The following is a 72089-nucleotide window of genomic DNA, read 5'->3' as shown; positions in this document are numbered from 1 at the left end:
TCAGTATAGCAATGTACAGACGTGGGTTTATAGGCATGAGCTCTTCCACCTCAATAGCTAGCTTTTGGGATGTGATTCTCCTTGGATTGTATCACAGGAGCTGGAACTTTAAATAGAGATAGATTGAGGATTGTCCCAGCTTGCAAATGGTGGACAATTTGGAAAGAAAGGGATTCCAAATGTTTTGAAGACAAATGCACTACAATACAAAAGATCAAGCTTCTTTGGTGTAAACAGAACTACATAGAAAACATTGCTTCAATCATAGATTTCCTAGATTTTTGTTAGGTTTCTGGAGCATATTCTTTCATTTTTGCCCTTGTAAATATGGTCTCAACACAACTTTGATGTTGTTTTTGATTAAATATACACAAATGTTACTTTCTCAAAGAAAGAAAAGATTTAATTTCAAGGATATCAACATTCGTGAGCACTACATCAAAACATTGCGGTAACAGGTACTTTATGCTCATAAGTCATTGCTGTAATTTTTTGTAGACCATAAATTACTCTTGGTACATTTCATACTAGTTTCCTAGAGTTCTTACCTTTCCTCGTGGGAAAGCCTCTTAGAAAGTGCCCCATCAAAATGTTCTTATTGAAATTGTAAGGTCAAGTGAAACCTTTATCAAGTAGGATCAGTTTATTTATATTATTTTGTAACTTTTGACGGCTTGTTATTGTTGTTAAGCATTGCATGATGGATTTTCCTAGACTTACTTAATTCTAAGATTCTACTGATAATGAAGTTCTGAGCAGCTCAAGCTTTCAATTTTCTTCATATTTAAATTTCATCACCCAAATTCCACTCCCCCATTCCAACAAGGTGCAGTGAACAGGAACATTTTCCTGCATCCATTTATTTTTAGGTACAAAGGAAGCCTACTGATTTAAGCAGTACAAGGGAACTCATGTTCTCATTTAGGTCTAGAAACAGTATGAGAGACATTATTAGAGCTCCCTGCATCTACACTGCATAAATGTTCCTTCGAATTAGTTATTGCATTTGTGTTAAGCCATAAGCTTATCTGTTGCTGGAGAGTCTATATCACTTGCTTTGAGTTTTTCCATCTTAGGTAAGCAATGGATTGTATTACAGATGTTTGGTGGATCAGGAAAGTTTATAACCAAGTATCTTCAATGCATTTACAACCATATTTATAAATTGTGAAACTTATGTCAAGGCCTGTCACACTCAAGAGCATACTTGAAAACAAATGAAAAGAAGAAAGGGGGATCAGGACGATTTATCACCTTAAACAGACTGCCTTTCTTGGTGAGAAAGGGAGCTCTTCTCCCAATTTCTCAAAAAAAAAATATAGTGAAAAGTTAAGGAGTAAATGCATGTAAATGATACTCATTAAGTCATCCTTCTAGGATCATGGCACCCATATGATCCCAAATAATAAGCTCTAAGCACTGTGTGTTAAACTGTGCAAAGAAAAGAATCATATATGTTTATATAACAATGTAAATATCACCTCATTCTTACTTATCCAAAAATATATATCTTGGTACCTAGAATAACAGTTGTTGCAGATAATTCTTTTGTGAACTTCATTAGCCTAGCGAAATCAGTAGCTCTTGAGCCAATTGATGGCTTTTGTACTTTGTTGGATGTGTGTTCTGAATTTGACGTTGAGATTTTGTCTGGCTAGCAGATGAGCTAGCATTCAGATTGCTTCTACTTTGCAGTTCATCCTAATAGTCAAGGAAAAGAGCTTAATTTATGCTGATGAATTCAAGCAATAGATATATCACATAACCACATACACTGAATATCAGCACTGCTCGTACCTCAAAAGATCCATCTGCCTGTTGGCTTGGTCCCGTCTCACTATCTCTTAGACTTCCATGATTATCTGGAGATCTCATAGTTGAGTTTTCCAGTGGGTATGACCTCCGTGTAATCAGTACTTTGACAGGGAAACTGCGCCCCTTTAGCAACCTGCACCACATCATAGTTTTTATGACTTGCTTATCAAAAGTTATAGCAAATAAGAACGTGTTCTGAATGGAAAAGAATAAGACCAAGTAATCAACATCCTTGACTGTTAAATATTTTTGATAACCAACATCCCAGACTGTTAAATACAAAACATTGTTATTTCAAATGGTTTTTTCTTTAATCAATAAGGATAATATTTCAGATGGTGCCTCCAGTTATGAGACAAAGTCGGCACGTGTTAACCAAAGAAGTCATTAAAATGGTAATATCCAATAAAAAAACAACAATCATCAAATATGTGCATTGTGGTTCATATCCAAGGGCTAAGTTTGGCTTTTGTCAGTAACATTTCTTTTATGCTCAAGAATAAAACAGCCCAACACTTCTACTGTCTAAACCAAACTATTAAAAACTAAAGAGAAACCAGAAATGGAGAGATTGGACTCTTGCTGTTAAATGTATCACTGTACATTGAAACTATTAACTTCAAAAAACCCAAAAGTTCATATTTCACACATCACTGCCACAACAAAATAAGTAAAAGTGACTAGAGCTTCTGCAGAGCTAAGAAGTTTGACAACCTAAATCGAAACTTTAACCTTTACAATCCACAAAAAATGAAAAAAATACTAAATGCATTTACCAATGTAAAGACCAACAAACAAATCAGAAAAACACAGACTACCAGTGATCAAAGGTTCAAGTTTACCAGTATGTAAGGACGCGTCAGCCCCAAAAAAACGACTCCTCACCCAACTCCATTTTGATCAAATAAAACCTAAGTTTTGCTTGAAGTGTCTAAAATTTAAAACACTCAAAAAGATGACGAAATAGGATTGGCTTGAAAATCTAACTTTTATGTTTTTCTAGCATATCACCTTACAAACAACTGTATTGAGCTCTTCACTTTCTGTTGATACATATTAGTCCTAGTAGTAACACAAAAATTCATCAAACTGAGCAAGAACAAACATAGTACTCATATAGGAAATATAACAAGTTTTTCAACCTAAAATTTCTCCACTCTAACCTCCATAAACTACCAAAACATCATTAAAAGAGGGATAAAATGGCAAACACTAAACACAGTCCCAATCACAAATTCATCAATCAGATCACAAAATAAACATACTGGGTCACTCATACATTCCCCAAGTCCAATTGAGTTGAATTACCTCAAAATGGTACATTCTAAAAGGCGGAAAATGGGAAATCTAAGTGATGGGTTTTTAGAGAATTATATAGATCTGAATAAGAACAAAGATTACCCTTGAACATTTCTGAGAGTTTGATTGAATCTTGAATAACAGTAGCATTTCGATCTTCCATTCTGTCGCTCCTCATGGTCACACCATTGCTGCTCTCAAAACTCTTTCTTTGTGCTTTCAATGGAAGTGAAGTTTGTTTTAGGAGTACAATTGATGATGCCACACAACCTGCAACTCACCAACGACTTCTTTATGCGTCTTTTGGTCTCTCCAGTTTCCACAATTCGGTCACCAAAATGGACGATACTTGCTTTTATATTTGTATAAATTATAGAAACCACATATTATAAGTACTTAAATGATGTTTGCGGGATATATAGCGTTGTACACGAAATACATTAGGTTTGATATGCATTCTACATAGCGGGATACATAGCGTTGTGCACGGGATACATAGGTAAATAAGGGATTTTTTAAATAAGTAAGGATAAATGGATATTAAGGTAAGTAAAGGAGTGTAGTTAAATAATTTGTCCTTTATAGTATTAATATTTCTCTTCGGTCCGACTTGGTCAATGAAATAAATCACTTGTTTTGATAAGATAATAAGATAATATATTTTTAAAATACAAATATATCTAAGACAATTTAGTGAAATATGGTTCTATTTTGTTTTGTTTTTTTGTTAAAATTTAAATCCAGTTAAAACTCATTTCTAATCGCATCCAAAAGTTTCGATGTTGTCTTTTCGAATTACACCATAAATTTTTGAAAAGTTCTAGATGTGACAAGTGTTTCCTTATGTGTAACTAGTTCCAAAGGTATATATTGTATCATATACAACTTCATCGTCAACGTTGTCTTTCCGATGTTATCCACAATATCTTCTAAGCTCTTTACCTCTGAACATGTATCATTTTCACCCGGATAACCTAACAGGTTATTGACATATTTTGTTGTGATAAGCGAGATCATTAATAATGACTTTTAGTTCATGAATGACATTTTCACAAGTGGATTTATTCAAATTCTTTGTGATTTCATACCTAGAACAAATTTACAGTGTCGAAAATAATTTGTTATTGTCTCTTACTAAACATTTGTTCCAAGCCGAAATTGCAAAATTGATAGCATTCAAAACATTGATTTTTCCAATGAATCAGTTGAATATATATTATAATGAATCATACACATACATTGTACTTTATGTATAATTAAAAAAAATTATGTGAATTCAATAAATATGATATATAATTTAGTAAGATATAATGATTTTGATGTATTTATTATATTTTATATACAATAAAAAAAAATTTATGTGAATTCAATAAATATGATACATAAATTAGTATTATACCTTCATTGAATCTCAAAACACTCTTTAAATTAATAAAAATTAATTTATCAATTAAATATTATCTTTACAAAATAACAATATTTTATTATTTCACCTATATTAATTTAGTGAGGTTTTACTCTATTTGTACTAATAGACTAATTTACAGAAGTGTTTAAAAAATAACCTCACGACAAACCTGCATTTTAAGGGTCATTAAGTTCCGTGTATCCTTTCCATATTTGCTAGTAATTCATTGTATGTAACAACATTGGTGTGAGTGATTGCTATTATTTTCTTGAATTAATCTTTCACTAAATGTACTTGTAGACAATAAAATATTCGCGTCGAGAAAACAATAATTAAGAACAGAAAAATATTGTAACAATTGTATTTATTATTTTAAAGTGTGAGTGTTACAATCTCTATGATTTCTTTGCCTTTTCAAATATAAATTCAAGGGCTTTAAAGCTTATTCTTGAATCTTCGCTTCAAGCTTGTTCTTGAATCCGATGGTCATGATCTTGATCGTTCTTGAACTTGAATGCTTGAATTCTTAAACTTGTAGCATATAGAGAATTTTATGGCGTTTGTACCACAGTTTTCTCTAGCTTCTTGTTTAGAATTTTTTCGGTCCCCTTTTATGAATTATGAGGAGCCCTATTTATAGTTTTAAAATAGAGGAGGTGTGATTGAAACAAGATTCTCTTCGGCTAATCAGATTTAAGTGACATGACATATGGGCTTCATGGAGCGGGCTTGTCATTTTTGACACATGTCATAGTCCTATTGGTTTCTTGTTTGACTTGGCATGCCACGTCATTTTCCACGTGGCACCAAAAATGGGCCTCTAGGATGAGAAGAATTTGGGCTTAGCAAATTGGGCTCATCTATTATAGTCCAAATCAATTAATTTGGACTTTAATTAAATCCATATTCATTGAATTTAAATAATTAATCCAATTATATTAATTCATAATATTTTTATTTGGACTAATGTATTCATGAATTTAATATAATCCAAATCATTTTATAAATTTATATTTAATAAATTTTAAATGATTACGGTACTATTGTATGAAGTAATATAACACAAAGTTATATATTATTTGTTGTATGAAAGTGATGAAGCCAAAGATTTCTAAGCAATATTTTTTATTGGTATTGTATTTCATTAATCTTGTACTCTCATTACATTTATTTTTTCTAAATTATAAAGTTGTATATGATTTTTGAACTGTACTAAATCGAGAACGTCATTAGCATAAGTCGATCCAATAAATTAAACACACATATTTATTTCTTCTTACCAATAAGCATGTTCAAAAATTTGGTCAAACAATTTATTATGTATACATAATTATTTTCCAAAATATAAAATAGCCAAAAAAAATTAAAAGTTCAACTATTATGCATGTATTTTCTGGAATTAAGACGAAAAAGACAGTTTATTGAATTTTACAATAAAACTATAACGTAAAGTTGAATAAAAAAAAATTGATAGATATAATTCAGATAGAATAATTTAAAAAGACATTAAAGGATACAATAGTATTGTTGTACGGATGAAATAGGTTGGAAACTCTTTAAATTTAACAATAAATTTTATTCAAATACTCAAATTATGATTTGTTTCAATCGAGCACTTGAACACTTTATTATGTGTTCAGATTGACACTTTTGGCCAATTCTACGTGATTTGACTTAAATATTTAATTAACGCGTAAAAATAAGTAGAAAAATATTTTTTCTAAAATTGAAATTATCTAATAGGAATACTTTATCTTAGGTAAATTCTTTCCATCGCATATTATTTTATCTTATAATATGATAAAAGGATTAATTTGTTGTCCTCCTCTAACACTTTCTAACGACTTCTTTTACGGAAAATGGTCATAATTGTCCTTATACTCTTAGAAAAAGATCATATTTGTCTCTCATCATACTTTATATATATTTGCCCTTGTCATCCTACTTTAAGGTCATATTTACCCTCCATCCGTTAAATCTCTATATTTCCACATGATATTGTCTATGATGGAGCCTAGGTGAATTTTATTTTTACCTAATTAAATATAAAAATTATTCAAATTATTTGACTCACCTATAGAATTAAATATGACCCATTAACATCAAAATGAACCCAAAACCAAGCCCTTAATTATCGTGAATTTGGGTTTATGTTTGTCTGGGATGGGTTAATGGAGTTGTACAGAGGAATGGGTTAAAACTGAAACACTACCCCTAAACCATCGAAGCAGATCCACCAATTTATATATAGGAGGAACATAGAGAAGATGATGTGATACCTCTCTATGACCACCATTCATATTTTTCTCTCTCCTTTTCTTGACATTTTTTCTTATTACTTTCAATTATTTTTTTCTTGCAAAATCATCTTCTTAACTTATACCTCTTCAATTATATAAATTCTATTCTTAAATTAATATTAATAATATTCATAACTCCCAAATCTTTTAGATTTATAACCTCTCAAGCCTTTCATATTCATAACCTCTAATTATTTAATGTAGAAGGTTATATTAACACTATAAAATCATACTAAAAATGTGTGTTATTTTGTAGTCATCTTTGGTTAGAGAATTAGTGGCAGACATGTTACAATATTTGTAAGCTTTGAGGTGCATTATCTTTTCCAAATATGATTTCATATATTACTTTTAATTAGCAAGTAAGGCTAATATGTCAAAGCATATTTTTGTTTCTTCTAGATAAATTATTTTGTTTTGTTATCTTTATGATTCTCTTTATAATCATAAAAATGGAGATTCATTTTAGGACTAATAATTTATTTGTTATTATTTTTCTTGACTCTTGTATATAGGATGAAATGAAATCATTCAGAGATGGAGATTAATGGATTTTGAGCTATATCTATTGATTATTCTTTATTTTTTTTAGGTGCTTAAGAAGTAATCTTTCTATTATATTATTTCCTTTTGAATTATTTATGTTTTGTCAAAAAAGATTATATGTGTAGAAGGACTTATGATTAAATGTAATTTTCTCCTTATTCTTTATCTTTTTCTTCTTTTGCTAGATAATTTTTTAACTTATTTAATCATATTTTGCAGATTATAGCAGATATATCTATAATGAAAATGGTTAGACATTCTTGCATAATTTGATTTTACAAGGTAAAATAATTTGATATGTCTAATATAATTACAACTCTTTCTTTGTTGAAATCATACATTTAAGATTATTTGTTTGTGTTCGTGAAGATATAAATTTTGAGTTTTTTTAAAAAAATATTTAATTTATTCTCTTTAGACCTCTATGTAATTCTTAGATAATTTGATTATATTATAATGATAACACTCTTCAAAAAAATTATTTGTTCAAGTAAATTCATCTCACACTTTTTTATTGATAATATTAGTTTATTGTGTTTGTGGGGTATAATATTTTAAAACATAGAAGCATGAAATGAGTCAATGGATATCAATATGCTACTTAAAGAAATATGTACATATACTTCCATAGTCCGGTGGAGCAATTTTTATTAACAAAAACGATAGAACATGAGAATGTAAAGTTAATTTATAATTTTGAAAATACAGTTGGTTTTATTAAAATCAAATTATTTATTAATGTGTAAAATTGCAATCTTTAAATTTTTATTTTTGTTATTTTCTAGGAGATTTCAAGTTGTTTATTAATAAGTCAAGTTGCAGTCTTTATATTTTTCATATTTGTTGTTTTCTAGGAGTTCTCAAGTTATTTCAAAACTAGTGTACTTGGCCGCGCTTCGCGCGGTCATAAAAAAAACAGAAACAAAAATAAAATTGTCTATTCATATCATTAAGTACTTTAATAAAAGGGAATTGATTTTTACTAATCACACAAATTTCATAGAAGAAAATTATGAAAAAAATTTAAATTAAATATGAAACATATAAAAGAAATCAATATATCTAAACTTGCAAAAGTTAGATATTAAAAATAAATTTAATGGGAAAAAAGACTGTAATGTTAAGATTAGTGGATTTTTAATTTGAGATGTGATATTTTTTCCTTTTTTTTGTGATCCTTTTCTAAATTACAATTTTTAGAATGATTTCTCTACATTTCTGTGAACTTGAGCTGAGATATGATCACTATTTTTTCTTTTTACATGGTTCGCTTCTTAAAAATATTTTTAGTATGATATCTCAACATTTATGCTTCATAATACTCACATTTTTTTTATCTTTTTGAATGAAATTCTTAAAAATATTTTTAGTATGATATCTTAACATTTATGCTTCATAAGATTCACATTTTTCATCTTTTTAAATAAAATTAGATTTAAAAGACTAAAAGAGGAAAATAAGAAGAAATAGCATAAAACGAAGAAAAGGATAAAATATACCAATATTTTGTTACAATTACTAGTTTATGTTGTCTACAAGGTATATACTCTTTAATTGTAGTTACTTAGTTTTTCACATCAATATTTTTTAGTTCCTACTTCTTCCTCTTCTTAGTTAACTTCATTACTATTTATTTTTTAGTTTTCATCTGTTCACCAACCTAAAAAAATTGTCAATCAAGATCACTAATAAATAAATAAAATTTTGAAATTAGAAGGCACAAGAAGGTAAGAAAAAAATACATTTGAAATTAAAAATAAAAAAGAGAACAAAAGAGAGAATTAACTATACAAAAAAGATTGAAAAAATGATAGGTACAAATTTCCAATTTTTCTAGTTTTGCTTGGCCTATATACAAAAACATTAAAGAGTATATTTCACATTCAAATAAATATTACATTCAATATACAATAAATTCCTAAGAATGAAAAGTTATACTTAGTAATTAAGAAGATTAAGAATATAATTTTGAATTTATTTGTACGTAATTGGAGTAATGAAAGGACAATCAAAATTAAAGTTATTTGAATAATTATTTTTACAATAATTTCAATAAAAAGTAGGAAGAAAAAACAAAAACAAAAACAAAATATGTCAAAATAAAGAGAGACAACACCTCACCGTTTTAGTGTCAATAATTATTATATTAGATAGATATATACTTCTAAGAATCATCAGTTTTTTACCAAAAAAATCGGCACATTATTTTAGAATAATATTATCTATAGAAAAAAGAATTACATATAACACAATCTTGCAGTACTTCACTATTTAATTATTAAACATATATAATATAACAATTACATACTCATAAAACCCAACAATCACAAAGTTATTTACCTCATAATTTGCATAACCTTCTTCTTAGTAGTATATTTATATGCTCAGGACCGTTTCTTTCTTCTTTACTCGATATGTTAATTATCATTTTTAATTTAGCCATTAGTCTCTTTTCATTTATTTAAATTGTCTTTTCATTTGTCCATTATAAAATTTCATAAATAAGATATAATTAGAGTTTTTTATACTTACCGTTTCTTTCTTCTTTACTCAACATGTTAATTATCATCTTTTTTTCTATGAATTAAACTATATTTTTAAAATTAATTCACTTTACATTCCAATGTTCTATTCATTATAATAAATAAAAACTTGATCCACATAACTATAAAATTGTATCTACATACTTTCTTGAGTAGCATATATGGATATGTTAACTCCTTTTTCTATATTTATTTTCAAAAATATTCATACCTGAAAATCCGGTAAGTTGACCTTACAATAACAACAAAAAACAAACAAAAAAATAAAGTTAACTAATCAAGTAAAAACTTTAAAGAATATTTAGTTATGAGTTAAAGAAGAAAGAATATTTAGTTATGAGTTAAAGGAGAAAGAATATTTAGTTATGAGTTAAAGAAGAAATAATATTTAGTTATGAGTTAAAGAAGAACGAAGGAACATGTTATCAACATAACATAATTCAATTCTCCAAAAACTATAAAGAAAGGAAGAAAGTAAAAATAATCAGATTCTCTAGAAACTACAAAATAAGCAACAAAAAAAAAATCTCCAAAAACTACAAAGAGAAGCAAAAGAGAATTATCAAATCATTTTTTCTAAAAAAAAATCATTATTTGTTTCATCAAGAATCCAAAAGAAGTAATATTAAATGTATAATTGCAATAATAAAGTGATAATTATATTAAACATGTCAAATCATTATCAAACTATGCAAGAATGTCTAACATTAATATTCTCTAGAAACTACAAAGAGAAAAAATTAAATCATTTTTTCTAAAAAAATAATAATCTTGATTCGTAAAATCAAGAATCCAAAAAAATAATTAAAACATAATTACAATAGAAAAAAGTGATAGTTATGTTATGCATGTCAAATTATTTTACCTCGTAAAATCAAACTATGCAAGAATATCTAATATTCTTCATTATAGATCTCTCTTGTGCAAAATCATATCAAGACAAAAAATTAACCAACCAAAGAGACAAAAGATGAAAATAAGAAAAATGAAAATAAAATAATTATCACATATGTCTCAAATAGGTTTTTATAAGTGTGGTTTTGAAGAGTTATAAATTTATATATTAAATAATTTGAAGGTTATGAATATGAAAGGTTAGGAGTTATAAATATTATTAAATTAATTAAGAGGTTTTATGTAATTGAAGATGTATGAATTAAAGAAATGATTTTATAAAATACAATAATTAAAAAAAATAGAAAAAATGTAAAAAAAAATCACAAAAAATAAATAAATAGGATCTTTGGCCATTGAGAGGTGCCACATCACTTCTTTTTTATCTATCTCTCTCTATATAATATTTATATATATATATATATATATATATATATATATATATATATATATATATATATATATATATATATATTGCTATGAATTTCAATTTTGAATAGAGACCTTGCAAATTTTTGATTTCCAATATGTATACTAACAATTAAATACTACTTTTTAAAAAATGGATAATTTAATATTACAATTAAATACAATAATTATTATTAGTCGAAAATGAAAGGGTAGACGTTTATTTAAATTAATCAGCTAAATGTTTGGGTTTGAGAGAAGGCCAATTGAGGTGTCATAATTGGTTGTTACGATGAAAAAGGCAAGGGCTGTTAATTGGGAGAGGAGAATTAATGTAGTTACTGTTATCATTAGGTGTTTAATTAGATGGAGAAAATAATTATCTGATAGGAATAATATATAAAAAATATTCAAAAAAGTAAAAGAAAATAGATAAATAGGTTTTTTGGCCTCAGAGACGTCACATCAGCATGTCCAATATCCAGCTTTATATATAGATTGCGATTAATTTATAATTTTAAAAATACAGTTGGTTTCCTTGCTTTCTATTTACTTATAATAAAATATTTGTCTCAATAACTCTAATTTGATTGTCTTTTCATTTTCTATAATTAATGTTCTTTATTAGTGTAATAATGTACAAATATTACTCCTATTATGTTACAAACAACTCCAAAGCCACATTGTTAATCCTCTAAATTATTGTGACTCTTTATTCTTAGGAATTTATTATATTGAATGCAATATTTATTTAAAATGTGAAATATACTTTTTAATATTTTTGTGTTTAAGCCAAGCAAAATTAAAAGAAATAGGAATTTGTATGTGTCATTTTGTTGAATTTTTTTGCTTAGTTAATTCTCTCTTTTGTTCTCTTTTATGTTTATTTTTATATTTTACATTTTTTTGTTTTCCCAATATAAGTTGTCCCAAAAATAATTGACTATCTAAACCTAAATATAATAATAATATATTAAGATATGACAACTAACTAATTAAGATTGTTATTTTTCATCATTTAAATATGTAAACTTTTTTTAAATTTAAACTTTAATTATTAAAAAGTTATTAATCAAATATTAAATTAATCTAATATTATACAATAAAAATAATTAAAATATGTGATGATTGGATGATAACGACCTCAAGTAATAGTAATTGTGGATAATGATTAAAAATAGTGTTGGCTAACGATGTAGTCATGGATAATAACTATTCATGACAATCTGAGTTTACACATTGTCGCAAAATTATACTAATAATATAATTAAAAAGATTGCAAAGAAGCAGAAAAGAACGATCAGATTTCAAGTTTACATAAATATATATAAATTATACTAAAAAAGATTTCAAATAAAAAAGAAAAATATGATCACATCTCAAGTTTACATTTTTAGTAGTTCTAATATTACCTTCTCTTTTTCTCTATGAAATTTATTTTTAATATTTAACTTTCCAAAGTTCACATATATTGATTTCTTAATGAATTTCATATTTAACTTAAATATTTTTCATAACTTCTCTTCTATGAAATTATGTGATTAATAAAAAAATCTTTTATTAAAATAATTATTGATATTAGTATGTAACTTTATTTAATTCTTTTCATAATCGCGTACTCAAATACACAAATATTTAAATATAATAGATACCTCGATCCAAGAATATGCACGCACAAACCATCTAATTTGTCATGTACAATAAAATTAAAAAATTCATATACCCCACTTGTTGAACATAATGCCATTTTCCACCTTCTCTACGATAATAAAAAAAAACCTGTAATATTCCATCAACTTCTCAACCATTACCTCTAAACAAAAAAATCAAAACTTTTTAAAAATGGGTTTTCTCAAATCCCTTAATCATCATCTTCTTGATGCTCAATAACATTTTCATAATCAAATTCCTTTCATTTCTTGGACTCGCCATTTTTTTACTCTTTCATTCAATCCTCACAGTACCAGATCCAATGCAGAGTGTACAACTCAACGAAGCAGACACCAACAAAACTGAAGTTTATTCAGTTTAGGCGATTCCATCGGAAGATGTGAGTGTTAGGGTTAAGAAATTGATGAGTGGTCTTAGATCGGAATTTGGTGGGCCCCAATTTGAACCTCACGTGACTGTCGTCGGAGTGGTGAGGTTGACGGAGGAGGAGACACGTGACAAGTTTCGAAGAGGATGTGAAGGGGTGAAGAAGGTGTATAGTGTTAATGTGGAGAAAGTTGATATTGGGACTTTTTTTATCAGTGTGTTTATCTTTTGCTTCACCCAACTAATGAGGTTAAAAAAAATTAATCTTTTTATTGTTTGAATTATTAGTTGTAGTCGTAGTATTACTTGTGTAGTTTCTTGTCCTTAATTTGATTTATGTTATTATCTGTTTGATTCGTTGTATCTCGATTATCGTACTATTTTGTCACTATATGTTGATTCATAGTGCCTTGGTTTTTGTTCCGATGTGTTGATTCGTTGTTTCTTGATTGTTTTGTTACTATATGTTGATTCATAGTGCCTTGGTTTTTGTTTCAATATGTTGATTCTTCATACCTCGATTATCTTATTGCTTTGTGAGTATATGTTTGTTACTATATGTTGATTCATAGTGCCTTAGTTTTTGTTTCGATATGTTGATCCTCTATACCTTGATTGTCGTGTTGTTTAATTACTAGATGTTGATTCATAGTGCCTTAGTTTTTGTTTCGATATGCTGATCCTTTATACCTTGATTGTCGTATTGTTTTATTACTATATGTTGATTCATAGTGCCTTGATTTTTGTTCCGATGTGTTGATTATTTATACCTCAATAATCGTATTGTTTTGTTACTATATGTTTTATTCCTTGTACCTCAATATCTATTCACGATATGTTGATTTCTTGTACTTCAATCATCATATTGTTTTAGAATAGAAATATGTATATATATTCCTACTTAGAATAGGAAGAAGAATAGGAATATGAATCCTAGTTACAAAAGGATTTCAATGTATTGTCTATAAATAGGGTCTCAATGTAACATTTAGATACATAATTCAATAATATTTTTCTCATATATTTCTCACATGGTATCAAAGCATTGGTGAAATACTTCAAGTCACCGCGTCAAATTCCAACGATAACGATTGAGACTGATTTGTGTCATTTTTCGTTCTGAAGGTGTTGTGCGAAAGACAACACCATCACGAGGCTCGAGAAGCTCAGGCGATCGAACCCCAAGCAGATCCACTGGAAAACAACCCCTCACGTGCCCTCACGCGCCGTTCGGAGGTGGAAGTTTTCCGGCGAGATTTGTTCACGCGCTGGAGCGTGAGTGCTGCTCCAGTCTCGAGCTGTTTTTTTTTGTTGGGGTCGCCCAGTATTTCCGACCAGAACCCATTTAGTTTTCTCTAGATCCGATCACTGAAATTAGGGTTCTGGTGATTTTCAGGCAATTTTCGACAAGTTCCCTGCGAAATCAAAATTTTCAGGCCACTGTGAGTAGATTCCGGTAGTTTCCAGGCTCTTTTCAAGTCAAATTTCAAAAAATGTCTTTCGGGTGTGATGTTTTTGGCTCCAAAAATACGGGATTAGATGTTCAAGCCTTACAATCACTTCAGAACCAGTAATGGGAAGTTCAAACTATTTAGCTTGAGCTTCTTTAGTTGAGTTGTGGTGCAAGGGTCAAGGTGTTTAAGATCACTTAACAAACAATGCTTGCGTTGTAGATGAAAAGACAAAGTCTAGTGACCAAGTGCAAAAGCCAAAGCACAATGGGAGAAAGTGGATGCCCAAGTATGTAGTCTCCTTTGCGCTCTATTGATTCTAAGTTGATGCCCTTGTTTCGCCCATTCCAGACATGTTATTTAGTTTGAAAAAAGGCACGTGCTTTATACACTAATGACATATCTCGATTCTATAATGTGATATCTTGGATGACCAACTTAAAGAAACAAGAATCCGATATGTCTACTTACTTGGGACAAGTACAGGCAGTCATGGAGGAATTTGAAACGTTGATGCCTATCACTACAAATGTGGAAAAGCAACAAGAGCAAAGGCAGACATTGTTTCTAGTTCTTACACTTGCTGGACTTCCAACTGACCATAAATTTGTGTGTGACCAGATTCTAGCCAGTCCTATAGTTCCCTCAATTAATTAATTATTCTCTCGTTTGCTTCGTCTTGCTGCACCTCCCAGTCACAAAGAAGTTTCATCACCCATTGTTGACTTCTCTATTCTCGCATCTCAAACCACATAAAATCGTGCATACCATTCTATGGAGAATCGACAAGGAGAAGGGCATTTTGGGAAACCATGATCTAAGTGTAGTCATTGTCATAAACCTGGACACACTCGTGATATATGTTATATTTTACATGGTCCACCACCCAGTTATGATCCTATTGTTCTTAAGGAATATAATGAGTTCATTCGAAATCGCGCAAGTCAACAGACATCTCCACCAGTAGCATATGGTGCTCAACCTAATCAACCATCCAATAATGCTCATATTGCTCAGACAGAATATGATGAGTTCATTCGGTATCGTGCAAATAAACAAATGTCTCCACAAATAGTTTTGCTTGCACAACCTGATGTTTCTGTTACGGGTAATTCTTTTGCTTGTGTGTCACAGTCTAGTACTCTTGGATCATGGGTCATGGACTCAGGGGCTTCTGATCATATCTCTGGTAATAAATCACTTTTGTCCGATATTGTTTATTCACAGTCTCTTCCTGCTATTACTTTAGCCAATGGGATCCAAGAAAAACCAAAAGAGGTTGGAAAAGCCAAACCCCTATCTTCTGTCACTCTAGACTCTGTTCTTTATGTCTTTGGTTCTCCTTTTAATCTAGCATCTGTTAGTCGTTTGACGAAGGCTCAACATTGTAGTATAACTTTTTTTGATGACTTTTTCTCATGCAGGACCGCAGTACGGGACAGACGATTGGAACAAGACATGAATCACAAGGCCTTTACTACCTTGCCTCTTCAAATTCCTTGAAAGCATGCTCCGTTACAGATTCCCCAGATCTAATTCACAAATGTTTGGGACAATCGAGTCTATCCAAACTGTAAAAGATGGTGCCTAGTTTGTCTAGTTTATCAAATTAGATTGTGAGTCGTGTCAACTTCGGAAACACACTCGTGCTACATTTTCACGTAGTACTGAGGGTCGTTCAGAGTCTATTTTTTCATTAGTTCATTCTGATATTTGGGGTCCTAGTAGAGTCAATTCCACCTTAAGATTTCGTTATTTTATTAGTTTCATTGATGATTATTCAAGATGTACTTGGGGTTTCTTAATGAAATATTGCTCTAAGTTATTTTCTATATTCAAAAGTTTCTTTGCTGAAATACAAAATCAATTTGGTGTTTCTATTCGTACTTTTCGTAGTGATAATACCTTAGAATACTTATCCTCCCAATTTCAGGGGTTCATGACTCACCAAGGCATTATTCACCAAACTACTTTTCCATACACCCCTCAACAAAACGGTGTAGCAGAAAGGAAAAATAGGCATCTTATTGAGACTGCTCGTACTCTTCTCCTTGAATCCCATGTTTCGCTGCGTTTTTTGGGGAGATGTAGTTCTTACGTCTTGTTATTTAATAAATAGAATGCCCTCATCTTCTATTCAGAATCGGGTTCCACATTCCATATTATTTTCTGAGTCACATCTCTATCCTATCCCCCCTCGTGTCTTTGGGAGCACATGTTTTGTTCATAACTTATCCCCAGGGAAAGATAAATTAGCCTCTCATGCCCTCAAATGTGTCTTTCTTGGTTACTCTCGAGTTCAAAAAGGGTATCGTTGTTATTCACATGTTCTTCATCGTTACCTTATGTCCGTTGATGTTACATTCTTTAAGTCTCAGCCTTACTATACGTCTTCTGATCATCCTGATGTATCTATGGTCTTACCCATTCCCCAGGTTTTACCTATACCAACTTTTGAGGAATCTACAGTTACTTCTACATCTCCAGTTGTAGTGCCACCACTCCTAACTTATCATCACCGTCCGCGGCTAGCGCTAGTCCCAGATTATTCACGTCATGCGCCAGACCCTGCTCATACTGCGGATTTGCCTCCTCCTAGCCAACCGTTTGCACTTCAAAAAGGTATACGATCCACTCGAAATACTAACCCTCATTATACCTTCTTGAGTTATCATCGTCTATCATCACCCCATTATGCCTTTGTATCGTCTTTGTCCTCTATTTCCATTCCTAAGACTACAGGTGAAACACTTTCTTATTTTGGATGGAGGCAGGCTATGGTTGATGAGATGTCTGTTTTGCATAAAAGTGGTACTTGAGAGCTTGTCGCTCTTTTTGCAGGTAAATCTACCGTTGGTTGTTATTGGGTTTATGCAGTCAAAATTGGTCCAGACGGTCAGGTTGATCGGCTTAAGGCTCGCCTTGTTGCCAAATGGTATACTCAGATAGTTGGGCTAGATTATAGTGACACTTTCGCCCCTGTGGCTAAAATAACATCTGTCCGTCTTTTTCTATCTATGGTTGTCGTTCGTCATTGGCCTCTTCATCAGTTGGACATTAAGAATATTTTTTTGCATGGTGATCTTGAGGAGGAAGTCTATATGGAGCAACCACCTGGTTTTGGTGCTCAGGGAGAGTCTAGTAGCCTTGTATGTCAATTGTGTAAGTCACTCTATGGTCTGAAGCAGTCTCCTAAAGATTGGTTTGGGAAGTTCAGCACAGTTATTCAACAATTTGGCATGACTCGTAGTGGAGCTGATCACTCTGTGTTTTATTGGCATTCTGCACCAAATCGGTGTATCTATTTGGTTGTGTACGTTGATGATATTGTTTTCACTGGTAATGATCAAGATGGTATCACCAAATTGAAGCAACATCTCTTTAAGCACTTCCACACTAAAGACCTTGGCAGATTGAAGTATTTTCTAGGTATTGAGGTTGCTCAGTCTAGAAATATGTACTATATTTAATCCTAAATTGGTCTCGTTAGTTAATTAGGAAATTTATTACCTTGATAACTAGGCAAAGATAATATAAATTGATATTTTAAGTATATTTGTAGACAATAAAATTCGCGTCGAGAAAACAATAATCAAGAACGGAAAATTATAGCAACAATCGTATTTATTATTTCAAAGTGCGAGTGTTACAATCTCTATGATTCCTCTGAATTCGCCTTTTCAAATATGATTCAAGGGCTTTAAAGCTTGATCTTGAATCTTTGATGAATTTGAACTTTGAACTTTATCTTGATCTTGACTTTTTCTTGAATTCAAGGGCTTCGAGCTTGTTCTTGAACCTGATAGTCTTGATCTTGATCGTTCTTGAACTTAAATGCTTGAATTCTTAAACTTGTAGCTTTATAGAGAATTTTATGGCGTTTGTACCACAGATTTTCTCTAGCTTCTTGTTTAGAATTTTCTATCTTCTTTTTGAATTATGAAGACCCCTATTTATAGTTTTAAAATAGGGGAGTTGTGATTGGAATAAGATTTCCTTCGGCCAATCAGATTTAAGTGACATGACATATGGGCTTTATGGAGCGGGCTTTAATTAAATTCATATTTTGAATTTAAATAATTAACTCAATTATATCAATCCATAATATTTATTTGGACTAATATATTAATGAATTTAATATAATCCGAATCATTTTATAAATTTATATTTAATAAATTTTAAATGATTACAAATGCTCCCCTGCTTCAAGTCTTGTCGAGATATTTTATCTTTTAAAGACTAGGCTTGAAGCATTAACCGGTTACTAAATTGATCTTGAGTCAAATAAAATAAACTAATCCATGCAATTTATTTATTTAACATTTCACCGATTGCTTGGAAGATTTCAATCAATATTAAAAGTATATATATATACATATTATACTGCCAAAACTTTAGGCATATACTTCAGATGGTCTTTTGGACGGAGGGAGCTAATTTAAGGGCCCACATTTTAATCTTCCTTTATTTTTTTCTAATATAGGATTAATTGTTATAGAGCCACCGTTTCATGTCTTCAAATTTGTCAAGGATTAGGCAACAAATTATTTCAACGCCACCAACCTTTCCTAGTTTTATTCGAAGTGACCAATCGCCTTAGTTAAAAAAATGAATTATAATTGAACTAGGAATTATAATCCTACTCAATTTCATATTCATATATATATTTTATTATCTTTGTCAAAAAAGAATTGTAATTGAACTAGGAATTGTAATCCTACTCAATTTCAATATTTATATACATATTTTATTGCCCTAGCCAAAAAGAAATTGTAACTGAACTAGGAGAATGATGTTATTCCCACCATATGACATCTATAAATAGACACATTATCTCCACAATTTTATCTTCAATTACAGATTGTGAGCTACGAGCCTATGACGAAAGAGGCATAATTCAAGGTAATCTCCCTCTCTTTTTCTGATTTTCGTCACTTTTCTACAGCTTGACATGTCTGTCGTAGAAAATTCATATCTCATTGTAGAAAAATCAAAATCATGAACGGTTTGATTTTCTAGAAACTAGACTTCTCGATCTCTAACATATCCAAAATTCAGAATTTAATACCTTCAGAATCTTTTTAGAAGATATTTTGAAGTTAGCTCTAGATTCTGTCATGCTAAAAATTTCAGAGTTGTGCACCTTTACTAAAACTCTGATGTCTTGATGTAGGAACGACGAAATCACAAGCAGCTTGATTATTTCGAATCTAGACACAAAGGTCTACAACAAATCCAAAATTCAAGATTTAATACCTTCAGAATCTTTCTAGATGATTTTTGAAGTTAACTTTAATTTCTGTCATGCTGAAAATTTCAGATTTGTGTGGCTTTACTAGAATACTGTGTTTAATGTCCCCGTCTTGAAAAAAATACTACTCTCAAGGCGTTACAAGGTCCCGAATACTTAAGCATAAGGTGTGAAGTGATGTGTTTAACGTCTCTGCCTTGAAGATCACCGACTTGAGGCTTTACTAGAATACTGTGTTTAACGTCCCCGCCTTGAAAAAAAATACTACTCTCAAGGCGTTACAAGGTCCCGGATACTTAACCAACTTGAGGCTTTACTAGAATATTGTGTTTAACGTCCCCGCCTTGAAAAAAATACTACTCTCAAGGCGTTACCATGTCCCGAATACTTAACCAACTTGAGGCTTTACTAAAATACTGTGTTTAACGTCCCCGCCTTGAAAAAAAATTCTACTCTCAAGGCGTTACCATGTCCCGAATACTTAACCATAAGGTGTGAAGGGATGTGTTTAACGTCCCCGCATTGAAGATCACTTGCTTGAGGCTTTATAAGATCGTTTTAAGGATAAATCCGCAAAAAGGCCAGCTTAAGGTGCAAAGGGACAAATTTTGTCCACCTTAAGGCATGGAAATTTAAAGATCCTTTTAAGGATAAACCCGGAGAAAGGCCAGTTTAAGGTGCAAAGGGACAAATCTTGTCCACCTTAAGGCATGCCATTTTTTGTTGTTACTCCTGGCCCGCAAGAGTATAAACTGTGTACGACATACAAAAAATAATCCATCTAAGGATAAATTCGTGAAGAGGTCAGCTTAAGGTGCAAAGGGATAAATCTCGTCCACCTTAAGGCATAGAAATTTAATGATCCATTTAAGGATAAATAACTTAAGGTGCAAGAAAAAATTGTCCATCTTAAGGCATGGAAATTCAAAGATCCACTTAAGGATAAATCCGCGAAAAGGCCAGCTTAAGGTGCAAAGGGACAAATTTGTCCACCTTAAGGCATGGAAATTTAAATATTCATTTAAGGATAAATTCGCGAAAAGTCTATCTTGAGGTGCAAAGGGACAAACCTCGTCCACCTTACGACATGGAAATTCAACGACGTGCACAATTGGAGGATTTGGAGACTTCTACTTACATACTTGAAGTCCTACTTGCACACTTAGAGGATTCAAATACTCCAACTTGTATACTTAGAGGATTCAAATACTTCAACTTGTAAATTCGAAGAATTTAAAGACTTCAACTTGCACACTTGGCTAAATTTAAAGACTTCAAGCGTGCTATTAAAGAAACTCATATTTTATAAGGGTTTGCCCCCTCCATTGACCCATCAATACTTCGTACAAGTCTAAAGTTTGATGAGACAAAAATAAAACAAAATACTTGTCGCTATGACTGTCATGTGACAGATCAAGTGGGAAGATTTGATTTTTTGACACTCATGCAACTGAACTTAGGATATATTCTAAGCGCCTACGTACCTTAGTAAAGAAGATCAAGTCACAACGTAGTTCTGGGGGATTGAGTGATTTTTTTTGTTGTTGTACCGTACACAGTTTATACTCTTGCGGGCCAGGAGTGACATGCAGTTTAGGCTCGTACCTTAAGGAGCATTATCTTACTTCAAGGGTAGTACCTCTTTAGGAATTTTGCATTAATAGGACCAATCCTTACGCCATCTGCATCAACAAGCTTGTAAGCACCATGTGAATATGCTTCTTGTACAACATACGGTCCATCCCATTTTGAGGTAATTTTGCCCCCAGACTTGTGTGAAGTAATGATGGGTCTTCTTACAGCAAGAACTTGGTCTCCAACTTGGAAACACCTCAAGCGAACTTTCTTATTGAAAGAACGAGATAGACGAGCTTGATAACATTCAAGGTTTTGTTGGGCTTCTAGCCTCTTTTGGTCAAGTGCTTCTAACTCAGCAAGACGCAGTCGAGCATTTTCTTCTTCAGTGAGCCCTTCTTGAATATCAAGTCTTAAAGAAGGTATTTGACGCTCGAGTGGCAGGACTGCTTCAACTCCGAAAGCAAGTGAATATGGTGTTGCTTGAGTTGGTGTGCGGTATGTTGTCCTATATGCCCACAAAGCTTCTTCCATTCTTTCATGCCAATCCCTTTTGGACTTGGAGACAACTTTCTTTAGGAGGTTGCATAGAGTCTTATTGAATGCTTCGGCAAGACCATTGGCGGCCGCATGATACATAAAAGATTTACGCTGCTTGAAACCAAAGAGATCACAAATTTGTTCATTAACTTGTTATCAAATGGCTTGCCATTGTCTGTTATTATGTAGCGAGGGATGCCAAAGTGATAGATGATATTCACTCAGATAAAATTTGCAACATTCTCTTTCTTCACTTCTTTAAGAGCGACAGCTTCAGCCCATTTTGAGAAGTAATCTATTGCAGCCAAGATGTACAAGTGTCCACCAGAAGATTTTGGTAGTGGTCCCACAACATCCAATCCCCAAGCGTCAAATGGCCAAGATGTGATAGTTGGGTGCAATACTTCAGGCGGTTGATGTATGAAATTTGCATGAAATTGACAAGCATCATACCTCCGAGCATAATCTAAGCAATCCTTCACCATGGTTGGCCAATAATACCCCATCATTTTTATGTGAAAGTGGAGTTTCGGTCCAGATTGATGTGATCCACATACTCCTGAGTGTGCTTCTTGCAGAGCTTGAATTGCCTCTTCCTCTCCCAAACATCGTACTAGTACACCCTCAAATGATCTTCTATATAATGTGTCCTTATAGTAAAGGAAGCGAGGTGCACGACGACGAATATCAGTTCTTCTCCTTGGATTTTCCGGAAGTATCCCATAACATATGTAGTCAATAATGGGTTGTCTCCAATCTTCCTTTACGGCTTCAGAAACAACAACGAGATGCTCAAGCTCATTTTCTATATATTATTCCTCATTTGGCGGTGGTACTATCCATCTTTGACAAATAGTAACTTGTGTTTGATCAAGAAGGGTTAGAGTTGAAGCCAGGGCAGCCAATGCATCAGCTTTCTTATTTTCCGTTCTACGCACATATTGAAGGGTTACATCTCCAAGCCATCCTATCAACTTTTGGGCATAGCCATGATAAGGACGCAATTTGGGCTTCTTCACCTCATAACTCCCCAAGAGTTGGTTGATCACCAATTGAGAGTCACCAAAGACTTGTAAGTGTAATTGTTTCATGTCGACGGCCATCTCAAGTCCAAGTATCAATGCTTGGTATTCAACAACATTATTAGACCAACATTGCTTCAAAGTAAAGGAGAATGGTAGAATCTCTTCTTGCGAAGTGATGAACACTACGCCAGCGCCAGCTCCGCCACGATGTGCAGCCCCATCAAAGTACATTTTCCAAGGAGGTTGAATTTCAATAGACATCGCATCTTCATCAGGAAGATCATCAGTTAAATCCCAATCATCGGGTATCGGATGGTCTACCAAGAAATCCGCTAATGTTTGTCCCTTCATAGCTTTCTGAGGGATGTACACAATCTCAAACTGTTGGAATTGGAGGTACCATCTTGCTAGTCGGTCACTAAGGACAGGTTTTGACATAACAAACTTGATGGGATTTGCTTTAGAAATGAGGCGGACAACATGCGCTTGAAAATAATGCTTCATCTTTTGAATTGAGAAGACAAGTGCCAAGCACAACTTTTCAATTGGCGAATAGTTCAGCTCATTCGGTGTCATCGTTCTACTTAAGTAATAAATAGCGTTTTCCTTGCCTTCACTATTCTCTTGAGCTAGTAGGGCTCCTACAGACCTTTCTTGTGCCGCAATGTAGAGTATCAATGGCTTTCCAGGTATAGGGGCTTTCAAAAACTGGAGGTTTCGCTAGATACGATTTGATACTTTTAAAGGCATCGCTACATGTTTGATCCCAATTAAAAGAAGCACCTTTCTTCATGAGATGACCGAATGGTTGACATCTTCCCGCTAGATTTGAGATGAATCTCCTCAAGTAGGCTAACCTTCCTTGGAGACTTTTTAACTCATGAATATTTCGAGGCTCAGGCATCTTCGATATTGCATCAACTTTGGCTTGATCAATTTCAATTCCTCGATGTCTCACAATAAAGCCAAGGAACTTGCCAGAAGTAATTTCGAAGACACATTTCAATGGATTCATCCTTAGTTGATATCTTCGGAGTAACTCAAACACCATTCTTAAGTCTTTCAAATGATCACCCCTCCTTCTCGACTTCACCACCAAGTCATCAACATAACATTCAACATTTTTATGGAGCAAGTCATCAAATATATTTTGCATAGCCCTTTGATATGTGGCACCAACATTCTTTAAACCAAATGGCATCACTTTGTAGCAATAAATACCCTTAGGTGTGCGAAATGCGGTGAGTTCTTCATCCTTTGGAGCCATGAGGATTTGATTATAGCCAGAAGAACCGTCCATGAACGACATCGCCTCATAACCAGTGGTGGCATCAATCATCAGCTGCAGAATGGGAAGAGGAAACTCATCTTTAGGGCATGCATTATTAAGATCTCTAAAGTCAACACATACTCGAATTTGACCATTCTTCTTTCTCATAGGAACAATACTTGAAATCCATGTAGGATATTTGACCTCACGAATAAAGCCTGCCTCAATGAGTTTGTTAACTTCATTTTCTATCAATGGAACCAAGTCTGGCCTAAAGCGTCTTTGAGCTTGCTTAACAGGACGAGAACCATTTTTGACTACCAACTGATGGACCGCTACTTTAGGATTCAATCCAGGCATTTCTTTATAACTCCAAGCGAAGACATCCCTGTATTCTTGAGTATATTCATATAAGCGACTTCTTCATCAACTTCTAGAAAGGCACTCAAGTAAGTCGGCCTTGGGTCTTCATCAGTGCCAAGGTTAATTTCTTTCAAAGGATCTATTGTGGTCTTTACTCCTTCTTCAAGTTCCGGTGGAGCATCTCTAGCATCTTCCTCTTCTAACGGATCATTGTCATTGACAGATATATGACAACACCAGACAACATCTTCTAACTCTTCATCAATTTTCATTTGAGGCAAAGAATCGTACTCATTTTGGATTGTAACATGATTTGAGGAGCCTACACTTTCTTTATCTTCCTCGCGCTCCTTGGTGTAAACCACAGTGTGAGCCTTTGCCTTGAGTTCTTCTTTACACGAAACCATAAGTTCCACCCGCCGCCTCATTCTAGAAGGAATCAAACTTTTGAAATCCGTTCGAATCAAATGTGAAGCAGGCGTTGTAACTTTTAAATAACTTCTCATATTTTTATTTTTCTTCAATGGACCTAACCTCTCAAACACAGAGGTTCTTGCAGGTGATTCTCCAAGTCGATCAAAGACGGAAGGCTTTTTGTTGGGAGTAGCAACATCATCTTCAAAAGTTTTATGGTTATTGCTTGCCCTTCTTATGAAAATGCGAATTGGCGGCGGTTGGCTATAGCCTAGGCCTTCACGTGCTTGCTTAGTTGTATCTGATGGAAGTTTCCCTAACATTGATGGCTCATTAGGGTTGTACCCAGCCTTCACAAATAACTTGTAAGCATTGGGATCAAAACCTTTTCTTGTGCGAATTGTGGGGAGTGTCATATCTCGCACTTGATTTTGAGCGATTGACTTTCCTTGCAACTTCGGAGGAAAGTTTATTGCATCGATCCGTCTTATAGGAAGAGTTAACCCTCTCAATGCATTTTCTTGAAGGTTAGATGATTGATCTTCTTCTTTCTTTACTTTTGGAACATAGCGAAGTCCAGAAGTCAGCTTTTTCTTCGAAGACATGATCTTCCCTTCATTAAGATTGGGACAAGGTTCTTTAGTGTCAATTTTTACCTTTTCAACAGCTACATCGATTCTTTTGCTTATGACCTTATCGGACATGATTGGTTTTACATCATTAGACTTGGACCCTTTAACAACATAACTTTTCAAATAGAATTTCGCATCGGCAAAATGTGTCTCAACTTCGGTGAAAGGGTTATCATCTGCAACTATCTTCCTTTCAATTCCGCCTTCAAGATATTTCAAACATTGATAGTAAGAATATGAGACAATTCTATTCTCATGTACCCAAGGCCTGCGAAATAATATATTGTATGACGTCTTTGCGTCAATCACATGCATCCATGTGCTTGATCGCAAATCTTCCATGTGTATCTCTAATTTAATAGAGCCTATGGACCTCTTCCCCCCTTGATTAAATCCTTGTATCAACAGACGACTTTCACTAAGTTCTCCAATCGTGATGCCAAGTTCCTTCAATGTGTGGATAGGCAAAATGTTGACTCCAGATCCTTCATCTATTAAGATTCTATTTATCTTCTTCTCTAGCACGTGACCCACCATATACAAAGGACGATTGTGTAATGTTTCACCAAACAGAAGATCATTATCTGTAAATGTGATTTTTGTATCACATGCATGTACTTCATGGGAAGAAGGTTCAATAGGTTTTTCAGAAAGTGAGGGAGTCATCATTGACGAGATTTCCCTTGTTTCCTTTTCATCATCGCTAGGAGATGTTTCCTCTTTGTTAGTAGAAGGCACCTTCGTTGTTTCTGCTTTATCAGCATTGAAACATGATGCCTCGACATTGTCTTGAGTAGACTTTATGTCGAACAAACTTGGTAAGAATTCCTCTAGAGCCACAGGACGTCGGGGTTTTTGGAAGTGATACACTTCTACTTTTGCCCTCTTTGGGCGTTGGATTGATTTTTGCTTCTCCAATTTCTTCACCATTTTCCCTCTAATTGGTTGCTCGGACGATTCTTTCCGTAAGCTTGACTTGTGGCGTCTTCGCCTAGTCACAAGAATCCAGCCTTTGTCACTATCTATATCATCTTGAGATTTATCTTGATCCAATAGCTCTTCTTCATGTTTTTCAGAGATATATATTTGGATCGGATCGAGCGAGCCCAATGTGATAGAGATTTTGTTAGAACTAATCTTCTCATCATCAAGGACAATTTTCTTTTCGTTAACCGATCGCATCACTCTATCCTGAAAGACAAAACATTTTTCAAGAGGATGACTCATAAGTCTATGATACTTGCAATAATTTGGGTCATCAGCTTTTCCCGCCTCATCAGGTCGCTTCATCTCTGGCAAGTCAATGAGTTTTAACTCGAGCAACTCAGCAAAAATCTCAGAAACGTCAGAATCCAAGAAGGGATATTTTTTTTCCTTGCATCTCCCTTAGTGTCGACTTTTGATTTGAACGTGCTTGGAAAGCCGTTCTCACATTTTGCTTCATGCCCTCATTCGTAGTGATCTTCGCAGGCGACACATTAACATTCATGGATTCTTTATTGTCATTTCTAGGCACAAATTTACTCCATCTCTTGGGTTCCTGCTTGTCGCTTCCTTTGCGAGGGTCTCGGATATAAGTCATATCTTTTCCAGCAGAGGACATGCTTAACTCCATATCATGAGCGCGCGTAGCTAGATCTTCGAAAGATTTTGGTTTTATTCCTTGTAAGATGTAAAGAAGCTCCCAGTGCATTCCTTGAATACACATTTCAATTGCAGAAGCTTCACTAAGCCTATCCTTGCAATTTAGGCTCGCGTTCCTCCATCGATTTATGAAATCTATAACCGGTTCATCCTTCCTTTGGCGAGTATTTGTGAGTTCTACCATGCTCACAGTACGCCTCGTGCTATAGAATCGATTGAGAAACTCGTGCTCTAGTTGCTCCCAATTATCAATAGAATTGGGCTCAAGATATGTGTACCAATCAAAGGCATTTCCTTTTAGAGACCGAACAAATTGCTTGACAAGATAGTCTCCATATGTTCCAGCATTATTACATGTCTCCACAAAGTGTGCAACATGTTGCTTCGGATTTCCTCTACCCTCAAATTGTTGAAATTTAAGAGGTTGATAACCAGCAGGCATTTTTAAGTTATCAATTCTTGCAGTGTATGGCTTGACATACATATGAGAAGACTTGGTGGAGACTTCATACTTATCTTTGATAGTGCCTTCAATGAACACCTTCAAGCGATCGAGAGAGATCATCCCTTCAGAAGAAACTGACATCTTATTAACAATCGGTGCTTTCTTTGCAGGATCTCCGATCTCTTGAACTTCAACACATTTTCCGGGTGCATGACTCGCTTCTCCATCTAAAAGTCCTTCCATTCGATCCATCAACTTATCGATTCTAGACTCTTGGTGTTGTACATGTTTTGTCAATCTTTCAACTAACTTCGTCAGATTTGCGAGTTGTTCCTCAGAGGAAGAATTAACAGCCACCATTGTTTGCATGATCATTGGAGATGTAAGAGAGTAGCATGGATTGTCGCGTAAGTTGATCTTCAGCGTACTCACATTACGCGATGCACGTGGAGGTGATTCGTTAGTTGAATCATAGTTCTCCCTTGTGGTAGAATTCTTGGAACCAGATTGCTCAAGTAGAGCCAATGTCTTCTTGATCTTTTCAGCAATATTGTTTCCTCCTTCTAAAGCATTTGTGGAGGAACTCTCTCTTTTTGGAGTTGAAGACCCAAAAACAGGAGTTGATGCGGACGACACTTGTAGTGTTTGTTGTCCTAGCGTAGCAGCTTTGTTTCTCGTAACAACTCCGAAACTTCCAAAGGTAACATCAAGAATGCCTTCAACTTCAGTAAAGAACTTGGAGCTAGTGGCCTTAGAGGCAGTTGATCGAGAGTTGTTCTTCATGGAAGTCATCTCGATGTTGTTTGATGCTTGAAAAGTTGAGATGAGAGGTAGAGATTGTCCCACTGGGCGTGCCAGAATTTGTAGACAATAAACTTCGCGTCGAGAAAACAATAATCAAGAACGGAAAATTATAGCAACAATCGTATTTATTATTTCAAAGTGCGAGTGTTACAATCTCTATGATTTCTCTGAATTCGCCTTTTCAAATATGATTCAAGGGCTTTAAAGCTTGATCTTGAATCTTTGATGAATTTGAACTTTGAACTTTATCTTGATCTTGACTTTTGCTTGAATTCAAGGGCTTCGAGCTTGTTCTTGAACCTGATAGTCTTGATCTTGATCGTTCTTGAACTTAAATGTTTGAATTCTTAAACTTGTAGCTTTATAGAGAATTTTATGGCGTTTGTACCACGGAGTTTCTCTAGCTTCTTGTTTAGAATTTTCTGTCTTCTTTTTGAATTATGAAGACCCCTATTTATAGTTTTAAAATAGGGGAGTTGTGATTGGAATAGGATTTCCTTCGGCCAATCAGATTTAAGTGACATGGCATATGGGCTTTATGGAGCGGGCTTTAATTAAATTCATATTTTGAATTTAAATAATTAACTCAATTATATCAATCCATAATATTTATTTGGACTAATATATTAATGAATTTAATATAATCCGAATCATTTTATAAATTTATATTTAATAAATTTTAAATGATTACAATATTACTTGGGTATTTGGCATATGAAACGGAACTAAACAAGGGGAAATGTTTTTTTTTTCCTTGTAAGTTTCATGACTATTAACTTTTACACTCAACTCTTAATTCACGTGACAATCTTTTATATCATATAAAATAATTTCTTTTTATATTTGGAAAAAAGGGCAAATTCTCGTCAACCACACAAAATTGTCATCAATTAATGGTTTGAGGTCCAAAAATACCTCAATGTTTATATAATGGGTAAAAAATGAAGAGGGTTAGAGAGTAGGACGTACAAATTTAATCATCGATCTCAACAGTTGAATGTTGTAACAATCAAATAACCTATTTCATTTTAATAGCATTTATTTACATTCTATATACACAGGCTTTATATGGAAACTGTACAATCCGTTCCCTTTCCCTAACTAGTTCTAACGACACTGTTAAATCTCCACGAGCTGAAACTCTTTATTCAAGAAAATGTGGCGTACCTTATCTTTACCTTAATTTTCATTGCCAGCAACTTTCAAGTCTTTTTCATGTCTTATACATGAGAACTGTGCTGTTGGGGCTTCCTTTTTCTGTATATTTTAGGTTTTTGCAAAACTTCCAGGAGTTGTTATACAACCATATAAAGCGTGCAATTGCCATTTTTTTGGTCTTTATTTAAGTTGTCAACAATTTCATAATACAAGTCCAACCTAGCTCTATGGAGTACCAATCGATAGGTTCTCTTTAACGAGAGTTTTCTGGTTCGAGCCTTATATATGAGGTTGCCTTTGTTAAGGGATTGAGAGACTTTTTGGCACAAATTTTGATTTAGTTGTTATTCCAACACAAGTGGACATTGTGTTGAGAAACAAAAGAAAAAAAAAAGAGATTCTCTTTGAACTTTGATGTTTGTTTAAGATAATCGTTGAGTTCTCTTTGGACTAGATAGGATTATTTTGGAATGGTAAGTTTTCTTTTTATTCTTAAACTAGAGGTCTTGGTTCGAGCCTCGAGTATTAGGCTGCCTTTGTTAGAGGGACTGGGAGATTTTGCTAAAGAGATTCTCTTTGATACTTGATATTCAACTGAACATGAATCTAAATTTAATCGAACGCTAACACAAATATCAACCACCAAATATTAGATTAAAAGATGACACTGAATTTGGATTTATTATTGGGAAAATTTTCAAAATAACAATATTTTATCTTTTAGTGGGACTCCTTAGCAACAGTTTCATTATTTATTTAAAATGTCATTATTTTAGTTTGTTAATGGATTAGTTATGTATTTATTTTATTTTGATTAATAACAGAAAAGAGAAAACCATGGAACGAAAAAAATTCAAAAAAGGTAAAAAAGGTTTTAAATACAAATCAATTACCTTTTGAAAAAAATTATAAATCTCCTTCTTCCTGTCGAGGCTTTTTTTTCTTTCTTCTTAAGAACATCAATTTTTAATTTTTAAAAATAATTTAGTTTGTCTTCCGAATCATTCATCTTATAACTTTCAAAGATTCTTCAAGTTGAATACGACATATTTTTTTAAACAAAATTTTTCAAAATTGAGGACTATAAATTTGTCGCATCCAGTGAACAATCGAAAAACAATCAGGTATTTTTTTTCGATTCTTTTTCTTGTTTGGATGAGATATTTGCATATGTCGAGTATACTTGTTTTTTTTTTTTTGATAAATCAGTGAAATCTTTGTATGTATTGGGATTTTTAACTTTTTACGGATGTTATGTAATATAGGGTACAAATATAACAATTCTGGACAGCGTACAACTATGGAGTAAAAAACATCAACTAATTAGTGGTTGTATACATATTTTTGTTGACTTGTAGTGATTGTTGGATACAATTAAGTTGTATTCAAACTAAAATGTATTTATATTCCTGTTTGTTATATTATTATTATTTCACTGAAAATATTGTTTTCGAAAAACATAGAATAAGTTGTATTAAAAAAAATTGTATTTATATTACAATATCCAATTTTGTTATTTTATTAGTATTTCACTTTAGAATTGTAGTAACTATTTTTTTAGCTCAGTTTGTATTTCAAAAATAATTATGTATTTTAATATCATTTTGTATTTCAAACGCAAAATGAATACAAATAAGTTTGTATCCTTTCTTAATTCGTATTTATATGTAATGATTAGATTATATTGGGATACCATCAGTAACATTTTTGTAATAAATAAAAGAAAAATATATTTGGCAGTTATGTAATACATTTTTGATCACTCGGATACAATTTTTAGTTTTCACTATGAAAGTAAAATATCAGTTTTAAGTTTTAATTTGAATGGTAAAGTGAGCACATAAAATGCAAAAGTTGTTGGTATACAATTATGATGAAAACATAATAAAAAAAGAAAGTTTCAGTTTTGGAGAACACCGATTATATCGAAATTCGAGTTCGGAATTCTTCTTCCAAAGTTGTTTGTCAACGAAATTTTAATAATTTGTATTCCATTTGGCATACTTATTAGAATGAATACAAACTAATAAAGAAATACAAATGTCATTATACAAACCCAAACATGAAAATCATAATGAATACAAATACACATATCATACATATTGGAATTAATACAATTTGGAAAAAAGATACAAAATTCTGAAAAAATACATTACGTTGTGAAAAAAATAAATGAATACAAATATCATTCTTCAAGAACTACAGATCAATTTGACATACAATTTAGCATCCATATTGGAATGAATCTCGTATTGTACATAACCTTTGCTTCAACTGCAATAGCCGATTCAATCTAATGCCACAAAGTTCTATTGAAAGCAACTGCAGTAAGAATAACTTGGGGGAAACTTGTGGCACCTTTAATGAGGCCATTGAAATTGATCCCAGATCCATTAGGGCTAATACCATGAAGAGATTCTGACCACCATTCATATGCTAGTAATCACGTCTTGGAGGAATTTCTGAAATATTAAAACGAAATTAGAAAAAAATTGAAAAAAATTGTTTAAACGACTAAAAATTTGAAATACATAGATATTAGATGAATATGTAAACAAACTTGAATAAAAAATAAATAAAAAAACTGAAAATTCGTAATATGTACAAATCTAAATAAAACCATAGACGGTGATATTGAAAACAAATCAAAAGAAACCTAAATAACTAATCGATATTACCTTTACCAAATTCAAAATTTCTTGAATTAATCTCTAGATTTTGTTTACCAACCGATTAATCCCTTGAATTAATCCACCGATTTTGTTGAAGAATCGAGCTTTGAATACCTTGTGTTTCAATGTGAGCAAAAAACTTGAAGAAAGAGAATCTTAGAACGTGAAAATTGGGGGAAAATAAAAACTTTATTTGAGAAACGTGAAAGGTGGGAAACGTCTAAGATGTGGGAAGATATTAATGGATAGTTTTGTATTTGTTTTTTATTTTTAATCTGTTATTGGTTAGAATTTGATCCAATTATGGACTCTTTTGATTAATAAAAGGAAATATAAATAATAAAATGTGAATACAAATTATTTTTGAAAATATTGACATTCTGTCATTTAAATAAATATTTTAAAGTGTTGTTGTTTTGACTAAATATGTTAGGTATTATGACTATATAGCTAATTTTTCCTTTATGGGGGTTTTCCCATTTAATGTAAAGCTATTCAACTAAAAAGTTGGTTACCATAACTAAAACTTTTTTGAAAAATTAAGAATAATCGAGTAATAACTTCATTAAAAGAATAATACTCTCACCATCTCAACTTATATAATTTAGATCAAATTTCGAGACTTAAAGTAAAAAATAAATTGGATCAAATTTATTCGTATATTTTAAAAATTGTTAAATTATTAGTTATACATTTAGATTATTTTTTATGTAGTTCTAAGATATATATAATTTATTTTTCAAAAACCTTAATATTGTTTATTCAAACGCAATATAAATTTGATCCTCGAAATTCAAAATACGTTGTATAAATTAAAAAAAGAAAAAGAAAAAAGGAAAGAGCAATCTTCCTTCCAATTTACAACCATGACATGAAAATCAAATAAAACCAAAATCACCTTACCATCCAACTAAGAAAGTATCAAGAATTTTGCTCCAATTATAAATTGCATTTTGCTCTATAGAACCCAAAATATGAAGCATTCATCCGTAGCTTGTTCAAATAAGGTAATTTGGATATTGTGTTTGAAAGGTTTGATTAATCGAAGTCAAAATTAAATGGGGTTCAGTGTTTGAGTTTGAGGACAGTAACAATGGAGGGTTGCTCCTTGAGGACAGTTGATAAGAATCGGGTTACCAGAATAAACAAGAAAATAATGTGGAAGCGAAATTATAAAGATTAAAGACAAAGATCGAAAGATATGTGAAATTCAAGAATAAAACCCCCAATTTCAAGATAAAGTGCTAAGAACCCTAATTGATCTTAGTATTCAAAATTAACGGATTAAGACTAATTATGATACTAATAGAGTCAATTCAAGAACTTAGATCAAAAGTGATCTAAACCCCCTATTACGAAGAAATTAGAGACAACAATTAGTATAAGACTAATCACTTTCTTTAATAGAAACCAAAGATATCAAATTAAGAATTAATCTTACCTCTTAAAAAATAGTTCTTATAAGGTTGTAAAATAAATCCATAGTCACCACCCAAAAGGTGTAAAGAAGAGAAAACTTCTCAAATAATATTTAATCATGTCGCTCTATAAATAATAAAATCCATCCCTATATATTTTATGGAAACTTTAAACCAGGAAAACTTAGGTAACTTTTAAACTAGAAACTTTAAACTAGAAAAACTTTAAACTAGGAAACTTTTTAAACTAGGAAATCTTTAAACTAGGAAACTTTTAAAATATAAACTTTTGACTTTAAGCGTTTAGCTTTTTGGACTCTTTTATTAGGCTTCGTGTAGCCCAATCTTCTTTCTTTTGGGCTTGAATTTGAACACCTCTTTCGTGATAAACATATTCTTGATTTTGTATTGAAAATCGTCAACTTTAGTACAAGTAGGCTGACATGGATATGCTATCAACAGTAAAATTAATTTAACAGGAAAAGAAAAATAATAAAGAGAGACAATCAAATATAATACACACCATATAATCATAATTTTTTTAAAATTTATTTTGAATATATGAAAATATAAAAACCAAGAGACAGGAAGGAAGATTTCGGTATGACTTTGACAAAGGTTATTTTGAGTGGTTTGACAACTAATAAAGTCGTCGAATCTACGGTTCACACAAAGTCTTTATCTCTAGAATCAGTAGATGATTAGTCACATTCATATAACATGAGATGTATACATTAGTATAATCTCCTCTTACTAGACTGGCTATAGCCAATCTTATCCTATTTATCTCATATGCTTTGTGATCTGATGGGTTTAGGGTTTATTCCTTGATCTTTTAAATAGGTAACTAGATTACTAATCATCAGTTCATTTATCGTTTTTGATGCATTGAAGTAATCAGTTACGTCGAGTACACCCTCAATACTATAGCCATGTTGCCTCCACTCATGCATCCATAACCACTCATCGAGACGGCCAACTTGCAAAATTGGCCAAATAATTCGGAGTTTATCCCTCAATGAGTGATCAACTTCCATCTGCAAAAAACAAAAAACAATTATAAGATCATTTACACCATATATATATTATATATATATATATATATATATATATATATATATATATATATAATATACTAAATATTAAAACCCTTGCTAACGGCCCAATATATGTTATTTGCTTCCCTAGCCTCTTCTATATATGAGTAATAAATAATAGAAAAATATGTTTTAAAAAATGAGTATTTTCTACTCTATCATATCATATCATCATGAAAAAGTTAAGAAATTTGTGGGAATTATTTTTAAAAAAATTGTATTATGAGCTTAAAAAAACAAAACTTACGACGGCGTTTACTTTTATGTCTTGTTGATATATAAAACTATTCCCTGACAGACCGCGATGACGCTTCTGATACAAGGTTTTTTCATCAAGCCTCGAGGGCCAGAGACCATGTATTGTAAATTCAAGTTATGGAGCACTTTTGCAAGTTTGAATTCTGCAAAATGTAGCCTGCCACTGCAATACGTATTGTATGTGATCATATTGGCTACTTTGGCTATCCACGTGAACTATACTAATAACTAGTAATAATATCAAAGAGTAGATTTTCATTTTTATGTCAATTAATTTGATAAAAGTGAATGCTAAACTCATAGTCTTATATAGGCTCATGATACCGTTAGGTGATGGCATGTATGCAAAACATATGATGGAGGAGTAGTTAGGTCATAGCTTGCATGCATAACATATTGATGGCATACTTTATGTTAGTTAAGTCATACCCATGGATATAAAAAAGGGAAAATTTCATAAATAGCTAAGATGTGAAACATAATAGGCCTCTTTAGCTAGAGTTTTCTATTTATGTAGTCTGGCTATAGTTTTAATGGCTAAACTGACGAGTTTATATAATTTGAATTTTTTAATTGATTATATAAATTGTTTATTAAGTTTCCTTAAATGATGCAACAATTTTGGTTACAAGAAAAAGGAAAACAATTTCTTAATTCATGGTTATTATATTTAATTAGAATTCCTTATCTAATATAACTTCTTCTTCTTGACGAAAATAATATGATTCATTGTATATAACAATTGTATATGTAAATGATTCAATCAAGTTTACAAAAAAAATTATAGTTGAAGTATATCAATTTGTATAAACAATATGATGTATAGTGGTTTGTATATGTTTATGAATAAATTATATATTTTATGTTTTGTATAAATTGAGTGGTATAAATCAAACAAGTTGTTACATATATCATACTTGTATTTGAAGGATATAAAACATACTTGTATGTGTCTTAAAATTATGAAATATTATACAAATAAAACATAGTTTAAATAAATATATGTATACAATATACTTAATAAATTTAGTTGTATAATTATACAATATTGGATTGTGTAGCTATAGTTTTCAAAATAGGATGATTGAATATTTTGATTTGAATTATAATTTCGTTAAGTTATTTAAGGGAAGTGAGAGATTTTAGGATAAATTAGTGGGTGTGATAAGAGAGAGTGCATTTCGATTTGTATAAAAAGATGAAAGAGAACTAACATATTTTAATACAAAACGTAGGACCCACCATATAACCATTTTATTCAATTATAACCATTTTTTTATAATTAAATTAAATTGTAGTTATGAAACATAATTAATTAGTATATGTTAGTTAGTTATGTAATTTTTCTTATAAAAAATAGCCCAAATATAGGTAATTCGTCTAATTCAATCCATCCAATTTAATCTCTGATTTCAATTTGTTTTAAAACATTTTATTTGGATTGATATAATATATGTTCCTATATTTAAAGTATGAATTATTATTTATTTTATATATTTTAGGATTTATCTATCCATTTATAACTTTTTTAAAAAGAAATTCTTGAGTTGAAATTCAAATTATGGTTATAAAACTTAAATAAAAATATATTAAAATTATTGAAATTAAGTGGATCAAATTAGGCGGGTAAAGACCCAACCCGTTTTTAAGCCCATTCGAGTCTAATTCATTTGAGCCCAAAGTCAATTTGGACGGGTTAGGACCCAACCCAATTTCTATTTTAACCCATTTTAATATCTTCAATTTCAACCCAACCTCCCCATTTGAGACCCCTAGTCATACCTATGGTGAGGACAAACTTGTCTTTTCACTATTTTCCTTCAATTATTATTTAATTTTCCTCATCGTTTTTAGAAGTTTGTACTTGCACAGGAGTATTCCACTTTTATTTGAAAAGAAAATGTAGCACTGGTATATAGCCATACCAACCAACACCATTAAACATTGTCATCCAAAAGTGTACATCAATAAAAGCGGTCTCATTTATACTCTCGCCGTTGTTCTCCTTTTTAAGTGTGTTAATCTTAAGTTTATTAAGTAATTATTTTATAACACGTTATCAGCACGAGACTCTGCCAACTTGAGCTACTTTAAATAGGTAAAAAGGGTAAGAATTTTATTTTTCTAAAAAATGTCTAATATTTCTAAACTTGAATTTGTTGCCTTGGATATATCAGATAAATGATATTCATCATGGATACTAGACGCTGAAATCCACCTGGATGCGATGGGTCTGGTAGACACCATTAAAGATAATAATTAGACATCCAACCAAGATCGGGCTAAAGCTATGATATTTCTGCGCCACCATCTTGACGAGGGGTTGAAAATGCAATACCTCACTATTAAAAACCCCCATATACTGTGGAATAATTTAAAAGACAGATATGACCACCTGAAGTTGGTCACTCTTCCATAGGCGCGTCATGATTGGTTTAATATGAGGTTACTAGACTTTAAAAGTATAACTGAATATAATTCTTCCATGTATAGAATTATATCACAGTTAAATTTATGCGGAGAAGAGGTCACTGAACATGATAAGCTTGAGAAAACATACTCCACATTTCCTGCCTCAAGTATGCTCCTGCAGCAGCAATATCGAGAAATGGGTTTTAAAAAATATTCTGAATTACTTTCACATCTGCTTATTGTTGAATGACATAACGACCTATTGATAAAAAAATCATGAAAGTCGGCCCGTTGGTTCTGTGCCACTCCCCGAAGTGAATCAGGCAAATTATCACCAACGAGAAAGAGGTCGTGGTTCCTATCGTGGTCGTGGCTCTGGTCATGGTCGTGGTCGTAAAATAAATTATAATCATGATGGTCGTCTTGCACCAAAAAATGACCAGCAATATAAAAAGAAGGGTGAAAGACAAGAAGTGATACAAAAGAAAAATTCAGAAGGTGTATGTCATAGATGTGGAGGAATGGGGCACTGATTGCGTACTTGTCGATCATCTAAGCGTCTGGTTCAGCTCTATCAGGCATCCTTGAAAAAGGGTGATAATAATCCAGAAGCAAACTTTATCTCTGAAGATAATGTTGAGCCTATACATAAGATGAATAATAATGCAGAAGCAAACTTCATCTCTGAAGATAATGTTGAGCCTATACATCTAGATATAGCTGATTTCTTTGTATTCCCTGAAGGAAAAACGATCAGTGACGATACAACGATAATCTAGATAATTTCTTTTTCTGTTTGTTTGTATTAGTTGGTATGTTTATGTTTTTTTTTCTAATCCTTGTAAATATAATAGCCCTGTTTAATAATAATATTTTACTTTGTTTATATCTGTTTTTGAAGAAGATAGGGATATGCCCCAAACTTCGTTTGGATCAATGATCAATCATAAAGATATTTGTGTAATTGATAGTGGAACAACGTACGTCATATTCAAAGATGAGAAATACTTCTCTTACTTGCTTAGAAGAAAAGCAAATGTTACTACAATTTCTGGTAATTCGAACTTAATAGAATGCTCCGGAAGAGCTACTATATTTCTGCCTAAGGGGACAAAACTTGTTATAGAAGATGCATTGTTCTCTTCTAAATCCCCAAGAAACCTGTTAAGTTTTAAAGATATTCGCCGAAATGGATATCATGTTGAGACAATGAATGAAATGAATGTTGAATACCTTGGTATTACCAAGATCTCAAACCAGAAATATGTGTTGGAGAAATTATCAACTTTATCTTCTGGCTTATATTATGCAAAAATAAGTACAGTTGAAACACATTCCATCGTAAATCAGAAGTTTACTAACTTAAAAACTTTTGTGCTTTGGCATGACCGAATAGGTCATCCTGGATCAATAATGATGTGACGAATCATTGAAAACTCAAATGGACATCCATTAAAGAACCTGAAGATTCTTATGAGTGATGAATTTTCATGTGCTGCTTGTTGTCAGGGCAAATTGATTACTAGGCCATCACCAATGAAGATTAACATTGAATCTCCTCAATTTTTAGAACATATACATGGGGATATCTGTGGACCTATTCACTCATCTAGTGGGTTGTTTAGATATTTTATGGTCCTAATAGATGCATCTTCAAGATGGTCTCATGTTTGCCTCTTATCATCTCGCAACCTGGTGTTTGCAAAATTATTGGCACAAATAATAAGATTAAGGGCGCAATTTCCAGATTATCCCATTAAGGCAATTCTCCTTGATAATGCTGGAGAATTCACATCCTAAGCTTTTAATGATTATTGCTTATCAATAGGGATAAAAGTTGAACATCATGTAGCTCATGTTCATACTCAAAACGGCCTCGCTGAGTCATTTATTAAGCGCTTACAATCGCTGAATCAACACTCCTTTGTACCTTGTTTGTTCCCTAGTTAGGAACTATAGAAGTTTACTTATTCTTTACCATGGTTTTTGTTCTTTTAATGTATGATCACTTTTAAGTTGTGTTGCTGAGGAGTGACATGAAATTCCTTTCTTCCAGGTTGTGGAGGCTAGCGCACGCTGCTGCAGCAGCTTTGGTTACAACAGCTCATGTCGTAAGATATACATTCTTTCTTTATATTTTCTGGCATTTTTATGATTTAGTCGTAGTGTCCGGATCAGCTTGCGTGCACCTCGACCATCACAGGAGAGCTAGGTTTTCTATTGCTGATGCTCAGTTTTTATGACCATGCAGCATATATGCCTCATATGAGCATTCTATATGCCGATTTGACGGATGAAGAAAAGAAGAAAGCTCAAGAGAAGGCTTATATCCTTGATGAGAGCATTGACAATTTGAGCTTCCAGATATCACGCCTTGCACATGTAGATTGTTTGTGAAATTCTACGTACTTTTTTTGAATAAAATACTAATTAACCAATTTTGTGCCTCGAGATTAAAGATGAAAGTTGGCTCTAACTTGCTTAACAAAAATTGAATGTTAAAATTTGTATTAGTTCTAAACAGTGTTTTTAAAAACATTTTTTGGGTTGAGTCCCCGATGAGTCTCAGGACGGGGCGTACGAAAAAAGCCCAGGCCACAAATTGAAGACGTAGATCTATAGGGCGTAAGTCCTAGAATTTGAGCGCAAGCTCCAAGTGTAAAAAAATACACCTTGGGCTTTTTTTTTTTTTTTTGTGGTTTTTGATCCTTTTTTGCTTTAAATCATATTTTTTTTATTATTGATATAATGATATTTCTCAAATAGTAATATTTTTCTTCATTATTGGTTATTAATATCTTCTCAATAAAGTCATAATATTTTTTCTATAGATTATAGGTTATTTATTAAATAATTGAAAATTTTCTTTTGCTTATTTTCTTAGTAATGAAATTATAAAATTTAATATACATGATATTACGTTCTCTAGATCCATAAGACTTACACTCTATGTCTCGAAGCTTACGTCTCGCTTCGTACTACATAATATGTCTCGCCTCACTCCCCCGCCTTTTAAAACACTAATTCTAAAGATGATTGTCGTCAGATGTGAAAAAGGAGATAAAAAGTTTTATATGTTTGTTCTTCCAATAGAAACTCTAAGCAGAAGAATCGAGTTGAGTTTATTTTGATTACTGTATCGGGTTTAATGTGTGGAGCAAGTGATTATATTATATTTATAGAAAAATTAGCAAACTAGTCAAACTACCTAACATAATTATTAAAAATATCTATACTTTAAAATAATTATTGAAAATGTCAATATTTTAGCAAATAAAATGTATCCTAATATAATTAATTTTCTTTCCTTTTATTCTCAAATCAGGCCCCATATTGGATTAATTTTACTCTCCTATACGTGAAAAGAAGAAAAAAAAACTCCCATTACCCATTTTCCCGTCTTTCTAGGTTTTTATCCCAAATTTCTCCTTTCTCTTTATTGAGTTTTTCACTATTGTTCTCTCCTTTCCTTGTCTAAGAAAATTATCTCTTCTATTTTCCTCCACTTTGTTCATGAAATCTCACAATTCCTTCAAAATATTTTTCACCCACTGATAATGGTAAATACATTGTCACCAAGTATCTTTTGAGATTTCTCTCTATTATGTAAAGACACTATTAATTAAAAAAAATAAAATTGGGTGCTGAAGATTTCGAAAAACTTGTTGAAGACCAAGTTGAGGAAGACCAATTTCCTATAGAAAAAACTTATCCGCACCGGGTATTTACACCAAACTAATGCAATTTGTATTATTATATGATTTAATGAAGTAGAACACATGTTAATTAATTATGGTTAAGTAAAATAAACTATAAATTTAAACACATGACATGCATGTATTGGCTTGGTGTATACACCCGGTGTGGGTAAGTTTTACCCATTTCCTATTAGTTTGTTTTGTATTTATAGTTTTTTTAGAATTTTGTATCCTTTCTCAATAAATATTCAAATAAGTATGTATGCTATTAATATTTGTATTCATTCAAAATCTCATGTTGCATAGTTTATGAATCTTGTATTTGTTCCTAATTTGAATTCATCCCAAAGGTATGTCAACTAGATATGTATTTTATTTTTAGGAAGAGCAACTTCCTATAGTTTATTTTGTTTTTTTGTTTTTTTCCCCAAAATTTTGTATCCTTTCTCAATTTGTATTCAAACCGTATATATGCTAAAAAAACATATTGCATAGTTAATGAATTTGGTATTTGTTCCAAATTTGTATTCATTCTAAAGGTATGCCAACTAGTTATGTATTTTATTTAAGAATGATTGCAACAAATATTACTTATTTCTTTTTAGTTTTATATTTCATCTCACTTTTTCATCATATTATTTTTTGTATTTTATATATTATTATATTAAATACTACATAAAAACTAGAATGGATACAAATACAAATAAAAACATATTGAAATGAATACGAGAAAGGATACAAGATTCTGAAGAAAAAAAATAAATACATAGTGAAAAAAATACATGAATACAAATATGTTTCTTAAATAACTACAAACTCATTTGGCATACCTATTGAAATGAATACAAACTAATAAAAAATATAAGTTTCATTATACAAAATACAACATGAAAACTAGAATGAATACAAATAGTATACATATTGGAATGAATACGATTTAAAAAAGATTACAAAATTTTGGGGGGAAAAAATACATTGTGAGAAAGGCACACATTTGAGTTTTCTTTGAAAATGTAATTGATGAGAAAATGAAGTGATATGTACCTTTTTTTTTGAAATATTCTCTCCCTTGATTTTCTTCCTTCTGTTATTAAATAATTGTATTCTTTCAAATTAAACAAATTTAAAAAAATACATAAATCAGATATATAACAAACTAAAATATTGACACTTTTAATAAAAATTGAAAATATGGCTAAGAGATCCTATTAAATGCTAAAATATTGACATTTTGAAAATTTTCCCATTTAATTAGCTAAAAATAAAATCCACATAGACACCACATAGATAATATCACGTGGAAATATGGAGATTTATGGAGGGTAAATATGACCTTAAAGTTAGATGGCAAGGGAAAATATATATATATATATATATATATAACCTTAAAAGCATGAACTCCTAACTTGATGAGTTGTGATTTTTCGATGAGTTGTGAATTTTTCAAAGAGTTGCGACTTTTTCAATATTGTGACTTTTCCAAATAGTTGTGACTTTTCCAAAGGGTTGTGACTTCTCAGAAAGGTCATGACTTTTCAGATAAGACACAAAAAACACTTGTTCATATTACCCTTTGTTGACTATAAATAGAGGGGTTTCCTCTCATTTTTCAACCACAATTTTTTTTAATCTTATACTCTTCTTCTTCTTGCATTTTAAATTTTTTGTGTGATTTATTGTCGTTGAGAAAGTTTGAAGTTTAGCGGAATATGAGGTACAACTATTCTGATGAAGTAAATCGTTCTATCCTAAGATGGTATATTTCATAACCTCGAGTATTTGAGGAAAATAAATACCTCGAGTACTTGAGGAAAATAATCTTGATGATATAATAATTATTTTTTTACTTAATATATACATTAGTATGTAATGTTCCAATATATAACTGAACATGATGTAGTCTAAATTCATTTGTTTTTGTTAACAATTTCTCTTGTGATGTAGATATATGCTTTTGAATAACTTTTTGCAATATCATTAGACTTCTCAAGAGCTAGAAATTGTCACGATTTGATTTTTTTATGCTCAAGATAAAAGAATGACTTCATTTATCAATGATACTTATGTGATTTAGATTGTGAGGGAGTTAACTTCAAAATAAGTATTACTACATAAACATTGCCCTTTTGTTTTACTTATTTACTATTTCTTAAAATTTCAGTATTTTAGACGAAGAAAAGCTCATGTGACTTGTAATAATGTCAATTGAAGTTTGTATTAGTTTAATTTTTATTATTTATTTAATAGCTAATTTTTATGAGATAAATATTTTCATCAATGCAAATATATATATATATATATATATATATATATATATGTCACTGCCCAAACTCAAGGGGCGCAACTGGCTCCTAATGTCAAAACTCAGGCCCGAGTCGACCTTGCTGAACCATTTGCTACTAGCGCATGGCAGCCACACACAATCAAGAAAACAAACAAGTATATCTTGGCTTAAAACTAAGCCCTCGGTCGGCAAGGCCCCTGCCAACAGATCTATAAAAGAAACAGCTACTCCCAAGAGTTCATATAAACAAATAGCCAACTAGCATAGAAGTCCTGATTGGGCCGTCAAGGCCACTATGATCTCTATACCAAAACTGAAAGGAGGTATATATCAAGACAATACATCAAACAACTCATAAGCTTCAGCAAACCAACAAACTAGGCCATCATGGCCATAACGTAGCTATACACCCCACACACTAGTCTGCAAGCCTTTAAGAGCAGTAAAGATTGGCGGGACAGGGCTCCAGCCTACCCATAAAAATATATACAACAAAAGCTAACAAACCTCCCAACTCGGGCAGCTTCGGAGGAAAGGGGCTAGCCAACCGGATAGAAGTCAATTTTGTTGCTGAAGAGGTCTACTTGGTCATCTGTCGGGACCTGCATGCATGAATACAACAACCCCTAGGCAATGGGGCATCAGTACGAAATAATGTACAGAGTATGAAAGGCTATAAACTAAATGAGCAGGTATCATAATATACCAAAAACAATTGGGTAAGGAAATCAAAATTTAGATAAGCATGCTAACCCACTACTGAATCTAAAAATACAAAAATGATCAAACAACAACCTAACCAAGCCCCCATAAGCTCGACAGGTACAAACAACATACCACCTACCTAGGCCCTTATAAGCCCAGAAGGTGTCAAATCAATCTACATACCCCTATCGGTAGACCCTTATCTTTGTAAGAATTCACATAGCCCTTTTTGGCAACGACATAACCCCGCAGGCAACACATAGCCCTCTTAGGAAACATCATAGCGTTGTAGGCTGCACATAACCCTCTTTTGCATCAACATAGCCCTGTAGGCAACACATATCTCTTTTTGACATCAAAATAGCCCCTTAGGCAACACATAGCACTCTTTGGCATCAATATAGCCTCGTGGGCAACACATAACCCTCTTAGGCAATAACATAGTCCTATTAGACAACATCATAGCCCCCATAGGTAGTTCATAGCTCAACAGCTAACCACAATAGCCCCAAAGGTGACAACAAACAATTGAATAGGCTAAAGACGAGCAATTTAGCTATAAACAATATATATGAATAGTGTTCAAGTCGTTCCTAACTTAGGGTCGTTCTTAACCGATTATGAGAAATGAGGGTTTATAACCACTCAATCAGCCAACCACTCACAATTACATCTACAAGATCACCAACATTAACTACATTATTATATCACTCCCAAGCTCTAAGAAAATATGCCGAACGAAGGGAATAGCCTTAACATACCCTTTTCTTTATAATTTATGCTGAAAATATCTTTGTACGCACCACTACAACACTAAAAAAAAAGTAAAATCAATCAGTAATTAAGGACAAGAATAACTATGACAATTCGACAATCAATACGGATTCCTATCGTAAATTACTATCCAAGACCTAAGGTATCCATAAACTGATAAAGATGGTTCCTACCTTTCTTTACATGTCCAGAACACTTGAATAAAATCAAACCACTGAAAAAACCTTTGTTGCCACAACCTCCATGGAGCTACACCGCTCAATTCACCATGAAAACTATACCAAAACGACTAGCTCGCGACATAGGGCAATTTTTGATAAGGAGCCAAGAAGAGATTATGAACATAAAAGGATGATTTGAGGAGTAATTCTTTGATTTTTGTGGGTTTCTTACGAGCTGGAATGAAGAAAAATGAAAAAAGATGCTATCTTATAAGGTTCCACCAATCTAGGGGACCCACCTCACATGCCTGCTTGCGCAGTCTCGCAAAAACGTAAATATCTCTCTATTTTGAAGTTGTATGAACGAACAATTTGATGTGTTGGAAACTAGATTCATAGACCTTCGATTAAAAAGGAACTTACGATAACTTTCACCAACTTTTATTTGCGACTTACCTAACTTCAAAATTTGAGATACAACCCTTGAACACTTATAATATGATATACCAGATCATTCTTAAGTTATTACTCACCCTCTTTGTCTTTCCACGAAGGTACGAGTTAATTTAGACGTTTTGAAAAGTCGGGGTGTTACAATATATATATAATTATTTATTTATTTATTTATTTATTTGGGCAGGTATCTCTATTTAAGTTAAAAGTATTATATATGTCACGAATGTATTATCAATATAACAAGATCTTCTAACTTCAAAATATATAATTTTATAATGTTCTGAGTTCTTTTTTTTTTTAAAAAAAAAAAAACTCACAACAAATGTGAAAATATGTGAATATATATGAATCATTTAAAATTTATCATTTACAAATTAAATTTTATATTCAATAATATGGAATACATATTTTCATTTTGTCCCTACACTAAATTAATATATAATAACTATAAAAAATAGTAACATTAAGTAAAAGTCCTATTTATTTATGTAAGTATAACATTTATTAGAAATTCAGCTATTGCACATTAATTTTTTAGTTATAACATTATAAATTTTCTTAGTTATTACAAATTATTGCAAATGTTATTCACACTCTTTTACATTCTTTAGTTATAATATTATGAATTCTCATAGTTATTACAATAATTATTTCTATCTTTCATCTTTCCTTATATTAACCTTTGACCAATAATTTTTCATATTATTATACCGCCCCTATATATGTGTATAATACGGTGTTGTCAACCAAGCATGAATCGTCCAAGAAAAAATAACAAGTATCTAACTATATCTTTGTTGGGTGTAAGATAAACAAATGATTATATATATGATTTCATATATATAATATATTTTTTAATTTTAATTATTAGTTTTTTCGGTAAAAAAAAGAAAACTTTTCTCAGTTAACTATAGACAATCAGATAACTATCTTTGATTTATATACACAATCAATCGAGAAGTCAAATATGTGAGCCAACAACAAGAACGTCATCCATTATGTTATAACATATAAAATAAACATTAATAATAAAAAAATAGTTCTAAAAAATAAAATATAGTTGTTCTCTTCACATGTTCATATGACATCTAAACAGTTTAACGCGAAATACACGTGCAAAACACATTTGGTTAGGTGACAAGAAAATTGCGCAACAAATATCGTCTATAAGATAATATTAGTGAGATACGACTAATTAATTACATGATTGAACCCAAACAAATTGAAATAAATATAAACATTATTGTATTTAACTAATACATTTTTTTATTCACCATCTTCAAAAGTTCGCGTGAATAAGCGATATATATGAGGTTCCACATTGAACATTCACAAAAAGAATCTGTAATATTATTTTGTGCAAAACTTATTATTCAAATCTTTGCTTAAATAAGCAATACTATTTACTATAACATATATTTTCTGAATTGGTAATCACGTACAACGCACGTGTCGAAAAACTAGTTACCTTAAAAGCATGAACTCCTAACTTGAATGTTAAATTACTATAGTATAACTTAAAACACTCATCTATATCTATTTGAACAACATATGTTCTCTTGAAAGGTTGTGATTTTTTTCGATGAGTTGTGACTTTTTCGATAAGTTGTGACTTTTTTCAAAGGGTTGTGATTTTTCAATGAGTTGTGACTTTTCTAAAGAGTTGTGAATTTTCCAAAGGATTGTGACTTCTAGAAATATCATGATTTTTCAGATAAGACATAAAAAACACTTATTCATACTATTTTTTATTGACTATAAATATAGGAGTTTCCTCTCATTTTTCAACGACAATTTTTTTTAATCTTCTACTTTTCTTCTTCTTGCATTTTAAAAAAAATTGGGTGATTTATTTTCGTTGATTTATTTATTTGGGTTATTTATTCAATCTTAGTGAGTGATTCATATTATTTAGGAAAAATCACCTAACTACACATCATTTTTTATCATATTTTCTTATTTTCCCTACCATTTCAAAAAATATCAAAAATCCCCTCTTTTGCTCCCATCATTCCCTTTTTCGGATACATTAATTTGAAATCTCATACCATGATTTTCTTTCCTTTTTTCAAGCCACAAATCTCTCTACAGTTACCTACATTAATCCATTTTTTAATTTCAAATCTTTTCTCTTTTCAATTAATGATTTCAAGTTATTCGAGAGATAGATTTCTTTCCATCACTTCAATTTTCATTTTTTTTAATTTCTTTTTTTTTAGTTTTTTCATCTTAAAAAATTATTTAATTTGTTAGTCCCGATCTCTTTACTGGAAGAGGGGTGGAAAACGTTGCTAATGCAGAAAGTTCATCTTGGAGTGCATTTGGAATTGTTCCAGGAATTTCTAATGGCGGTCTTGATACACTTCATTCCATTAATTCGATCTTTTAGTATTGGGCTTACCCAATTAGTCTGAGAAGGATACATCTTTGTTGCTTTCCGTTGATTAGATTGTTGATTTTTTTTCGATTTTTTGGTGGTTCATCTTTTCTGATACATATAGGTTCAAAATTTTTAATGTATCTAGTTGATTTTGTTTCTTAAACTAATGTATACTGCCTTCGTTTCAACATTATGATACATTACAATTCTAGCATACACAATGTATCGTGTTCAAATATTAGTTTTGATACATAAGCTTAATTGGTATTGATACTTGATACAAAAATTCTACCAAATGTATCATTATCATGTATCAGCCTTTTCATCTAAAAATTTCTGATACATATGGATTCTGCTCTCAAACAAAATAAGTTACATAAATAATAATGTATCATGCACTAATTTTTTAGGCATGATATGTAAATTCAAATTTATACTAAATGTATCTCATACATAACAATTACCAAACAGTAATGTATCGATCTCAAACCTAACATCTTATGGGCAACACTTTTTTATTTAATGTATTTAGTAGAAATACAACACTTATCAATTGAAATAAAATACATAAATAGTAATATATTGATAATCTATCCATCTCGAAAACATAATTCAAAAAACGATTACATAACATTATAAAAGGTATGAATGATCCATCAAAGCTATGCATCTCTTCAACCTTTTTGTTTGTTTTATCAATGCACAACAGATACATTGAAAATCCAAACTCTTGTTTCTTCACGTCAACGATATATCAGATCTCCAAATTTTTTTCAACTCATCGATTTCTAATTCAATTGCAATGACTGATTTGAGATTCACAAACTTCAGTTAGTTCTCTCCACAAAACAAAACATATCAACCTTTGAATCTCAAATTCTGATAAAGATCTAAGATTCTTAAATTGCTGAACCAAAAATCTAATTTTTAAACAGATAAAAGCAAAAAACACAAAAGAGTATTGATTAACTACAAATTTCACATCAGTCACTACTCAAAATAACATCTCAAATTCCAAGAAAAGAACCCCATTTTGAGAAAAAGGGGAAAATGGAGTTTAGCGGGGGGGAAAATGGATTGGATTCTTGCCAGAAAGGGTGAATCTTGATGAACAGTAATACAATATCAATGGAGGTTCTGTAATTGAAAAGAAAAAGTATTAGAAATAAAATGTGAAATTATAATTAGGGTAGTAACAAGTAGGTGAGAAAAAGACGTGGGATTTTGAGTATCCATTGGGAGCAATTTGAAATTTTAAATTTCTTCGTTCTGGATTTTTCATCGTATTGATTGAGAGTAAGAAGAAACCTAAGTGTAATTTATGGGATTTAATTAGATTTTCAGATTTTATTCCTTTTTTAGTGCAACAGAAGGATTCTTCTTGTATTAGAATTAATGTATCCGGATGGTGAATTAATGTATCCAGATTAGGGGTGTGCACTATTCAGATTAAACCGAATAACCAAACCAAATCAAACCAAATTTTTATTTGGATTGGTTTTTTGGTTTTTCGGACTGGTTTTGGATTAATAAATTACTTTGTTTGGTTTCTGTCACGACCCGAGTCTACACCCTGGACGTGGCCGGCACTCAAGAACCATTGTTGGTCCCCAAGCAAACCTTCATCATGGCTGACTACAAGCGGAAGACTAACTTAAACATACAAAAGCTTAAAATTGAATAAAATTCAATAAACTCAACTTTTCAAAACTTCAACTTAAATGAACAACTTAGAATAAAATTATATATTCAACTCGCCATAAAATAGACAACTTAAGTCTTTAAAACATTTAATAAAATAAAAGAATAATACAGACTTCTCAACTATACTGACTATCTATGAAGCCTCTAACTGATAACGATGGAAGTCGGGACAAGACCCACGACATCCTGACTGAACAGAAAAGTAAATGAAATCCTCCGAAAGCAAGGAGACTCACCATAGCTAACTCGAACTCTCGAATGTATCAACGAAGCTCCTGTTGATGATCCTGAATACTTGTGTCTGCATCATAATACGATGCAGGCCAACTGACATCAGTATATTGAATGTATGAGTATGCGAGTTGGAGTGCTAAAACAACATAGGCTCAAAAGAGATTATAAAAGAAACACTTACCTTGGCTCTTTTCAACTCTTGAATACTTAAATAAACTCATTTTATTATAAAGCAGTTTAAAACAAGTGCAATATAAAGAAAAACTGTTGAAAATATGTTGTCAATTCATAATCATAATATCATAAAAAGACAAACCATGCTCCCTCTCAAAGTCTACTTGTGCAATGCATGAATGAAGTCCCATACCCCCATTCACACTAAAAAGAGCCCCTTGAGAAACTATGCTACTACTGCTATGGGAGTTTCTCTAACCAACAACCATCACTTAAGAACTATAGTGATGATACAACGCTTTACCTCACGCTGCCGAGGCACATCTTATACCTTGTCGTGATATAAGAAGCTAACTCACTAAGTGGATCCACTAGTCTATGCGAAAAAGAATCATCTAGAAAGTATAACCCTTTTCTACCCATGATGGCTACATGGTTTATGTAGACTTGAGTTAATATAAACTCGCATCCCTATATCGGTGCTCAATACTACTCTTAAAAATATACTTAGTTCTTTATGTTTAACACCATACTTCTTCTGTGATTTGAGATTAGTGCTCAAAAACTTAGCTCAAAGGCTATCTTGGAAATCTCAGTTTCCCTGCTTGCTTTATTTAGAAAGCTATTTCTCTTTTCTGAAAACTAGCCTAAAGGCTCTTTGAAAATCTCAATTTCCGTTCTTATTTAAATGTGAAAACAAATTAAATCTCTTTGGGAATACTTAGTCCCCATATACTTTTGAAGAAATGAACTTCAATCTTTACTCTTTACTCAACTTGAATTGTAAGTTTTAAAACAAAGTTAAAAACATTTGCAAAAGACTTTCTTGAAAAGACTCGAAGAACTTCCTAAACTTGGCTCTCAACTTTCCTTGAATTTGAATTTATGGATTCAAGGTTATGATTCATGTTTCTGGATGATTTCTAGATGTTTAGAAGTCGTTTAGAGTAGGTAGAATCAATAGGGAATGTTAATACCCTTTAGAAAGGCTTAAACAGACTGAATGACGAAAATTGGGTGAAAAACGCCGATCCGGGCACGTCCGGTGCGTGCCATGCCAGCCCCACATTACTGGGGCTCCAAAATGGCGCACTGTTGGCGCGCCGCCCCAGCCTCTCTGGCGCTATGGGGGCGCGTCGCGCCAGCCTCCCTTCCGGCGAATTCATGACGAATTTTGCATCTCGTTTTCTGATCCTAAATCATTTTAATTCGATTCTTTTTCTCAAATTCACTTTAGATTCATGTACCCAAATCATATACACAAAATCTAACCCAAAAAACTTAAAGAAACAACACTTAATCATCAAGAAACTCCTTAATCCCTACTCATGATCAAGAACGAAATCAATTCAAGAACATCAAATTCTCAATCTTTTTAGGACGAAAACACGCTAAATTAAACATGCTTGGCGCGTGGGTGAACTAACCCAAAGCTATGTGATCTCATATACCTCTTAGGGATTAAACCCATGGCGACAATCCGCAACAACTCTCAAGAATTTCGACGAACGCTTCGCTCCTCAATTACTCTTTTCTCCTCTTTACTCCTCTTGAACTCTCAACTAAAACCCTAGGCGTATTTTAGGATTATAAAACTGAACCTAATAGGATTTGACCCTTAAAATATTACTAAAAATGAATTAAATCTGATTGGGTAAGGAAAAGACCAAAATACCCCTCTAAAATCCGGTTAACTTTCCTTAACTGGACAGCCTAACTTCAAAAGGCCATATCTCACTCATCCGACCTCGAAACTTAGCAAACTCAGCGGCGTTGGAAAGATAATTCAATGATCTTTCCTATGATATCTGATAGCACACCTAACTCATCCTGAGCTAGGAGTTATGGTCATTTGAAGTCGACCCAAAACTCATACTTGAGCATAACTTGCAAAATTTCAGATTTTGCTATTTCCAATTTAGTTTTTTTCGAACTCAAAGTGCTACATCTAGTGAACTTAACACTTAAAAGAAATTTTAATTCCTCGGTAAAATCCTACTCACAACGAAGGATGGTTCAAGTCTTAGTTCGAAAAATTTTCTGGGGTGTTCAGTTTTGGGTTTTAAAAAATAAAAACCGAAAAACCAAAATATATAATGATTAGGTTTAGAATTAAGTTGGAGTTAACCACTTTTTTCCCTTTTTGGTTATTACCTTTCATGATGATTGCGTTTATATTTTATGTTTGAATTACATCTATAATAGGTATACTTATAAGTATTGGGTTTTAAGTTTTACTTATGATTTATATTAGAAAGTATATTTAAGGGATTAAATATTATTACTTTGGTTATGTTATTAATTATTGACATAATCGAATAAACAAACCGAAAAAAGCCGAACCAAATGGGGAAAAATCAAACCAAACCAAATTTATTTTGGATCGGATTGGGTTACACTTTTACAAAACCAAAAACCAAAAAATCCAAATCGAATAGTGCACAACCAAACCGAAAAACCGAATGCACACTCCTAATCCAGATGGTGACTTATGTATCCGGAAGGTACACAATTTAAGGGGTTATTGTAATTAGAAAAAGAGTAGGGATAAAATGTAATTTACTCCTTACACTATGGGATTTATGTAAGTTTTGAGTAACATAATTGTTTGATAGCTTGATCAACAACTGAACTCTATCTATGAATTTTGATTTTTAACTTTAATTTTTAGTTCTTCAAAATAACGTATTTGGGCTTGGCTTAGTGAGTTTTGAGGAATTTACTTATTTTATATACATTTGTTATTATTTAAAGTAATATATATATATATATATATATATATATATATATTATTTTTTAGAAATAATTTAAAATATCTTATATTTTCTCTATCATTATTTTTAGTTTGCTTTATAGTTGTGCTATCAATTCTGGATAAATTATGTCTGGTTTGTGTTTAAGTTTGATTTATTTGTACTAATGATCATTTATTTTTATTTTTTAACATGTACAAATTTCATTTACAGGTTTATTTTGGGCTCTAATTTATCTGTATTTTTTTTTTAACTTGATCAAAACTATCATGAATTTCACGAAGTCTAATTACATTTTTTTTTATAAGGATTAATTAATCTTTCTTGTATCATAAAAAAGATAAAATTTCAAGAATCTAAAATTTTGTAGAATTCTAACTTGCAACAAAATTATTATACTTAGTCAATTACATTGTAAACCTCCAATTCTAATTAAAACACGACGTAATTAAATATATTTGACTTGTTATAAGTATATTTTATAAGAATGATGTTACATTTACCTATAAACGTTTATCGATTTATATATTTGGTTATGTCAAGAAACAAGAGTAGAAAAAAGAAAAGAAAAGAATATATTTATGTATGAATAAAAACCAAATAGTCGAACCAAAACCAAAATCAATAAATATCTATTTTGGTTTGATTTAGTTTTAATAGTTTAAAACCTATTAAAATGATTTAATTTTAATTTTAATCAAAAACCGATCTAGATTACACGAACACCCCTACCTCCACCTATAAGGAACCAACTTTTGAAAAAAAAGAAGAAGCCAGCAGTTCACTAGGTTTACATTAGTGTTTTTTGTTTACGTGTAACTTATTGATGGTCTTGTCTTCTATTTCAAAGAGAGTGGTATTCACACATTTGGGCTACTTTGAAATCGTCAAAAATGTGTTTAATAGATGCACATTTAAATCACGTTGGAGTGTTTAATAGGTATTACCTTTAGTTCAACTGGCAAAAGGAAAAAGAGTCAAAAATACCTTTAAACTATTCAAAGTAAGTCAAATTAACCAGCATTATGTTTTTCGGATCGAAAATGTCTTCACTATAACATTTTTGGCTAAAAAATATCCATAACTATCCAAATGAACCAAATATACCCTTTCGTCACAATTGTTCCAAACCAAGGAAAAATGGGGCAGTTTTCACTAGAACTATTTGAAATGGATTAGTTTTGTCATCCATTTAAAGTTCAAGACAAGTGCTCTTAATTTTAAAGATTTATTTTGAAGATTATAAGATTAGTTTAACTATTTTAAATGACAATTATCATACAATGGCAGCTTTATAAAATATTAAGTTTGATTATTATTAATATTATTTTTTCAAATAAACATTTATTCTATTATTTCTTCTTTTTTTATATAAACAATTCTATTATTTCTCTTCAAAACTATTATACTGACCCTTGACTGAAATCTGGGATGACTTAAAGTTAAAATACGTAATAAAGCATATCAAGGTATAATTGAAATTGATTTCTTGTATCAAATTATTCTTAGAGTTAGTAAGAAAAAGATACATAATATCATGTTCAGAAATAATAACTCACACCTAATATGCAAGGAACCAGAAGGAAAAAAGAAGCTATATGACATCTTTTTTATTTTTTTTCAAATGGGAAGTGTGTAAACTACTCATTTTCTTATCTTATAACATTTCTCACATTCAACAATCCCCTTCTCCCAAAAATAGAATTTTTTTAAAAAAAAACAAAGCAAATTGTCTCATTTTGAATAGTACAAGGATAAAATTGGCTCTTTTCCCTTGTTTTGGAACAACCGTCATAAGGAAGGGTATTTTTTGTCCACTTGAATAGTCATAAGGAAGGGTATTTTTTCTCCACTTGAATAGTTAGAGGGTATTTTTGAGCCAAAAATGTTACGAGGCGGCCTTGTTCGATACTTTCGTTTTATAGCACTAAACAAAATCAGCACCACAAAAGAAGACAATTAAAGGAGATGAAGCAGAATTCTTTCCCAATAAGATAAATATAAAACTGATACCATATTACTATTTCTTTGTCAGCTTATCTTTCTCATCTCATTCTTAAAAAAAGGCTTAAAAACATAAAAATACAACTTACCAATCAAAGACTTAAATGAGAAACTAGTCATTGCACAAAAGAAGCCAAAAACCTTTGGTTTCTAATGTAGATATTAAAAATAAGATAACTTGAAAGACCAACTGTGACTTAAAAGCTGATATTCTTCTGATATCATGTTTGATGGAAAATGGCTGGTAAAAACATTATGCAATTCTGCTCAAATCAAATACCTAGAGGCTAAGCGCAAAGCAGCGACTTACTATAACGCGATTGCTTGTGGATAACAAGCGTTAACCTCCATTTGTAGGGATGTCCAAATTTGGTTGCATCTTTCTTGCTTTGCCGTTATGCGAGTCAAAAATGTCTCTACCCATGGTTCATTCATTCCTTCCAAGCTCAAGTCATATGGCACAGAGAAACTGACACAGAAAAAGTCTAGCACCGTAAGAAAACAAAAGCTAACGCTAAGTATAAACTAAGATCAAAAGAATGAGTTTGTCAATTCCAAATGTTCAATGTATGAAATGTAATCAACAGTGTGAAGTATAGAAACGATTGATACTCGAATGAAAATAATGATCTGCTTAGCGCTTATGACAATCTTTAAAGACATCTAAAGCAGCAATGCAGGTATGAAGATAGAAAGTTAAAAAGGTGAAATAGGCCAAGAGCAGGAAGCCTCTAGTCATACACTAGGTATGGAGTAGGAAGAGAGCGACAAATGACAAAAGAGGGAAGCCTCTATCCAAACATAAACTCTTAGAAGCATACCTGAAAAAAACTTATGTGGCTTCATTACTTCACTATCTAACTGAAACATACGCTTAAACCAGGTGTAAACTGGTAAGGTCAGAAACCGATCTTTTATAACGTGGAAGATGCAAAGGTCATATTTAGGTGGTATTCAGGATATTGGTCGCTTTATTTCATTTGGTGAATATTTGAGGTATCCAGATAATTCAAGTTGTCCCTTAGAGCACAATGGCTGCATCACTGGTCAAAAGTTGCACGAAGCATAAAATCAAGAAGAGAAGGAAAAGCAGCAGTAATGTCACTTTTGTTTTTGCAGTGGATACATAGCATCTCGTTTCAGCTACCATTCAATATTGGGACTAAAACTGAAAGAAACAAAATAAGGTCCCAAGATGCAGATTTAGAGCGTAACTCCACCTCATTCCTCCAAAAGAGGAACAATAAGAATGGAAAAATAGACAGCTATCAATAGGAATTGATGCAAGTATATGTAGTCGAGTTAGTTAAAATGAATGTAAAGGAATCTGAAAATCTGTTAGAAGCTGTTAGAACTGCTAGGCAGTTAACACTGTTCAGCTGTCAAGAAATTAGTTAGTTAGTTACTTTTGTTGTATTCTTCTTTAAGTCATTTTACCCATTGATTAGTTGTATAAATACATGGGAAATGTACTGATTCACTCATTTCATGAATAATATCATTCTATTCTTTCTTCCTTCTTCTACATCTTCTCAACTAATCTTCTCGGTTGTACCCTGAATTAGTTTTCATCTTCTTCGAGCCACAGCTCCTAGATTAACTACTATCATCACGATTGATTGTGAGTGCATCAATTGGTATCAGAGCTTTCATTCCTCGGCATGGCTTTGACTCGCAACAAGAACCCAGAAGGATCGACAGAGGCAGATAACAATTTTTTGCAGATTCAAGAGCAATTGCAGAAATTGATGGCGACTATGAATGATCGAAATGAGAGGACAGATAAGGAATTGTTGGAAATCAAGCAAGCCATTGGTGGTATGAAGCAGAGAGACAAGGAATTGGATAATTGCAGAGGTGAATCTTCTGCTGGAGGTGACAATTCTGGAGAATTGAGGCAGTTGAACACAAGTAGAGACATTCAGACTGGAGTAACTAGTAATTTTCTCACTCGATGCTCTAGGTTAGATTTCCCTAGATTTTCTGGGCAAGATCTGAAAACATGGCTGTATAAGGTGGACCAATTCTTTTCTATGGATGAAATTCCTTATAGTCAGAGGGTCAAAGTCACATCAATTCACTTAGATGGGGAAGCTATTGCTTGGCATAGGTCTTATCTGAAAGCTAGGAACACTGCTGTAGATCCTACTTGGACAGAGTATATTTTAGCTTTGAATGAAAGGTTTGGGGATGGATATGAAGATTCAATGGAATCCATTAAGCACCTGGAACAAACTAGCAATGTAAGAGCTTACCAAGCTGAGTTTGATAGGCTGCTGACTGGGGTGAATTTGTCTAATGAGAATGCCATCAGTTGTTTCTTAGGAGGCCTCAAACCTGAATTGAACAAATCAGTAAGGATGCAGGCACCAAAGACTCTGATGCAAGCTTACAAGTTGGCTAGATTGCAAGAGGAAGTTTTTGAGGCACAAGCTCAGTCCTGGGGAATTAGATCTTCTGGAAAAAATCAGAATCCCATTTTACCAACTCCAAACTTCCATAGAAATCAGAATGTACAGAGGCCCATACCAGCTAATACTAGTTACAGGAAACCTTTTGATAATTCTTATAACAAACCTAGTGGATTTCAGGGCAATGTTAATGGAAGGAAGCTCTTAACTGCAGCAGAGATGGATGAGAAAAGAGCCAAGGGACTGTGCTTCCTTTGTGATGAAAAGTATGTAAGGGGGCATGTGTGTAAGGCCAAGAAGCAGTTGTTCTTAGTAGAATTGTGTGACGAAGGAGATGTAACTATGGAAGATGATCTAGATCAGTTCCAGGATCAAGAAGCAATTGATAACATTGTCAATCCTGAGGAATGTATGACAATTTCATTGCAAGCCTTCACTGGTGTCACTGGGTACCAGACCATTCGAGTCACTGGGTATCATGAGAAAAGACCATTACAGATTCTTATTGATACAGGTAGTACCCACAATTTTATTGATGAAGAAATGGCAAGGCAGCTAGGATGCAAGGCCAGCACAATCATGGAACAGTCTGTTAGTGTAGCTGATGGGAGGAAGGTACAAACTGCTTCCATTTGTAGGAATCTGCAGTGGTTGTTACAGGGGACTACATTTTCTTCTGATTTCCTATTACTGCCATTAGGAAATATTGATATAGTATTGGGGGTCCAATGGTTGAATACATTGGGGAGAATTCTCTTTGATTTTAGCAAAAGGACCATTGAGTTCATGCACCAAGGGAAGAAGCACGTGTTGAGAGGGGCAACCACTCAAGTCAAGACTACTAAGGCTAAAGTGTTGAATAAAAAACCTGCAGAACAAGTACAATTTTATATGTTGTCAGTAAACACACCTGTTACCTTCCAATGTAACCACATCCAAGCTATCACAGCCACAGGTGATGACATTCCAGTTGTTTTGGTTTCTTTAATGGAACAATACAAGTGTATATTTGATATTCCTACTGCATTACCACCTCACAGAGGACCCTATGATCACAGAATACCACTCATAGACAATGCAACACCTATTAGTAAGAGACCTTACAGGTTTCCCGGAGTAAAGAAGGATATTATTGAGAAGTTGGTACAAGAGATGCTAGATCAAGGGGTTGTACAGCACAGTACTAGTCCATATGCATCCCCAGTTGTGTTAGTTGGAAAAAAGGATGGTAGTTGGAGACTTTGTATTGATTACAGGGATCTGAATCATTTAACAGTGAAGGATAAATTCCCAATCCCTATTATTGAGGATCTATTGGATGAGTTGGGGGGTGCTGTGGTGTTCTCTAAGATTGATCTTAGAGCTGGCTATCACCAATTGAGAATGTCAGAATCTGACGTGCATAAAACAGCTTTCAAAACTCATGAGGGTCACTATGAGTTCTTGGTAATGCCCTTTGGGCTAACCAATGCTCCTTCATCATTCCAAAGTCTTATGAATTCAGTTTTCAAACCATTACTTAGAAAATCAGTGTTAGTTTTCTTTGATGATATTTTGGTTTATAGCAAAACTATGTCTGCTCATGTGGATCACTTAAGAACGGTGTTTGAGCTGATGAAACACCATCAGTTGTATGCTAAAGCATCCAAGTGTGCTTTTGGGGTAACAGAAGTGGAGTACTTAGGACATTTTATCAGTGCTAAAGGAGTTGCAACTGATCCTAAGAAGGTATCTGCAGTACAAGCCTGGGGACTGCCTACTACCATCAAGCAACTCAGAGGTTTCATTGGTTTAGCAGGGTACTACAGGAGGTTCATCAAAGGATTTGGAGCTATATGCAGACCTCTACATGACTTACTTAAAAAGGACAATTTTGCTTGGACTGAAGAAGCTACTGCAGCTTTCCTTACTCTCAAAGAAGCCTTGGTGACTGCTCCTGTCTTGGCTTTGCCAAACTATGCTGAACCTTTTGTTATTGAGACAGATGCAAGTGGTACAGGTATTGGTGCTGTCCTAATGCAACAGGGGCACCCTATTGCTTATATTAGTAAAACACTGGCCCCTAGACATCGGTCCATGTGTGTTTATGATAGAGAATTGCTGGCATTGGTTTTTGCTGTGACTAAGTGGTCACATTATTTGTTAAGTAGACCCTTCATAGTCAAGACCGACCAGAAGGCATTGAAGCATCTGCTGGAACAAACTATACACACTGATTTTCAAGTGGCTGGTATCTCAAAGCTTATGGCTTTTGACTTTACTATTGAATACAAAAAAGGACTGGACAACAAGGCTGCTGATGCTCTTTCTAGAAATCAAGGTGCAGAGTTATTGGCCTTGTCCTTGCTTACACCCCATGATACACTTTTCTGTCAGATTCAACAATCTTGGATTTCTGATGCTGCTTTACAGAACTTGATCACTAAACTGATAGTGCAACCTTATAAATCCTTTACTTGGATTAACTCTCAGCTTAGGTGGAAGGGAAGATTGGTGGTAGGGTCTGACCATCAGCTGAGAGAACATATTATTCAGTTGTGGCATTCTACACCTCAGGGTGGCCACTCTGGAATGGATGCTACCATTAGGAGATTGCAGTCCCTATTCTACTGGAAGACCATGGTTACAGATGTCAGGAGTTTCATTAACAGATGTGATGTGTGCCAGAGACACAAGTATGATGCCTCAGCTTATCCTGGCTTAATTCAACCTCTACCTATCCCTGAAGGTGTTTGGACTGACATTAGCTTGGATTTCATTGAGGGTTTACCTAAATCTAAAGGCAAGGATGTCATTTTAGTGGTGGTTGATAGGTTGAGTAAGTATGGCCATTTCATTTGCTTGCAGCATCCTTACACTGCTCAGACTGTAGCTCAAAGCTTCTTGGACAATGTGTTTAGGCTGCATGGTATGCCCTCTACTATAGTGAGTGATAGAGACCCTGTTTTCTTGAGTTCATTTTGGCAAGAATTGTTCACCTTGCAAGGAGTTCAGTTGCATAAATCTACAGCCTACCATCCTCAAACTGATGGTCAGACTGAGGTCTTGAACAGGACCTTGGAGACTTATCTGAGGTGTTTCTGCTTAGATAAACCCTTGGAGTGGGTTGCTCACTTGCCTCTTGCTGAGTGGTGGTACAACACAACCTATCATTCAGCTATCAAATACTCCCCTTATGAAGTTCTTTATGGTCAAAAGCCACCTATTCATCTTCCCTATTTGGCTGGTGAATCCTCTAATGAGATGGTTGACAGGTCCTTGGAGGCTAGGGAAGCTATTATTGCCTTGCTGAAGTTCCAATTGTCCAGGGCTCAACAAAGAATGAGAGATCTGGCCAATAAACATAGGTCTGACAGACAGTTTAGTGTGGGTGATTGGGTCTATTTAAAGCTACAGCCGTACAGGCAGTTCTCTGTGGCCACTAGACCCTTTAACAAGTTAGCTGCTAAGTACTTTGGTCCCTATCTGATTGATGCTAAGATTGGGGAAGTTGCTTATAAGCTTTTGCTTCCAGCAGATGTATTGATCCATCCTACTTTTCATGTATCACAGTTGAAAAAATGCCATGAAGTGCCTGCTGTCCTCACCCATCCTCCAGTGTTACATATATCTAGTCCCTACTGCCCCTTGCCTGAGGCTATATTAGAGAGGAGGATGATCAAGAGGGGTAATAAGGCTGTTTGTCAGGTGTTGGTTAAATGGCTGGGCATTGATGCAACTCAGGCCACCTGGGAAATTCTCACAGAGTTGCAGCATAGATTTCCTTCATTCCAGCCTTGAGGACAAGGCTATTCTTCAATTGGAGGGTATTGATGCAAGTATATGTAGTCGAGTTAGTTAAAATGAATGTAAAGGAATCTGAAAATCTGTTAGAAGCTGTTAGAACTGTTAGGCAGTTAACACTGTTCAGCTGTCAAGAAATTAGTTAGTTAGTTACTTTTGTTGTATTCTTCTTTAAGTCATTTTACCCATTGATTAGTTGTATAAATACATGGGAAATGTACTGATTCACTCATTTCATGAATAATATCATTCTATTCTTTCTTCCTTCTTCTACATCTTCTCAACTAATCTTCTCGGTTGTACCCTGAATTAGTTTTCATCTTCTTCGAGCCACAGCTCCTAGATTAACTACTATCATCACGATTGATTGTGAGTGCATCAAATGTATCATACTATGATGCAGTTAGTACGGAATGACTTTACACAGCTGACTTACTCAGACATAAGGTCATTCAGATAACTGCTGAACTGTATCGGTCTGCACCTTCGGAAAAATATAGGGCATTCTTTTTTTAAAATAAAATATTTGTTTAAATGAAGGTGGCCTTCATTTTGGCTTAATCATACAAATAGAGAAACATGCTCCTGTATTATTACATTGTTGCTGCAATCTAAGAAGTACTTTTCCCAAGAACAATAAAAAGGGAAAAGAGAGGGAGAAAAAGTTTTTGGTAAGTTCTCAAGAACACAGAACTGAGAAAAAGAAGGAAACATCAAGATGGACACTTGCATCAAAGGAAGAGTTATAGAAGACAGAAAGAAAAGAGAATGTTTTCTAGCATCACATAATTCGGAACCCTACCTCATTAGTTCCTCTTTTTGAGCCTGAGATCCTCTATTGCATCTGGCACTCCTGTAAAATTTTGAAGTTGAGAATCAGAAGACTGTTAAACCTTTCTAAATCTAATGAAAACTAAATAATTGTAGGAATTCAGAAGACCAAAGGTTTGACACTGATGTTGTCAAATTGATGCAGGAAAGATGGCCAGAGGGTCATAAAAGTTAACAATCAATTCTTTCAGGTCATTCCAAAAATAAAATGCATCCCTCCATAAACAAGCTACAGATACTAATTTCAATCAACACATAAGACTCAATCCCAAACTAGTTGGAATCGGTGATAGTTTCCACTATAATTCTGGTTTAAACAGTTAAAATTTGATAACGAAAATTATCATGAAATGCGGATAAAGAAATCAACAAACCTGCAAACAAGGACTTGGAAAAGATTCAGAGACTTGGTAGAGAGGTTATATATGGCATTTTCAATATGAGCCATCCCAAATAGGTAAACTATAGGATAACCAAGCAGCCATCTGCAGCAAGATTGTAATTGAATATATGAAAATCATTAGATGATGGCACATGGTTCTTAGGAAAATAAGTAAAAATTACTACCTGTTATTCAGAATATTTGCATGCTAGACAGTCAACTTTAAATATCCAAAAGAAAATTACCCAATTTTGGAACAGGACATGTTGCATCTAATAGGCTAGTTGCAAAAAAGTGAAACACAATACTCTTTTCTTTATAACCGAGAAATCCTCAAAGCAACGCACGGTTGGGAACACGATGGATAATGGGTTCATCCCTCCACCATTCTCCACTTTAATATCAAGCTTTTGTTAACAGTATGATTCAAACCCTGATATGTGCTAACCGACACATCACGCATTGCACTCTTATCACTAGATCAAAAGCCTTAGAGGCTGGAGAAACACACTACTTATCAAGTTAAGTCACTTTAGATACCTGATCAGCTGGCCACATATCCCACAGGCCATATCTACCAGTCATAAGCTGGCAAAGGGTTAGAACACAATTCAGATCTTTAAAATTACAGCTTTTCTGGTGAAAAACATCTTCTTTAGTTCTAGAACCATTCTGCACACATCTGGTATGAGGGAACCTCCTGAGACAATCTTTGACGTACTTCCTTCTTTTTCCAAACTGAACTTCAAGTATCACAATTTTGTAGCCAGCATAAATTTTTGTAAACAAACAATTCTCCTTCACATTATTTGCACAGCAGTATAATTTGTTTAGTGAAACAGTCAAGGGTTTAACAATTCATAATACAGTAGAAGTATAAATTAGGAGAGATACTATCGGTCTCATAAAGACTATACAATAAATGGGATAACGGACTTAAGAATTACTGCATACTTCCTTCTGTTATAAGTTGAATGTCACGTTTGACCTTTTGAGGCCAAATTAGATTCTTTTCTGAAGGATCTTCAATAAATAAGAAGAATATTCATCTTTATAAGAAATATTATCATATAAAGTTAAGTAACACAGGATGCAAAGAAATCCACAAAAGACTACATAATTGTCGATAGACTAGTTCTTCAAGTATAAGCAACTTCACAAGAACTCTTAACTAAGTGATCATCATATCAGTGACACATAAACCATAACTCAGTTCAAGCAGACCCTGATGAGTAATTGTAATTACCTTCCTGTTTCACAACGGTAATAGTGGGAGAACTTGAAATGGAGGAAACTATGGGTTTGATGTCACCTATGTTTGAAGTGACACCTTTCTCTGTCATGTTGAAAAAATTTGATGATTCGAGGATTGAAAACAAAGATATTAAAGCCCCAAAAGTACAGACCAATTGAGGGAGTCAAAAAAACAGTAATTTCGAGCACCACAACTTTAATTTTGTTAGTGAAAGCAACCCGATAAGTGGACGATATTGACCTGGTGGACTCACTAGCTCCAACCAAATCGATTGTTACTGGTAGCAGTAGCAGTAGCAGTTGGTAAATACCTCGAAACAACGTTCAAAGCAGAAGATCCGACTGATGGATTGTTTTGGAATCATAACTGCAACGGAAATTTTAGTGTGAAGGAAGCTTACAAAAAGTTTAACTCTTTCACCCATCAGGTTACTGGCTGGCCATGGAAACTTATCTGGAAAGTTAAAATACCTCCTAAAGTGTCCTGCTTCACTTGGCTACTAGCAAAGCAGGCTGTTTTGACTCAGGAGAACCTCATGAAAAGGGGTATCCACCTGAGCCCTAGGTGTTTCCTGTGTGGAGAAGAGGCTGAAACAGTCAATCACCTCTTTCTTCACTGTAGGATCACTAATATTTTGTGGAGCATTTTCATCAATTGGAAGGACCTTTTTTGGGTGATGCCAAGAAATATTGTCCAGGCCCTGAAGATATGGAGTAGCTTTGCCTACATTTCTGGTCATAAAGAAAGATGGAAGATCATCCCCACCTGTATCTGGTGGTCTGTGTGGAAAGAGAGGAACCTCAGATGCTTCCAGAACAAAAGTAACAGCATCCAGAAGATGAAGATGAATTGCTTGGTTTTATTTCATTTTTGGTGTAAACAGGAGTATATGGAAGATCTAGAATCAGTAATGAATGCTTTAGGCACCTTGTAATTTTTGTTTATTTAGGATTGAGGATCTTCCTGATACTCTCCTTTTATTTGTAATTAGTAAACCTGTAACAAGTTGTGGCAGGTTTGATTTTTTTGGAATATAATACAAGACTGTTACCTTCTCAAAAAAAAAAAGATCCGACTGAAAAGGTCGCTGCATAATGGGTCCCTTTCCGGCAGGTATGTTAGACTCTAGCGAGTGGAAAGGCATTACAAGGATTTCAGTAGTAAATTTTAAGGGGAACGATTGCTGAGAGCCTGAGACCTTGCAACCTTCCTAGAGAGGTCTAAGCCTTGGAAGGTCCTAGGAATGGGAGATGAGGCTCTGACAGTGAAGTAGTTTTCCCTAGTGAGACTCAAGCCACTTTCTAACAACTTTTAGACTCTTTAGAGACCAGCTCCCTGGTTCTGACACCACAAAGCTATCAAGATTTTCACAAACTTGATTATTTCCCTCAAGCTTGGTTGGGATTTATAATATTACAATATGTACAATCTTTGTAATGTATAATTACACATCAAATCCTAATCATATCCCTAATGAAATCATTCCTACGTATAATATCTGAACACAATGTTTAAATGATTATATAGATGTTCAAAACCCATCAAAGCAATAAATATTCTCATCAAGTGTAATATAAATATGCTGATTTAGATAAGGGACTTACCCATTTAGAGTTGGGATAGTAACATGACTATCTTTAATGCATTCACTGAGATCAATTACATCCGAAGACAGTGAAGAAGTTGGCTTATATAAAGATGAGTCGGTGTTTGCTCTAACTTCTGGTTTCTGATGTTCCAAGTGATCAATCTTTATTCCATTTTCAGAAAAGACGGACGAAAATGTCTTTTGTGCCAATACAAGTTCTGCAGCCACACAGCTTTCTTCTGCTTGTGTTATCATCTGTAGTAACATCAATCTTGGTAAAGAAACATGAGAAGGAAAGGACGTAAAAACAAAATGGTTCAAGGCTATAGAAGACAATAAAGGAGCTACCTTTGGAGGATCATGTTCAAGGTCTACAAAGATCAGTCTCGTATCCAAGTTCAAACTACACTTAACAAACTCTGCAAATGCGCTTGCGTGAACCAAGTATATCATATCTTCTATAACCATAACATGCAAAGGCTTAAATATTGAGCAGTCCTGAAAGCAATAGCAGATAACATTTGTTTATTATGTGGTACTTCAATTTCCTACACAACATATATATATATATATATATATATATATATATATAGAGAGAGAGAGAGAGAGAGAGTTTCATCATGTTTATACTTGAAAAATAACCATTAAAACATGGACTTTGACGGGTAAAATTGGGGACTTGAGACACAAGCCCTAGGAACACTAAATTGATTGTTTGAACATCGAAACGAACTCGAATTGGAAATTTAGTTATAGATTTGACTCATAGGGTTATGGGTACCCCGCCCGAACATGTAATTTATTTCAAGGTTTAACCATAGGGTTTGCGGTTGATTTGATTTTGATAGTGACTTTAATTATGAAATACACCTCTGCGGCTATATTTGACATCGTTGAGTAATCTTTAAAAATAGATTGGAGCCGTCCGATGGAATCCGAATGCGGTAAAGCTATTTGGAAGGTTAAAGATTCCTAGGACTGAAACAAGTTTAAGACTTTGACCTCAATGGGGAAATTTCCCCAAATTGATACTACCTTTGTCCCAATTTAAGTGTCTTAGTTTGACTAGGCACGGAGTTTAAGAAATAAAGGGAGATTTTGAATCTTGGTCTCAAAATTAAAGATGTGTGTAGTCCTTAAAATCTTGTGGTTTTAAACTTGTCATATAGAATGTTGGAATTGGAAACCTACTAAATCTGGAAAGAGACACTTTTTTTTGGACAGACCAAAAAGGAAAGTAAGACACTTAAATTTGGACAGAGGGAGTACTATTTTACATATACTATGTATCAAGGTACCATATATATGAGGTGACGTGTATATATGCGAACACCGGGATTATAAATGTTTTGCTGGGTATAGGTTGATGCTTATATACATGCTTGCTATGTTCTTTCATGTGCAATGACTACTTTAAGCATTTTTATAATGTTAGTATAATGTTATAGGCACTGTATTTATGCTAATTTTACATTATGAGCTATATGTATGTCAGATTACATGTTTAGCTGATAGTCATGCACTGTACATATGCATTCTAATTTGCACATATGCTTCGCACACCTAGATGAGGCTATGGCACGTGAGGTTGTTCATGTGGATTTATGATATAGCATGTGAATTGTCCGTGCAGGTTATGTTAAGGCACGTCACACTTGAGCTGTTCGTGCGGCATATGGATATGAATTTGTCCCTCATGAGTAGCTGCATCACCCGAAACACCCGAGCAGTGTACACGCAAGATTGATCTGTGATGGAGCTCTGGTGTTGAGTAAAGCTTGAGTTTTGTTCATGCATATTAGATTATTGATTCATGTTCACGATTTCATATAAATGCTAACTTGTGTATATCATTATATATGTTGATTTGGCGCATTCGATGCATTGAACTTAGATAGTTGAGATAGTGCATACTATTATATGTTATATTTGTACCTATTTGTATATGCTTTTGTTGTGCATATTTAATTGAGTTATTTATTGTGCTTCATACTTCACTTGTTGCACTTAGTGTGCAGATATAGATTGTGTTGTAGCGCAATTCGTGAGAGCTTTGAAGATCAACTAGCGTTCCAGTGTCGAGTTGTCAGCTAATTCATGGTAGCTTAGAGTCCTATACTTCTGTTTTTTATTTCAAGCAGATGATGTATTATTCTTATCAAAGTCTTATTTCCTATTCCTAGTAGCTCGTGGGTCGTGACTTTGTGACACCAGGAAGGTTTAGATTACACGGTATTTGATGCCATTATTTATGTTAATGTCTTTCATATTGGGTGTAATCGTGTTGCATTATTCCCCTGATGGGTCAGATTAGGTTAGGTGTCATCATGGCTTTCTGGGATATGGATTGTAATAGTGTTCGGGATCACTTCCTATGGTTTGTTATTATAGAAGTGAAGGAAGCCAATATTCCCCTTTTGGCCAAAGTATTTTCCTTGGAGACCATAAGTTCCACAATTGATTACAATTAACCTCAGCATTGACAAAATAAATTATAGCAAACATGTCAAAAGAAACATGAACTAGGAAAACTATAAGGGAGTGGGGAAATCAAGTATTTTTAGTTTTCAATCTCTTCAAGGGACAGAAAGTCAGCATATATCACTATACTTTGAACTTGCTAACCTCTTTGCAATGCTTAAGGAATGCACAAAGCCGTTCTTGCAGTTCAGGCATCTTCCCTCCATAGTCCACCATTACAACTGGCCTCATCTCAGTGCACAAGGCCATAATGTCTGCCCAAATTCTGATTAAGATTATCTACTCATGCAACTAAAGATAAAACATGGCTAAAGCGTTCATATTCCATTGATACTAACAATTGACAACTTGTACATTAGTAAAATTCTGAAAGCTCACAATTCCAACTTAAAACAACAGCCAAGTAAATTAAAAGAAAACAATATATTATTTTTTCTATAGTCAAGAAATACTCGAGGGCCAGTGGCACACGGTTTTAAACTAGTATAGATGTTCTGCCCTTCTATCCTTCTCCACTTGAATACTAGGCGAGTTCGAACCTGTGACTTGTGAGCATAAATCACACACCACGTGTTGTGCTCTTATTATTTTATATTGGGCTTGATTACAATGATACTTTCTCTCTTGTGGCTTAAATAACGTTTTTCCACCTTTTCCTATACATGGATATTTTTTTCATTGGTTTTTTCATCAATTGGACATTAAGATTATTTTTTTTGCACGGTGACCTTGAGGAAGAAGCCTATAGGGAGAAACCACTTGATTTTGTTGCTCATGGGGAGGCTAGTAGCCCTATATGTCAATTTTGTCGATCACTTTATGGTCTGATACATTCTCCTTGAGCCAGGCTTGAGAAGTTTGGCACAGACGCACACTAATTCAAGAGTTAGGAATGACTTGTAGTTTAGTTGATCACTCTGTGTTTTATCACTTTATGGGCATTCTACTACAAATATGTGTATTTATTTGGTGGTTTATGTTGACGATATCATTATCATCGGCAATGATCAAGATGGTATAATTAATTTTTAGCAACACCTCTTTCAACATTTCCATACTAAAGACCTTAATAGACAGAAGTATTTTCTAGGTATTGAGGTTGCTCAATCCAGATCAAGTATTGTTATTTCGTAGCACAAGTATGCTTTAGACATTCCTACGAAGACTAGAATGATGGGATCTAGACTTATTGACACTCTTATGGATCTGAAAGCTTAACTCCTCCAGGACAGGGGAGCTACTTAGGGATCCTGAAAGATAGAGGAGGGTGGTTGGTAAATTGAATTATCTCACAATGATATTTCTATTTTTGTGAGTGTTGTAAGTCGATATGTGGATATTCCCTGTGATGATCATTGGAATGCAGTTGTTCCCATTATGTGGTATATAATGTCAACTCCAAGTAAAGGACTACTCTTCAAGGATCGAGGCCATGAATAGATCATTGGATAAACAAACAATGATAGGACATGATCATCTCCTGATAGACGTTTTACATTTGGATATTGTGTTTTGATAGGAGGTAATTTGGTGTCTTGAAAGAGTAAGAAACAGAGTGTGATTACTCTATCTAGTGTAGAAGCAGAATATCAAGCAATGGTTGTAGCAACTTGTGAGCTAGTTTGGACCAAACAGTTGCTCAAAGAACTCGAATTTGGAGAATTCAATCAGATGGAACTTATGAGTGATAACCAAGAAGCCCTTCATATCACAATAAATCTAGTACTTCATGAGAGGACTAAGCATATTGAAATTAACTGTCACTTTATCACATAAAAGATACTCTTTGGAGATATTGTACAAAATTTGTGAAGTCAATTGATTAGCTTGTAGATATTTCACCAACTCCCTCAATTGTCCCCATATTATTTACATATGTAACAAACTTGATACATATTACTTGTATGCACCAACTTGAGAGGAAATGTTAGAACAGGAACAGGAGGAATAGGATTGTACATATTTGTCTACAAATAGGGCTCACCAAAAACTTTTTTATTATGCTTTTTTAAGCCGTGAAGGTGAATAAGTTTACACAAACTTCATTCAATTGGAATAAACGTGACACAAAACCCAGAAACTTAATTAAATTCAATTGAAACCAATCCATAAAAAAAAATCTTTCACTTTCATTCCAATTTGGAATTGCAAGAATAAAAACAAGAGAGTGGTAGAATGAGTAACCTATTTCAAGGCGACGCTTGGAAGAAAGTTTGAGGCGCCATTTAATTTGGGACAAAGCAGATTCAAATGTCTTCAGTACCGTCTCCAATTCTGCAACCTCCATTGTTGAATACTTGAAAATGGTCGACTCCATTCAAACTTACTGTAAAGTTTTTTTTTATTTTATTTACTCTTTGGACCCTACCTACTAACCCCAAAGATTTTGATTAATTCTCCCTCCTTTCAATTTTAATTATCATTTTCTTTCTTCTTTTAAATCAAACTATAAGAATTTTGACTAATATTTTATAATATATCTTTTATTATATTAATATACAAAAAATTGTAATTCATAGTACTTTTTGTATAGTTTTTGAATATTTAAATTTTTTGTTTAAAATGTTGAATTAATGTAATCTAATTTAACTTTGAAAATTAGTTAAATTGACTTTCGAAAAGCGCAACACGACAATTAAAAGTGAATGGGGGAATAGTAGTAAACCTTAAGGGGCCTTTTGTTTAGGTATCGTTTGGTTACTAATTAGAGTTATGCAAGTATATTACTTTCGTCTTATATTAGATGAGCACTTTCTATTTATATGATGATTAATAAATCATTATTATTCTTTCTGTCCCTAATTACTTGTCCAATTTTCCTTTTTTACTTGTTCATTTGATAAATCAAGAAAGGACAAAAAAAATACATATTATACCTTCAATTAATTAATTATGAAAAAGGTAGAACTTCTTGAAAATCTTAATTTTAATTCATTCACTTCATAATTAATATGGGTAAAATGGTAAACTCACTATGTCAATCATTATTTTCTTAATAGGTGTGTCAATTTAAAAATTGATAATGAATTAGGGACAAAGGGAGTACATTAATCAACTTTACTATTTTAGACTTTGTTCATATTAATTAGCCTCTTCATAAAAGAAATTCTTGAATCTTCAAAAATTGTTTAAACTTTGGAAGGTCATATTGATTGTAAAGGCAAAATAGGAAAAACAAAATTAATTTTATCCTGATTTGGTAAGTGATCAACTAATATGAGACAAAATATTTTTAGTAAGATGTTCATCTAATATGGAACGAAAGAAGTATTATTTAGGTATGATTTAGCTATATAAAAATTACAAAACATAAATTATTACTTATTGAATGTTTATTTTATTGTAAGTTAATATACATTATTTACAAACAAATAATAACAAAAAAAATAAAAAAATTGTGCACGGTAAGTGTACATAATCTTTTACGCTATCAGATAATTTGATTTTGATTCTTTTATTAAAGTGTTCTCAAGATCATTATTAAAATAATACTTTAAAAAAATTTGTTTGGTACTATATCTTCGGCTAAATAAAAGTGGAAGGTCAGCATCAAAATCTTGCAGAAACAATCAACCAGCAAAGTGACCTCAACCTGTGCTTGAGTGATGAATTTTTCTGTGACATAAAGGAGAAGTTGGAAGACGCTTTTGTAACATTGAAGGATTTGCAAGACCAAATTGGTCTCCTTGGCTTAAAGGAGCATTTTGGTTCGACTAAACAAGAAACTAGAACACCTTCAACTTCTTTGGTCGATGAATCTGATATCTTTGGAAGGCACAAGTAAAAAAAAGATTTGATTGACCGTTTATTGTCTAAAGATGCAAGAGGGGGAAACCTGACTGTGGTTCCTATTGTTGGAATGGGCGGCGGGGTAAGACAACACTTGCTAAAGTGGTTTACAATGATGAGAGGGTGAAGAAGCATTTTGGTTTGAAAGCTTGGTTTTGTGTTTCTGAGGCATATGATGCTTTCAGAATAACAAAAGGGTTACTTCAAGAAATTGGCTAAACGGTTGATGACAATCTTAATCAGCTACAAGTCAAATTGAAGGAAAGGCTGAATGGAAAAAGGTTTCTTGTTGTCCATGATGACGTGTGGAATGATAACTATCCTGAGTGGGATGACTTGAGAAATGTTTTTGTACAAGGAAATATAGGAAGTAAGATCATTGTGACGACACGTAAAGAGAGTATTGACTTGATGATGGGTAGTAAGGCAATCAATGTGGGGACTCTGTCTGATGAAGTCTCTAGGGATCTATTCAAACGACATTCACAAGATAACAGGGATCCTAAAGAACATCCAAAACTTGAAGAGATTGGAAAACAAATTGCAGACAAGTGCAAAGGGTT

The 72089-nt window shown here is 32.9% G+C and overlaps 1 protein-coding gene and 2 pseudogenes across 2 annotated transcripts; 2 read left to right on the top strand and 1 right to left on the bottom strand.

Annotated features, from left to right (window-relative positions):
• Nucleotides 1–13146: 13146 nt before the first annotated feature.
• On the top strand, nucleotides 13147–40076 carry LOC125840686 (cyclic phosphodiesterase-like; annotated as a pseudogene).
• A 15130-nt stretch (nucleotides 40077–55206) lies between these two features.
• Nucleotides 55207–70039, bottom strand: LOC125840716 (uncharacterized). 2 transcript variants are annotated; one of them, XM_049519683.1, is made up of 7 exons: nucleotides 69922–70039; nucleotides 67882–67991; nucleotides 65605–65754; nucleotides 65273–65511; nucleotides 62406–62516; nucleotides 62003–62053; nucleotides 55207–55475 (listed from the first exon to the last, which is right to left on the bottom strand). In XM_049519683.1, exons 1-7 carry the CDS (start codon nucleotides 70022–70024, stop codon nucleotides 55316–55318), a joined length of 924 nt encoding a protein of 307 aa, XP_049375640.1. In that variant the 5' UTR covers nucleotides 70025–70039; the 3' UTR covers nucleotides 55207–55315. The 2 variants fall into 2 exon arrangements, with proteins under 2 accessions (XP_049375640.1, XP_049375641.1); XM_049519684.1 differs by having other exon boundaries at nucleotides 67882–68002; nucleotides 69922–70030.
• Nucleotides 70040–71269: 1230 nt separating this feature from the next.
• LOC125840685 (putative disease resistance RPP13-like protein 1) overlaps nucleotides 71270–72089 on the top strand; it is a 2178-nt pseudogene continuing 1358 nt past the window's right edge.

This window comes from Solanum verrucosum, unplaced genomic scaffold (assembly GCF_900185275.1).
Source record: "Solanum verrucosum unplaced genomic scaffold, falcon-dt-bn FXZP01000176.1, whole genome shotgun sequence".
Lineage (NCBI taxonomy): Eukaryota > Viridiplantae > Streptophyta > Magnoliopsida > Solanales > Solanaceae > Solanum > Solanum verrucosum.
Note: the sequence above shows the minus strand (reverse complement) of the source record. Positions and strands in the feature narration are given on the sequence as shown.

Bases quoted from the DNA above. Each gene is read 5' to 3' on its own strand.
- LOC125840716 (XM_049519683.1), bottom strand. From the start codon at position 70,024: ATGGAGGTTGCAGAATTGGAGACGGTACTGAAGACATTTGAATCTGCT. The intron at 67,992-69,921 runs GTTACTCATTCT...GAATTTGGGCAG, and splicing joins CAAGCGTCGCCTTGAAATAG to ACATTATGGCCTTGTGCACT. The intron at 65,512-65,604 runs GTAGCTCCTTTA...ATGTTACTACAG, and splicing joins TTGAACATGATCCTCCAAAG to ATGATAACACAAGCAGAAGA.